The 72,089-nt window shown below is 36.8% G+C and overlaps 3 protein-coding genes across 3 annotated transcripts; 2 read left to right on the plus strand and 1 right to left on the minus strand.

The window, feature by feature from the left end:
- Positions 1–1,827: 1,827 nt before the first annotated feature.
- Positions 1,828–27,613, plus strand: LOC131428361 (ATP-binding cassette sub-family C member 4-like). The gene is made up of 10 exons (XM_058592264.1): positions 1,828–2,422; positions 11,317–11,499; positions 11,559–11,941; positions 12,006–12,454; positions 12,507–12,964; positions 13,601–13,805; positions 13,858–14,369; positions 25,805–26,145; positions 26,199–27,144; positions 27,207–27,613. Exons 1-10 carry the CDS (start codon positions 2,238–2,240, stop codon positions 27,448–27,450), a joined length of 3,906 nt encoding a protein of 1,301 aa, XP_058448247.1. The 5' UTR covers positions 1,828–2,237; the 3' UTR covers positions 27,451–27,613.
- A 14,451-nt stretch (positions 27,614–42,064) lies between these two features.
- On the plus strand, positions 42,065–43,764 carry LOC131430099 (putative cyclin-dependent serine/threonine-protein kinase DDB_G0272797/DDB_G0274007). Its single transcript, XM_058594782.1, has 3 exons — positions 42,065–42,290; positions 42,349–42,645; positions 42,703–43,764. The coding sequence occupies exons 2-3, from the start codon at positions 42,640–42,642 to the stop codon at positions 43,663–43,665; spliced, it is 969 nt and encodes a 322-aa protein (XP_058450765.1). The 5' UTR covers positions 42,065–42,290; positions 42,349–42,639; the 3' UTR covers positions 43,666–43,764.
- A 24,275-nt stretch (positions 43,765–68,039) lies between these two features.
- LOC131432207 (protein Mpv17) lies at positions 68,040–69,186 on the minus strand. The gene is made up of 3 exons (XM_058598341.1): positions 68,913–69,186; positions 68,635–68,848; positions 68,040–68,573 (listed from the first exon to the last, which is right to left on the minus strand). The coding sequence occupies exons 2-3, from the start codon at positions 68,818–68,820 to the stop codon at positions 68,157–68,159; spliced, it is 603 nt and encodes a 200-aa protein (XP_058454324.1). The 5' UTR covers positions 68,821–68,848; positions 68,913–69,186; the 3' UTR covers positions 68,040–68,156.
- Between the last annotated feature and the right edge of the window lie 2,903 nt (positions 69,187–72,089).

Raw genomic sequence — 72,089 nt, forward strand, 5'->3', positions numbered from 1 at the left:
TCTATATCTGCTCTATCTGTTTTCACTAATAAAATGATGTTAAAAGATAATTCTTCATATCTGCGAGGATTTCTATTTTAACGTGCGATTTGTCCGTTGATTAATGAACTTCCAAAGAATTATTGCAATCAAATAGATATAGGTACTCACAGAGAAAAGTCTATTCTTTTACTTCTCACTTTTTATGAACCTGTACAAATCTGTATTACAGTTAGGAAATCTGTATAAAATCTGTACTCTGATTTAAATCAACGTAAAAATCTATACAATACAGATAAATCTGTATAAATGGCATCTCTGGCTTTGCATTTTGTTTTTTGAAGGACTAATGCCTAAATAAAAACAATTTCTGTTTTGTTTTGTTGTTAAGTTTACCAAATTAACTGTAGAGTAAAATTTAAAATTTAAAACGAAAGGTAACGAAAACTGGTTCTAAAAATATCGTGTGTGTCTTATAGTTGGCAGCAGGCCATTTTTAAGAAAAATTCGGGCATTTTGAGCCTGAGATTGTAATAGTGCAATGTTTTGTTTTGATTGCTGTCGCCATTACTAATTAATAGGATGAATAAAGGACCAACGATAGGATGAATAAAAATCCTTTGAGATGGAATTAGGAGCAGAGTAGTGAACATATCAGAAGTGTTTTTAACTGATTTTTCGAACATTATTCTAATTTCCAAGGAATGTGAATCAATTCTCCATGTGGAGCAAGGCGAAATAAGCAGAAATAGAAAAATCATAGTGATTTTAGTGGTTAAATCAGGTTTTTAAGGTAACGTTCTTACAAATGAGATGAAATAGGGAGCCCTTACCCTATAAACCTATGTAATATCCGCAACTCAATCGATTGAGCTTGCACAACTTCAATATGCTCTCAACCGCTAGTATTTGTTGTTGTTGTTGTCTTGATGAATTCGCCTATCTGCAACCTAATAACTTCCGTTATTGACTACAGAACTAATTACGGTTTGAAGGGGAACAATCGTTTGTGCCTTCTTCTCATGTACGGATTATGATTCTACACGGAAACCCCTGCGATATCTATATTGCTAAAATATTAACTATATTTCCAAAATTAAATTTCAACCAAATGAAACGAACAATTTTTTTTCTTAACATTCATGTCTAATTACAAAATATTAGAAACAACGTGATGTACTTAAAGTTTCCGCATGTCAGGAAGTATCTGGCAATATTCTTGGAACAATTCGTAACTTCGGAACCGTAACTCGTATTTAAATTTTAGTTGAACTCCATATGCAACTATAGCTAAATCGATTAGTAAATCTGAAAGATGTTTTCGAAATAATTTTCGGATCACTTTAATTACAAGAGTCACCCTGATGTCACCAACGATGGCTTATTTCATGCGGATTACTAGTACTGACGACATCACAACTGTCTGTTTGTACCATAAAATTGTGGATTCAAAACACTGTGCAATGCTATTAGCAGTGTGGAAAAATCTTACTCCAACTGATGATTGTAATTAAAGAGACGAATCGCTGATGAAATACAATATCAGAATGTCGAAATTCATCAATTCAACTGTCAATATTAATATGAAATAATTTGGATTGATATTTGAATGCTAATTGTAGAGTTATGATAGCAAACTTTTCCTGTTTGAGTGTAGGGTCATGTCTCTACAATCACACATATCATTATGAGGATGAGTAAATGTGTAAAGATTTATCACGAATACTCTCAACCAACTGTTGGAAGGAGTATTTGCGCAGAATCCATGCAACACATTTACACAAAATGAACCAAATAAACTCTGTTCTAAACGAAATCGTTTTTCCCACACTAGTTCTGTTATGTCATTTGTTTAATGCACATGTGCTTTTTCAACGATGATACTTGCTAGTTTGTAATTGTGTTGTTTTGTTTTTCTATGGCTGTGTCAGGACTCTAACAGCTGATTGTCGCATATTTATGTTGATTCGATTAAAATTATGAGTGGTCTAATTCATTGCATCAGTTGATGAATTACCCGGAACTGTTACGTTAACCGAGTTTGATTCGATAAGAAGATGAAATCATACCCGGTTCTGGAGATCGCAGCCGACTTGAATTACCTCTCCTGCAGCGCGCTTATCTACTTTGGTAGTACTGCACTGACAAACAAACTCAGATTGTCAGGTTAAATATCACTGACGGTAGTGGCACCGGCATCATTCACAGGAACACACTCGCAGCAGGCGTGCGATAGCAGCTAGTGTAGGGCAGTTGTAATGGAAGCTGCCAAGGTTAGGTTGTGCAACAATCCGCGCCAGGATGCCAGCCTATTTTCGGTACTGACGTTCTGGTGGACTGTCGACATGTTCCGACAGGGTTCGACCAGGACACTGGGGCTGTCAGATCTCTACCGACCGCTGGAGGACGATTTCGCCGACAAGCTGGGGGATCGACTGGAAGAGTAAGTTATTTATGTTTCTGTGTGTATTTTTTGTTTGTTGTTGTCTTTCACAATCAGTCCATCGTCAGCTTGGTACTTGAGGTGAATCCGTCATACGAACAGTCGTTATAACCATCGATTGCTGTGTTATGCTAGGATTAATATCTTGTCTTATTTCCATGCATTTTTTCTAATGCAATACTTTCAAAGCTACCTCAATAGACCAATTTGAATTATATGAGTCATGTTTTAAAGAGCTTTGGGTGATTGCAGTGTTCTGAATTTACGAAATACCCGTTGCGTTTATAACGCAAGCTAGTGATAACAATGTTTGTTATATGATTGCAGATTATATCGTGTGTATCTACGATAGTTTCAATTTATGATGACCCCAGATATGTTCGGTAGGAGCTTTTAAGAATGAAACATCATAAAAATGACACACTTAGAGAACAGATTGCAGGCTCAATTTTAATAAAGCCGTGTATCCGTGTGTGAATCAACATATCTGAAATTTCTCTGAACGTTTGATCTAAATTCCTGCAAAGATTCAGGTAAATTTGTAGCAAAATGATGTCTGACGGAGTGTGAAATAGTATCGCTCATTTAATTTGTTTGTTGATTATGGAAAAAAATATATTTCCAGCAACATTCTTCTGGTTGCTACAAACAAACCTCGTAAAGAAATCTCTGTGCAACACAAATTTTGCGAATGGCTCTTGATCGATCGAAATGGAAGTATTACGCCCAGCTCGGATTTCAATATTTTTCCCGGTACGGGTTATTCACGGCAAAATACGATTACTACCCGTACGACCTTAAGCTGATATACGCACCGGTCGCACAGTGGTTCAAAAGACCAATTTCGCGATCTTAATTGATAACTCATTAAAAACGTGGTTTTCGAGGTACAATATCTTCCGCAAAGTTACTCAGAGGGGCTAAGTAACTTCGACAAAGTTGTTTAGAAAGTTTAGAAAGTGGCCTTAACCTTTTTATATCGCGGACAACAGGACAAAATATATAAAACCGATGGTTTGCCGAAACGCAAACAGGCAGCGTACAATTTTCCATTTGAAAAGAACTCTAAATTCACGCTACAGGCTCATAACGATTATTGACGGTAGCAGAAATGTTAAACGGATGAGAAAATGACGGTTAAATTGAAATGGCATAGCAGTGGGCATCATTGGAATGCGTGGAATGAAAACTTTTTCTTCTTCTACTCTAAACTTTTATTTTCTGCACTTCATTTTCTGCTTTGTGTGCTTGTTTCTGTACTTTCTGTGCTTTTTTCAGAATTTGTTCCTGTACTTTCTGTAACTGCTCCAGTATTTTCTGTATTTAGTCCTATAACTTCTGTACTTATATCTGAACCATCTGCACATTCTGTACCTTCTTTATTTTTTCCTGAACATATCTTCTGTACTTGTTCCTCTTATTGCTGTATCTGTAGCTGTCCCGGTGAAATTCTCACAACTCAAAAATTATCTTTGGATGGAAATTATTTCGAATATTCTAAAGTCAGAATAATCGAACGACCCTCATAATTGCTTGCGATCAGTGAAGTAGAATGGTATTTTTCTCGCACAGTGATAAATATTATCCTTCATGTTCTGTAAAAATGAATCATCTCACAATTGTTTTTGATTCGATCTCAACATTTTCCCCCAAAACAGGTATACTTCACACTTTAAAGCAGTTTTTTTCTGCTCTTAAAGGTCCCAGATGATCTAAGCAAAATACAATCAAAATCAGTTTGACAGTTTATGAGCAAGAGCAATCGTTCGAATAGATAAAATATGTCGATGAGTTCCCAAATCTCGGTTTCGTCGATGAAATTTAATAACAGGAGGCAAACGGGATGGTTCGAGTACATTGAACGAAACTGTTCATAGCCACTCAAATCCTACTAATTTGAAGTTTCGAAATACTCTGGGTTGATATAATTCGAATCGCGTTTTGGCCAATTGAAGACGTTTCGACTTGCAATTTGAATCAATTGATGAGATTTGGAGTTTGTTTCGAGAAAAAGTTACACAAAATCCCGTCCAAAAAATCCTTGAATGGTATAGCATGGGAAATGCTTATGGAAAATTTAAGCCGAGAAAATGTCCTTCTAATTCGAATAGAATCGTTTCAAAAAGTAGATAGCCGAACAGTTTTGGTGTTTGTGTTAACGGTCTTAATTTGAAGTGGTAGCACACCTCAATCCTGTTGTCTCAGTGCATTGTGAAAGCAATAATTATATCTATCAAGAAGATACAATTCACATTTCTGGAATTTTAGGAAAATAACGAATCGTAAAAAAACGTTTATCATTTTCTTTTCTTATAGTCGTTTTATAATTTGGCGCCATGTGTAAACATGTGATTCGAAATAAAGAAACACGTGAATCAAGTAGGCTCAGTGAAATTTGTTGCACAAATCAGCTCGTTTTACGCCAAATGGTTTTATTAATAATAATCTAGTATTCATATGTTGCTCTCCAGTGGGCAGCAGCATTGCATAACTCGATACGTGTCAAACAATCATCGCACGGAACGACCGAAATTAGCTCTGCGCCTAATTCGTATTACTGTTTTTGAATTAGTTGATTTTAACAAAAAAAAATTCCAAAATAACTATAAAATTAGTTAAAATTTAGAATTTACTGTGCTGAAAAAAACTCTTATTTTTAGAGAAAGTTGGTGAATATTTTGGACACAAACCAGCAATATTTCAATCCAACACGAAATTCTCATTGACAACTAATTTCGTTATTAAAATCAGAAACTTTGATTCTATTTATCTATCACCGTCATTACTGAAGGACAGCAGTGTCAAAGCAAAACAATCCATTAAAAAGCTAAAAGGGACAGTCTTGTTGAAACTGCTCGCAAATTGTTTAGATGTTTTTCGCATGTGCTACGATATATCCCTATATAATTTTCTAAACCGATATGTAAAAATGACGTAAACTGTTAGTGGAAAGTGTATTTATTCAGAATTTGTGCGCAGTTAAAGCGATTGTGGGTAATAATGTTTTTACGCGAAACAGTGAAGTGAGTTTCGAATGTTGCACTCTAATTGTACACGTCAAATGATGTTTTTTTGTATCTTCTCATTCCGGGCTACGCCGTCCGGTGTACTACTTGTATTCGGTTTTTGTTTTCCGAGTGCTCAAAGTTTTCAATGAGAGAGTCGATTTCGCGAAGTCGAATGAAGAAAACAGCGATTTAGAAGTAAAATTTTCAAAAAGAAGTTTATGTTTCGCTTATGTCTTTTTCTCCAATACAACATCGTATTTATACCTGCAAATATAGAAAAGATAACCGCGACTGAAATTTTTTTCGGTAGTAGTGTGCCATCTAGTGGCTAGTAGTCATTAACGTGTTAACGAACGCCATATAGCTGCTAATTGCAGAAACCAATTCAACCATTTATGTTGGTTGAAAACAACGTTTTATTTCTCTAATTCAAATAAAAAATTAGTTGAATGGATATGAAGCGTGCCTTAGCTAAGAAATGACAGCACGTTTAATTGGTGAATTCAACTAAAAATATAGCCATTTCAACAAATATTTTATTATTACTAAGAAAATTAGAATTAAAAAATCTAAATTAGCAAAAGTAAGATTTTTTTAGTTGTCTCAAAAAATAACTAACTAAAATCAGAAAATCAACTAATTTTTTCGCCAAAATGCTAATTTCGGTCTTTCCGTGCGGAGATCTAGCATGCATTGAGGGGATAATTTCCAATTTTAAACGAACCAATTTTCTAGTTTTTCTATAGTTTCCCGAAGGATTTTCCTTATGTACTATAACCTAAAACCTCCGCATAAACGTCACCTAAAAATCATTTGAAGATCGGCCCACGCATACCAGAGAACATTAGCTACACACACTTTTTTCGCTATTATATATATATATATATATATATATATATATATATATATATATATATATATATATATATATATATATATATATATATATATATATATATATATATATATATATATACATATATATATATATATATATATATATATATATATATATATATATATATATATATATATATATATATATATATATATATATATATATATATATATATATATATATATATATATATATATGTATATATTCAATTTGATATCTGATACACAGTGAACCAGAGGTGGTAACAAGCCTATTTTTGCACAGGAGAATGTGAATCAAGATTTCCGAATGTGAATCAGAAAACCGAACACGAATAAAAAAATTGGGTAACAAAACAAAAATGGCGATTAGTTTTTAAATGGTGGGAACTGTATATTACACGGAGTAGCAGCATACGCGCTCTTTTTATTGCGAGACAAATTTGTTCTCATTCTCAGAAGAAAACCATGCGCAGGCGAAGAGCATTAGCTGCTCTCAAAAACTCGTTCGCGCATTTAAGTACCGCGGCAGAAATGGATGTACAACGCTCCGTTCGGTCTCAGCGCATTTAGCCAAGAACGGAGTTCGAGTGCGCCATTCGCATGAGAACAGGTGTAGTGACTTGTGCTAATTAACTCTCCGACAAGTCCCCGACCACAATGTAATATTCGTACAATTTTGTAATAATATTAAACCCTACATTTTTTGGAAGTTGTGTTTTCCGAGACTTGTTAAATTACTTTCCTTGGCGTGCGGCACAATTGTTAATAATTAGGGTTTCAAAGGCGGGGGAAAATATCTGTAGCTTTCAATCATTCTAAAGTTTTTTTTATCTACTTCTTGAAAATCCTGATGCGATCTTTCTGGAAAAAAAACTTGGAACTTAAAAATCATTTAAATATGATCTAGAATTAAATATAGTAATCACGTAAGTAATTTTAATTATATTAAACTACTTTTCAAACCTGGAAATATTGATAATTGAAGTAATTTTTGACGCTTTTATGATTTTGATTCCGAAAAATGTTTTAATAGGCATATATTATCGAACCTAATTCGTCTAGATGAAAATATATCTGAATTCTATACAATTACATTAAAATGAAAGGTTCGTCTTCAACATCCAGTACGCAAAAAAATCTTTTAGATCTCAAACAACATGTAGGTTAAAAAGTGGACTGCAAGCGCAAACGTTTGAATAATACAGCAAACTGCTTTGAATCTGTTCGATAAAATACATAACATTCAATATGTGGAATGAATCCCGCAGCCGAGAGAAACACTTAGAAAGTTTCCATGCAAAAATCATCACATTTGTTCTGAAAGTATCGGCTAAGATTTTATCCGGTTATCCCATTCAAAGTGGAAAAATCAAGAACAAACCATCATTAAATCGTAATCTCTAGCAAAGACGATCGATTGAGATCATTCCCAATAAAGATTGATCTATTTTTTTAAAGATCAGTTGATCAGTGATCTTTGAATCACATCGATCAAAATCAATATAGTGATTTTGAGCTACTATTTTCACTGATTCCTGTAAGATCGAATTACTGGACGATTCGATCAGCTCTGAGCATTTTGGAAGAATATCACATATGAGCAAAATCAGACATGAGTGCCGATTGATTTACATCTAAAATCATTGATCCCAATGAGGGGCGTGAAAATTAGTGACATCAGTAATCCTACAGTAATTTTAAACTAAGGATAACGCGTGTCAATGAGACTTTTAAAATCGTGGAAAATTGCAAATTTTGCATCATTGGGAAGTTTAGTGATGGGTGACAAGGAATATTAAAGGAGTTTGTACATCAATGATTTTTGTCAATTTATATGCATGATGGTACTCAAATTGGGGAAAATCGTCAATATGTAACTTTCAGGAATGCTCGTTTAACAGTCTTTATCACCGAAGTTGGGAAAAATTCCGGTTTCGTTACGGCACGGTTTACGAAGTTTCAACACATGTTATCCTTTAATACAAACCGTATTCTATTTCGCAAACTGTTGTTTAATTGCAGTAAAATTAATACTAGATGAAAGGAAATGAATGCTAGATGAAGGTTTTATGAAAATAATCAGATTGGATCGTAATTCAATTCATAATGGTTATTTTACAGTTTTCGCTGCGCAATATCAACACGCAATGTAAAATTAGTAAAAAAAATATACCTCACCAAATAGTGACAAAAGACTTTGTTTACTTCCAGACTTCGTTTTACTTACAGCTGGTTGATGCTGATGATAGTGTTCATGCACTATCTATATTAAACCCAATGAAACGCTATTTGACATGAATTTGATTTAAAGAGGTAACTGGAGCGCAGCATTTGACGCAGCGTTTCAATGGTGCGTTTGAATTGGCGTAGTCAAATCCTGCACTCCTGTTACTTCTGTGTATGATGTTCAAGCTAAATAGGGTAATATTAATCAACTCCATAGCACGCTTTGTGACGCTTTGACATGTTTTTCTTATAGTTATAATTATTATTCATCGCAGCATGTATGTTAATATTTTTAGCTGTTTTGCCTTTCTCATATTGAAAGGCTATGCAATCACTGTGAAAACCGACTTTTTAACCGAGGCCTGGAGGGCCGAATGTCATATATCATTCGACTCAGCTCGACGAACTGAGCAAATGTCTGTGTGTCTCGGAGACGGCTGGTCCCATAACCTGCTATTCAATTTCATCCTGATCCGACTTCCGGTTCGAGAGATATAGGATGATATGTACAAAAAATAATGGAAAATGTATGCACTCACTTTTTCAGAGATGGCTTAACCGATTTTCACAAACATAGATTCAAATGAAAGGTCTTGTGGTCCCATACAAAATTCCTGAATATTATTTGAATATAATTTGAATTTGAATTCCTGAATATTATCGGAATTATGGCGTAAAATGTGCAAAAAATTGTGAAAATAAGTGCACTAACTTTTCTCAGAGATGGCTGAACCGATTTTCACAAATTCAAATGAAAGGTCTTTTGGCCCCATTAAAAATTCCTGAATATTATTTGGATCCGACTTCCGGTTCTGGAGTTATGGGGTAAAATGTGCAAAAAATGAAAATATGTGTTCTGACTTTGCTCATAGATGGCGCGACCGATTTTCACAAGCTTAGGTTCAAATGAAAGGTCCTGTGGTCCCACACGTAATTCCTGAATTTCATCCGGCTTCCGGATCCGGAAATATATGGTGAAGTGTGTTAAAAATTTTATAAAAACCGTAGAATGTTTTATAAATCGACCTCAAATCTTCTCCAATTGATAGTTTTTATCAGTAGACGGTCAAACAAACCGATTTTGGTTATTCTTTTAAGAATCGAAGAAAACTATTTTGAAGAATACCACAGTATTATATATGATAGTATGATTTATATGAGAAAGGCATTATTACACCACTAGGTGGATTAAAATAGGTTTTTTTTTATGCTGTTTCTGATGGAGCGGAGTTGCCATAACACTTTCGAAGCCATTGCTTCGCTTGAACGGTATTTTTCCCATCAAGAAGCTGTGTAAAATTAACACACGAAATTGTTTTTGATTCGTTGTTATGAAAATAACAAAAGTAGCGTCCTCTTAACACAATAACTCACAAACTAAATAATAAAATATCATCAAATTTTACCAGCTGTCTTTTAAAGATTAGTATTAACTGAAAAATTGTGACTGCAACAAAACTAGCACCATCTATGTGTTAGATTCCGGGACTCATCAGCTCATGTGTTATTGAAAATTTTACCATCAATTCCTAAAACATATTTCCGATGGTATGGAGAAGAAATTATGTTGCTGCGTTGAATCAAAGACATCATATTAACAAGATATCCAGCTCTAACATTTGCCGAACAAATCATTGGCATCCTCCTTTTTTGCGAGCATGGCGCCCTCAGGCGAGTCCGCATCGAATCTCGTACATAGAAATAGGGGAGAGAAATATCAAATTCATGCGCGCCAAAATAGCAACGATATCAGATATCAAAGATATCAGAAGGCAGTGTGTTTATAATTGTGCATGAACACTTGACCATGAAAAAGCTCTTTACAAAGCGGGTGCCGCGGTTACTCACAATCAATCCAAAACAACAACGTGTTGTTGATTCAGAGCAGTGCTTGGCCATGATTATAAGTAATAAATCAGATTTTTTCCCGTCAATATGTGACAATGGATGAAACAAGGATCCATCACTTCACTTCGGAATCAAAACGATAATCATCTGATTAGACTGCAGCCAGTGAACCACGCCCGAAGCGTCCAAAGACACAACAGTCAGCGGAGAAGGTTATGGCTTCGGTATTTTGGGATGCACATGATATAATCTTCATCAACTATCTTGAGAAAGTAAAAATAATAGCAAAAAAGCACTGTTTCACCAAGACAATACACAAATCGATGGCAACAATAGTAAAATTGAACAAATTACATTTCGAATTGCTTCCTCATCAACCATATATAGTCCAGATCTGACCCTCAGTGACTACTGGCTATTCGCTAGTCTAAAAAAAATGATCGCCGGTAATAAATTAAACTCAAATGAAAAAACAATTTCTGAATGAGAAGCCTATTTTGAGGCAAAAGATAAATCCTTCCCCGAGCATGGCATCGAGAAGCTAAAGAAAACAATCGATTTTTGGTAAAAAAAAGTTTTTTTCTTAGTTAGTCAAATTCATGTCAAAAGTTTTCCCGATTAAAAACAGTCTCACATTATGAAAAAATGATTTTCACTAACCACTCAAAAACGTAATTTTGAAACATAAAAATTTAAATGTGACTTTCTAAATGACAAGAGAAAGGTGTTAACACCCAACAAGATGGATTTTGGCACGTTTTCTGTACTACTAAAACAACTTATCAACAGAAATGAATTGGTTAGACCTTACTTCTACAAGTAACTGTTTTCGAGATATTTTGACATGACATTCAAAGAACTCATATATCTGTTAAATTTGACTAGAACGTTAGGAAAATTTTCCAAAGCACTTAATATTTTTTTCATTTACAGAAATTGGCAGAAACAGCTCCAGAAGTCACACAAAAACTCGAAACACAAACCATCTCTGGTGAAAGCAATATTCCGTACATTTCGGCGTGATTGGATTTTACTATCCACGATCACCGTCTTCGGAGAAATTATATTGAGAATAGCTCAGCCAATTTTATTAGGAAGACTTCTATTATATTTCAGGTAGTAAACCTTTCAGAATTTACAACAGCAATGTAAAATTATGATCTAACAATCCACAGGCGGCAGTCCGACATAACCTATGAGCAGGCACTATACTACGCAACGGGTATGGTCGCGACCAAGGCCGCCAGTATCATCCTGGACAATCAGTATTCGAGCATCACCTGTTTGACAGGAGTCCGCACAAGGACAGCCGTTTGCAGTGTTCTGTATCGGAAAGCTTTGAAACTTTCCCGGAATGCCCTGGGAGATACGTCTGCCGGAAAAGTCGTCAACCTGATGTCCAACGATGTGAACCGGTTCGACATTGTTGCATATCTGGTGTGCTACATGTGGTCCGGACCTCTGCTGACGATAATTGTAGTAGTTTTGCTGTGGTTTGAAGTGGGTTGGGCTGGTCCCTTGGGGATACTAGTCATCTTTTTGACGACGCTATTTCAATGTAACTATATTTCAACAGTGAAAAATTGAAAATATTCTATTGATTCTTCACGTTTTTCACGCAGCATTCTTCAGCAAACTGACATCGCGTTATCGCCTTAAAACGGCATTGAGAGCCGACGAACGTATTCGGCTTATGGACGAAATTCTATCCGGAATTCATGTGATCAAAATGTATGCTTGGGAAAAACCATTCTCCAAACTCATATCGCATGCTAGACGATCGGAACTGAAGATGGTACTTAGGAGCGGCCTAATTCGGGGTCTCTACATGACGTTTCAACTGTTCACTACCAGAGCGGCACTCTTCGCGACCATGATCGCATTACTACTGATGCAGGAAGATCTTACTGCCGCCAAAGTGTTCGTGGTTGCAAGTTATCTAAACATAGTTGCATATACCATGTCCGGAATGTTTGTCCGAGGCGTAGCGGAAATAGCCGAAGCACTAGTTGCCACCCGGAGATTACAACGATTTTTAGAGTACGGTGAAATACAACAGCAAATCGAAAAGGTATTGGCGAAGGAAGTTTTCTGAATAGCTTTTGACGATTGTTTGGTTTCAGAATGACAAACAAAGTCTTGAATTACCTCCAGAAATAGCCGTTTCTTTCCGGTCGGTGACCGCCCGATGGGATGCTGCTTGGGAAGACAATAAGAATCGACCACCGACGCTGGACAATTTGAGCATAGATTTCCCTAAAGGTAAATTAATTGGGATCGTTGGCAGTATTGGCTCGGGAAAATCCTCAATTCTGCAAGTAATTCTCAACGAACTGCCTGTCGAATCCGGCGAGATTATTTCGAATGAAACTTTTTCTTACGTCAGCCAGGAGCCTTGGCTGTTTTCTGGAAGTATTAAACAAAACGTTCTCTTCGGCATGCCGCTGGATCAGAAACGATACCGATCAGTTTTGCGTGTATGTGCGTTAGAGGACGACTTGAAACAATTTTCGAACGGTGATGAAACGTTGGTTGGCGAGCGAGGAATATCGCTCTCCGGTGGCCAGAAAGCTAGAGTATGGTAAGAAGATATTTGGACTCTTTACAGGGTCCGGCATTCGAAGTGTAACCAACTTCAGACCTTCGAGCCTGGCGTCAAGGTAAATGCGACATATTATCGGGAAAGTATTCTGGAGGGTGCTTTGAAGCCGTGGGCAGACAAACATTTCGGTGCCAGACCATGGACGTTTCAGCAGGACTCGGCACCGTCTCACAAAGCTCGAGTGAACCAAGAATGGCTGAAAAACAACGTTCCGAACTTCATCACGTCCACACAATGGCTCTCGAATTCACCAGATGCGAATCCAATGGATTATTCTCTTTGGGCCATTTTGGAGAGCAAAGTCCGAACTAAAAGACACACCAGTCTCGAGGCGAGTGGGCCAAAATACCTGCAAGTCACATTCGGGCAGCTTGCGATTCGTTTTTTGACCGTCTCAAGGCCATAGTCAAGGCAAAAGGTGGTCATATCGAGCAAAAGTGAATTAATTCTGAATTTTGTATTATTTTTACACATTTTGTACTTTGAATTAAGTAAAAGTAATTTTCCAAACTGAATTTATTGCCATTTTAATTGGTTACACTGCGAGTGCCGGACCCTGTAACTTTATCATATAAGAACTATTTAAATTTTAAATTATTTCGATTATTTGAACAGTTTAGCACGGGCGGTTTACAAATCATCCGGGGTCTACCTGTTGGATGACCCGCTGAGTGCCGTTGATGCTCACGTTGCACGGCACTTGTTCGATTTATGTATTGGAGCTAAAGGACTACTCGGTAGACAGAAAGCAACCCGAATTCTGGTTACCCATCAAGTTCACTTCCTAATAGAGTCCGACTGGATCATCGTTATGAATGAGGTGAGTGTGCCAAATCATTACGGTTATAAAATGATCATGTTGCAATTTTTAGGGCAAAGTGGAGGCTCAAGGCACTCCACATGATTTGATCACGAAAGGAATAGACTTGCTCAATTTCACAGAATCTGATGAGCATGAAATTCTGAATGAAGAATTCCATTTGAATCGACAAATATCCAAAACTTCGACCAATTCATCGCGGTCCGATTGCAACGATATTTCTGAAACGATTGACACTGACCGGGAGGTCCGAAATGTTGAACAGACTTTCGAAAAGTCTTCGGAAAATACTCATCCCAACTCTTTGTTTCTGAACTACGCGGCCGGAGCCGGAAATTGGCTGGTTCTTACCGGATTGGTAATTCTGTTTTTGGCTACACAACTCATTGTTAGCTTTACCGACTACTGGGCATCGTTTTGGGTCTCTCAAGAGGAGTTGAGAACGTATATTGGTGTCCTGAATGATACCATTATATCCGAATCAGAAGCTCCACTTAGCACAGAGATTTGTGTTTATGTACAGACTGCTGCGGTCACTGCTATATTTGTAATTGGGTTGACAAGGTAGGTTGAAGTCTTGTTTAACATTAAGTTGTTTTTTTTTAAATAACTATTTATTGTAATATGAGTTAAAATTAAATTATTAAGACTTAAATTGGGTGTTTAGCCACAAATGGTGACTTTTCAGCCCTATTATATACATGATTTGGTTATTACCATGAAGACATCATCTGCTTCCGCAATTCTGAGATTTTTGTGTAGGGAAAATTCTAAACCTACTTGTATTGTGTAATGGGGAAAATGAACTTATATACTAACTTACTAACCAATACAGAGAGCGAATCGATTCAATTGAAAATTGCAGCGATTTTTGTCAGAATTTACTTATAATATTATGTGACATTACATCTAATGGTTCTATATTTGTGAGTCTGTGTAGCTCATTTGTACTAAACCAGGGAGGACGCTTCAAAATCATTTTCAGAATTTTATTCTGAATCCTCTGAAGCGTTTTCTTCCCTCCCGTTGTTGATGGGCTTGACGGTATTGCAAACATCATCAGATACGATTAATTATTGTTACAATTTAATATAAATATGTGTTATAATTTTTAGTTTAATTATTGAGTTTATTGAGTGAGGCATGAAACGATTTGAAAAAGATGTTGATTACAATACGCTCCAACAGCCGGGGTTGGAGAGGCCGGTAGGGCTTAACTGAGCTCTTTTTTATGTTTCATTTTCATACTACCGGTCCCTATTACCAGTGTGAAGTGGAAGTTAAGTGGAGTGAACGTACCCCAGTCAGGTTTCACACGATAACGAAATAGTTGAATGGTGAATTAAGTTCATCTTTGACGTTTATTCTGTGAGGTTGTGTTGTGCTCGTGTGGGATCTGATGAATGAGGTGATATGTGAGTGAAGTGTAAGTGAAGTGGAATGCAAGAACGGTAATAAAGGCCACCGTTTCAGCTCAGGACCAACGATCGACCAATAGAAGAGATAGAAATTGGGTGACGGCACCTCCATTCATCTCAAATCCATTAGTCATTTCATATATGAAAACCATTAGTTAGAGCGAGATCTGTTGTGTTTATTCGATAGATTGACTTCGAGAGTAAGATGAAATTACGAGTATTTCGCGTCACTATAACAGCAATATCGTACATATTCTGAACTACTTTTATGCTGTATTGCTTATCAGAGTTGAAGCAAAGATTGTGTATTTGATTTCATCACAATTCATTTATTGAAAGTTGAGTAATCGGTAGAATAATATGGTGACTCTATTAATGAAATGACTATTGGCACAATGAATTTAGTTAAAATCTATTAGAATAGAAATAGTAAATCAATGTTACAATGTTTGCGTGTGAAATACATATTTGTATATATGTATATGTATGTACACATGTGTGTGTATGTATGTATGTATGTGTGTATGTCAGTATGCCTTGGTGCCTGTATATATTTATACATGTATGTATGTATGCGTTGTATCAAACCGTATATGGTGATACATTTCGATTGTGAGTGAATAAGATGTTGATTACATTACGCTCCAACATCCGGGGTTGGAGAGGCCGGTAGGGCTCAATTTAGCTCTTTTTATGTTTTATTTTCATACTACCGGTCCCTATTACCAGTGTGAAGTGGAAGTTAAGTGGAGTGAACGTATCCCAATTGGGTTTCACACGATGACAACAGGTGAACGGTGAATCAAGTCCATATTTGACGTTTATTGGTGGTTTGTGTACAATGGATTACTGTGGAATGAGATAGAATATTGTAGAATAGAACGAAATAATAATAACTTAACTAATGGACAAACCACTGATAGCTGTCAAACGATGTTCATCCAGTTTGTATTGTGAGGATGTATCGTTTGGGATCTGATGGATTCGATGATGTGTGAGTGAAGTGTAAGAGTAACTGCATGCAAGAATGTTAATAAAGGTCACCGTTTCAGCTCAGGATTAGCGATCGACCATTAGAAGAGATAGAAATTGGGTAACCATACCCCCATTCATCTCAAATCCATTAGTCATTTCATATACGAGAACCATTTGTTATAGTGACATCTGTTATCACTGTTTGATATATTAACTTCAGAAGTAACATGAAATTTGGAACATTTTGCTTTGCTAAAACAGCAGTATTGAACCATTTCCGAGCTACTACTATGCGTTATTGCTTCTTAGAGAAGAGGCAAAGACTTTGTATTCGGTTTTATCACAATTCATTTATTAAAAGTCGAGTGATCGCTAAAATAACATGATGACTCTACTAATAAGATAACTATTGGCACACTAGTTTTAGTTAGGATCTATTAGAGTAGAAATAGTAACTCAATGTTGTAATGCTTGCGTGTGGAATACATGTGGGTATGTATGCATGTGTGAATGTGTGTAACTGTGTGTGTATGGATGTGTTTTTGTGTGTATATACAATATACATTTTACCGTGCCTTTGAGTGCGTTGTACCAAATTGGTAGTGATGCATTTCGATTGTTGGTCAGTGTACACCAGATGCTCAAAAGTGCCTGAGCGGATGGTAACACTGTCAAGGATCAACCAAAGACAACTAAATATGAACATGCTGTAGCAATACTTATGGGACCCAAGTGTCTTACTCTTACTCTTTCAGTCGTAGACCACGCGGGTCTCTGCTGTATACAGGAGGCGTCTCCATTCAACTCGGTTCATTGCTGTTCGCCGCCAGCCTCGGTAGCTGCGAAGGGTCCGCAGGTCGTCCTCAATTTGATCGATCCATCTTGCCCGCTGTGCGCCTCTTCTTCTTATACCGGTCGGATCATTGTCGAGGATCATTTTAACCGGGTTGTTCTCCGACATTCTAACAACATGCCCGGCCCACCGTAACCGCCCGACCTTGGCCGTTTGGACGAGGGTTGGTCCTCCCAGCAACTGGTGCAGTTCATGGTTCATTCGCCTTCTCCACGTACCGTCTTCCATCCGCACTCCGCCGAAGATGGTTCGCAACACCTTCCGTTCAAAAACACCTAGTGCGCGTTGATCCTCCGCAAGCATTGTCCAGGACTCGTGCCCGTAGAGGATAACCGGTCTAATCAGCGTTTTGTAGATAGTTAACTTCGTACGACGGCGAATTTTGCTCGATCGAAGCGTCTCTGAATTTCTCTGCTGGTGTCATTATCGGCAGTCACCAGTGAGCCCAAGTACACGAACTCGTCGACCATTTCGATTTCATCACCACCAATCAGAACTCGTAATGGATGGCTGACGTTATCTTCTCTCGAGCCCCTGCCTTTCATGTACTTTGTCTTTGACACATTGATGTCTAATCCGATCCGCTTGGCCTCAGCTTTTAGTCCGATGTACGTATCTTCCATCTTCTCAAAGTTGCGTGCTATAATATACCCAAGTGTCAATATAATTTAAATAAAAATGCATGTTCTCAGTTTTTTCCGTCAAACCATCATGACCGGCCGTACAAAGATGTCATTAAAAAACACTAATCCTTTTTTGTCTCTCTTTTTTTTCGGAAATGGATGACTGAGCATGAACAAGAAATCCGGAATAAAGAATAAGATACTCAAGAAAAGCAGGAACAAATGTGATAGATGTGGAGCTTAAAATTGGAAAATAATTTAATTAACATTCTTAGGAAATCTTAGATACAAAATGGAACATCGGTAAGAATAAAATCACCACTGCATACAACTAACTTTTACATTTCAGGGAATAAAATAACATCAGCAAAAGTGCGGAATGGAAATAAAATAGAAGGACAACAAAAGACACTTACGAAACACAATTGAATAGAACACTGGAATTAAGGTAAAACAGAATATAAACTATGACCAAAGGTAAGAAAACCAACATGAATAAATAATAGAAACTGGTGGGTAATAATATAATTTTCTCATATTGAAAGAGGCGTTTATATGGCGCGCATGCGCTAATTCGGCCTGATACAAATTAACGGGGAGGGCAATACGTTTTGGACAGGGCTGCAAAAAGCTGATTGAAACCCTTTCCCCACCAAAATGTAATATAAGGAAACTATAAGGAATCCTTTGAAGCGTTTTCTTCCTGGTTCAACAACAACATGACCAAATTGGTACTGCATAAGGCATGGCTGGTCTGAAAATTTGTTTATAAATTAACAATTTGTTTTTTAGACAGAACTTAGAATTTCTGTTTATAAGAGGATATAAACATTGAATATATTTATTACACTTTGCCTGGATTCCTTCAATGTGATCCTTGAAAGTGAGTTTTTTGTCATACGTTAAACCAAAGTATTTAGCTTGATCAGACCATGTCAATTCCAAGCCATTCAATTTGAGAATGTGATTATTGTTTGGTTTAAAAAAAGAAGCTCTTGGCTTATAAGGAAAGATAATTAATTGCGTTTTGCTGCATTTGGTTTAATTTTCCATTTAGACAGATAATCACTGAAAATATTTAAACTTCTTCGTTGGCGACTGCATATCACTCTTAGATTTCTACCTGTGGCTAACAGACTTGTGTCGTCACAGAATAGCGATTTCTGACAACCAACGGGTAGATTTGGAAGATCAGAAGTGAAAATATTATACAAGATTGGAGCTACGCTCGAACCCTGCGGAACACCGGCTCGCACGGGTAGCAATTCTGATAGCTAACCTGAAGAGTACGATCAATTAAAGAGTTTTGAATCATTTTGATCAAATAAATAGGAAACTGGAAATCAGACATTTTTTGTTATTAATCTTTTGTGCCAAACACTGTCGAATGCTTTTTCTATGTCTAGAAGAGCAACTCCAGTGGATAACCAAGAAGATTTATTTGCTTTTATCATGCTCGTTACTCTGACAAGTTGATGAGGAGTTGAACGTTCATGACGAAATACAAACTGCTCTGGTAAAAAAATTGAATTCTCATTTATATGAGACATCATTCTCAACAAGATAATTTTTTCAAAAAGTTTACTGATAGAAGAAAGTAAGCTAATTGGTCGAAAACTTGATGTTTCTGTTGGGTTTTTATCAGGTTTGAGGATAGGAATTACTTTAGCGTTTATCCATCTTTTTGGGAAGCAAGCTAATGAAAAACACTTGTTAAAAATTTTAACCAAGAGTCTCAAGGCAACATCGGAAAGATTTTTAATAAGAGTATTAAAGACACCATCATTACCAGGAGCCTTCATGTTTTTAAGTTTCCTAATAATTGACTTAATTTCATCAAAATTCGTCTCAATAATGTTATCTTGTGATAACACTTACGTTGAAATATGATCATATTTCAGTGAGACTTCATTTTCAATAGGACTCGCAACTTTCAAATTAAAATTTTGGACACTCTCGAACTACTGAGCAAGTTTTTGAGCTTTTTCGCAATTTGTAAGAAGTAATTGATTTCCTACCTTGATAGCAGGAATTGGTTTCTGAGGTTTCTTAAGAACCTTAGAAAGTTTCCAGAAAGGTTAAGAATAAGGTTTAATTTCGCAAATGAGTAAATCTATGTTTAATTTCTTTTTGTAAATCCTCAACTATGAAAAACAGCAAGTTCACGAGAACGTTGATATTGTCGTCGACGACGATTTCTAGCTTCGATAATGTAATGATTCAAATTATCAATTCCTGTGTCGATGTCCGCAGAATTTTCTAAAATAGTTTCATGATCCACATGGTTTTCAATGTGAGATCTGTAATCCAACCAATTAGCTTTATGATAGTTGAATATAGATCTAATTGGATTAATTATAGCTTCGTTGGAAAGTCTGAATGTTACAGGAAGATGATCTGAGTCAAAGTCAGCATGTTTAATCGGTTCACTACAAATGTGACTTTGATCTGTTAGAACCATATCAATTGTAGATGGGGTTTTCACGGAAGAGAAACGAGTCGGATTACTGGAATGAAGAACTGTGAAGTAACCAGCTGAGAGTTGATTATGTAGTATTTTACCATTACGGTTATTTTGTCTACAATTCCACTGAACATGCTTAGCATTTAAGTCCCCTATTACGAAAAATTTCGGTCGATATCTTGTGAGTTTTTGCAAATCGCCTTAAAAGAAATTTAATTGTTCGCCGGTGCATTGGAATGGCAAATATGCTCCAGCGATGAAATAAATTCCATAAATGGTTTCAACTTCGATTCCCAAGCTTTCAATAACTTTAGTATTGAAAGAAGGTAAAATTCGATGTTTAATTTGCCGTTGGACAAAAATGGCAACTCCACCACCCATTCCAGTAAACCTGTCAAATCGATGAACCACATAATGTGGATTACTTTTCAATTTGACATTTGGTTTAAGAAAAGTTTCTGTCATGATGGTAATATGAATTTTGTGAACTTTGAGAAAATTATAAAATTCATCTTCACTCGATTTCAAAGATCGAGCATTCCAATTTAAAATATTCAAATAATTATTTAACATCACTGTTAAATTTTAAATTCATTATAATATTATTTGCAAATTGCCATCCGATTTGAAATGCTTCAAAAAGTGATGAAGTCGAATTCATTCGGATGATCATTTGAAAAAGTTGATCTAGTAGGTAGATCATTTTATTTTCAGTTATATCGCCTAAATCGACTTCATTTAAAGAAGCGAATGGCATTGAAGGAATATTTGTAGGTAGACTGCCATTAGAAGAAGATGATTTGGCCGATCTACCTATTAATAAATTGTTTTCGTTAGAAAATGAACTGCAAGGCGTTCCTGTGTTTTGATTATTTACACAAGAAGAATTGAGTGGTAGATTTCTACCTGTTACACTAGCGTAACTGACATTAGAAGAAGATGATGACGAGGTCGATCTACCTGTCAATAAATTGTTTTCGTTAGAAGACGAATTGGAAGGCGTACCTCTTTCTTGTTTCAAATTCGAAGAAATAAGTGCCTTAGAAGAATTAGGCGTGGCATTTGTAACGGTTTTTTGATTTTCAGGTATGTTCTGTAAGTTTAAGGTCGTTGATTTGACTTGTTGTCTAAGCGAACGAGCGTTTAAATTTTTTTCCTTGACGTTTCAAATAATTGGATTTATGATTTCCATCGCAATTTGAACATGAAAATTTATCAGTGGTTTCATTCATTGGACGTCTTTCGAATGCGATTTACCACAATTCAAGCACCGTATATCCATATGACAATTTTTGGTTCCATGACCGAAGCCTTGGCAACGACGACATTGCGTTAAGTTTGCAATACGATTATGCCGTTTATAATGTTTCTAATGAATTTTAATGTGGGAAATGAAACGTACTTTTTCTAAAGTTTTCAAATTGTTTACATCACTTCGATTGAAGTGTATTAGGTAAAGTTCATGGGAAATTCCAGAGCGTGGTTTAGAAGTACCATCCGCTCTTTTTTTCATAAGTATTACTTGGGAAGGGGCAAAACCAAGCAGTTCATTATTAATTTCATCAATACTTTGATAATTTGATAAGCCTTTCAATAGAGCCTTGAAGGGTCTGTCTGATTTTATATTTATGATTTATATATTTATTATATGAATGAAATTTATGAAGTTTCTCGAACAAATATCGGATAAGACGTTCATAATCTTCCAATCCATCAACCACGACTCGACATTCTCTTCTTCGTCCGATTTGAAATGAGACTTTTACTTCCGGGAGAAAAGTAGAAAACTCAGTACGGAATGTTTTGAAGTCGGAAATCATCACCGTCACTGGTGGCATAGATTGATGTTTCTTCCCTGAACGACAAGCGTCCATTTTGGGAATTTTTGAAGAATTTTCTTCTATGTCGCTACAATCGAATTCAGGAAGAATCTCGAAAACATTGTTAGACGGCATAGGATCAACGGAAGGGAAATCCGTCCGTTGTCTTTTATTTTTACATTCAGATTCTATAAGATCGTGAATGTTATTAGAAAAATGTTGAATAACGGATTGTGATTTATTCCGTATTGGTTTATTTTTAGCCTTAGGCTTGTTGCCTTTCCGGTTGGACGCAGGCATTTTTGAAATGAATGAAATTTGAAATTAAATTAATTAGTCTTCGATTAGACTCCTAGTTCGGAAAAGTCTCAATAAAGACTGATTAGTTCGAAGAATAGTTCTTTGAATAGCTAGCTTTAAAAAAGGCTGATTAATTTCTTAGTCTTGAAAAAGACTGATTATATTAGAATATCACTCATTGTATAGCCTTGAGAAAGGCTGACTAATTGATAGTCTTTGAAAAGACTGTTAGTGATTCAGGTAGCCTTGAAAAAGACTGAAGCCTTGAATAAATGAAACTCTAGATATCCAGAAAAAATTTCCAGGAGTCAAGAGCCATACGCGTGCGGTGCGAACGACTGTTCAACACCGACTGAACATTAAGTAGTTCGTGAGTAAATGTATATTACATATCGTTGCAGTAATCCCTTCAATTCAAACACCATTGCCTGAAATCCATTCATCGTTATCCTGCCCTTCCTTAATCCCTTTAAGGAAAGTTTCACGTCTGGTAAACTTCATATCTTCGAGTCTGTTCCCAGTAAATTCGAACATCGGACGGATCGCGCACGGATGCTTACGATTGCGTTTCGAACAAGATTGACGTTTACATTATGTATCGCTAGTGCAAAAGAACCAAAACAATGAACACGAATATCTTGGAACGGGTATGACATCAAGGGTTAGTCGTTGTCTTTCATGCCGCCCATCCGGATTCGAGTCCCAAACCCGATCATATAGGGTCAGAGTTTTTCTGACACAATAAGGCGAATGACCTCAAGGTTAAAACCTGTTTAATAAAAAAAAATAAATGTTCGATACTCTTTATCACACTCTCTTTTGAGCTAGTAATACATAATGTAAACTGATATAAAGCTTTTAGGTTGCCGCGGATAATGCAAATGGTGCAGAATTCGATGTCAATATTTCATAAAGTCTAATTCAATGAGAGTTTCTCTTTGTTTACTTTCACATCTGTTTACAAATTCTTAATATTCACGTTTACTTACAAAATATTCATGTAGAATGAAAGCCAATATTTTCATCTTTCTAACAGTATCAGGTATCCAACGAATATTTATATGATAACGCGAAATAATCGAAAGTGAAACTAAACAAAGATGACGGCCTCATCACAGCCCTACGATCGGGCCCATATCGTACTCAATCGGGACGATGATCGTACCGATACGGCTTGACAGAATTTACTGGGAATGCTTGCGTTTAAAACAAGATTGACGTTTACATTGTGCATCATTGTGATACCAAAGCAAGAGGCGAGCGTTTTGATGCAAATGGGTTGCCAATTATTTATTTGTTACGATGATACAGGGTCATCCATCTTTTACGGCGGTATGTAAACGCTGAATAACTTTCACATTTATCAACCGAACAATTGCATCAGATATGTTTTGGAAACGTCATTTCAGTACAATTTTTGCCATGTATCGCTTCACACCGAAACAACGCGCTGAGATAGTTTGGGCCGGGATTTGCGTGAGAAAGATCTAGATGGTTACTGGTTGCCACACTGCAAATGCAAATTCCCAGGACGTCTGGTGCCAAAAAGACATTGGCTGGCCACCTCATTTAAAAGATGGAGCACTCTGTTTCAAATTTAGTACAAACAAAAGTAATGTTATGCTGTGTTTCGACATTAAACTGAGTTAGGCTGTGCGCATACCTAAAAAACAGTTTTTCTTGAAAACACGGACGATGCACTCCGCTTACGTTTCAGCGGTAGATTCAAAATGGAAGGAGGTGGAATCCAAGGATTCGTAATTTTGATTATTTTTTCTATGTCAGATCAATGTTTTTCATTATATATCTTCACCCTTCATAATTTTAGAAAGAAAATATTCAGTGAATTAACTCAACTATATTCTAAGGCGGAACATGAATATTAAAGACTGTCCCAGATAGTATGGACGCACTTTGATTTCGCTGTAAATAATTCACAAGTGTTAGATATTCACATTTTATTCGATATACTGATAATATTAGACTACAACAACAGAATATTATTCTCAACATTTGCTACTTAGCCATTGTAGACTAGCTAGCGCATCTTCTTGCGAAAGTTCCTCAATAAATTCCGTACAGACTTCTTGGTGACAAGTTTTGACACTTTTTTCCAACTGTTGAATGGTCTCGGCTGCCGAGACATGTTTCCTAAGATGTGCCTTGGGTCACCCAAAATTCCTCAATTGGTCGAAGTTGTGGGCAATGTGGTGGATTCATGTCTTTTGGGACGAAAGTGACATTTTTGGTAGTATACCATTCTACCGTTGATTTCGAGTAGTGGCAAGAAGCAAGATCTAGCCAGAAGACAACAGGACCTTGTGGCTTCGAATCATGGGTAGAAATCGTTTTTGTAAACATTCCTTGATGTATATTTCGCTGTTCATTCAAGAAATGGTGATGAAGGGTTTCGAAATCTTACCGCAGCTACAAATTGCTTTCCAGACCACAGCTTTCTTACCAAACCTTTCGACTTCAATCGATGTCTCAGACTAGTTCAACACTTGCCCTTCTCGCACCGTATAATATTGTGGTCCCGGCAAGGATTTGTAATCGAGTTTCACGTAGGTTTCGTCGTCGATGATCATGCAGTTCAAATTTCCAGCAAGAATCGTATTGTACAGCTTTCGAACCCTCGGCCTGATCGATGCTTCTTGTTTCGGACTACGTTTTGGTTGTTTCTGCTTCTTATAGGTTCGAAGATTCAAACGTTCTTTAGCACGAAGAACATTTGACTTCGAAGTGCCCACTTATTTGGCCACATCCCGAACTGAAACCTCCTTCTTTTGCTCGAACGCCTTCAGTATACGTTTATCCAACTGAAGGTTAGCAGGACCTTCTTTTCGACCCGTTTTCGGTTTACCCTCAAAGTTGTTATTCTCACCGAACTTCCTTATTGCATTTCGCACGGCTTTTTCACTTACTCCTTCCATTTTTGCTATCTTTATCAGTGACAGTCCGCGTTCTGTGTACCATTTGTACACCATTTTTCGACGTTGTTCTGCTGAAAGTTCATGCATTTCGGAACAAACTAATGAAAACGAATAAACAACTGCACAAGTGGTTAGAGAAGAGTGTAAACAACAGGACGCAACCATAAAAATTGACAGATTCTGAACCATTGCGAAATGGCAGCGGTTTTTGGTTGCGTCCATACTTTCTAGGATAGTCTTTACATTCAAAATGTCAACTTGTGGATAGCTATCTTTTGATATAGGGACACAAGAGTCCCTAACTGTTAAATTGAAATATTCTGCCACGGCCTAAAATATTCACATCTAAAAAGCAAACAGCTTTATACTCGTTTGATTCCTAAATAATCTCATCTAATCTCGCACAATCACTGACAAAATTTGACTGTGTGGTTATGGATGATGAAATAATTGTAAAAGTAGACTTCAGGTAGTCGGTCGCTTTTATTTTGATTTTTATACCGTATTAGGATCGCCGATCATTTCGAGGCTAAAAATTCGTCGAAGTTTTCTAAAAAAGGGCATGGTAGCATGAGGATCTTTTAATAATCTAAGCAAACCTTTTTTATTCCAGAGCTATTGGCTTTTATCGCTCCTGTGCCCACGCGTCACAAGCCATCCACGATTGGTCTTTCCAGGGTTTCATCTCCACTACCAAGCAGTTCTACGATACCAACCCCGCCGGACGTATTCTGAATCGATTTTCAAAGGATCTCGGTTCCATGGATGAGATGCTTCCGAAGGCAATCCTCGATGCTGCACAAGCCATTCTGGCCATCATCGGTGCCATGTTGGTGATTCTGGTGGTGCAGCCGTTTTTCATAATTCCGATACTGGTGTTACTGATGATTCTTCTGTACGCCCGGAAGATCTATTTGAGAACTTCCCAGAACACCAGACGGCTAGAGGGAATTAGTAAGTATAATCACTTTCAATGTTCAATAGCACATTTCAAAGATTCTTTTCAGCTCGATCACCAGTCTTCTCACATATCTCTACCACGCTGAACGGATTACCAACGATCCGTTCCTTCGGCGTACAGAAACTGCTGATCACAGAATTTGACCAACACCAGAACGTAAACACCGGTGCGTACTTCATGTTCCACTGCGGCCGTTTCGCGTTCGGAATGGTACTGGATCTGATATTTTTCACATTTTTGATCATTGTTACGTTCAGCTTTCTACTGCTAGATACGAGTGCTCTGGGCGATAAGGTCGGTCTAGTGGTGACTCAGATCACTGCCCTCGCCGGAACGTTACAGTTCGGGGTGCGACAATCCGCACAAATGTTCAACCATCTAATAGCAGTTGAACGTCTGTTGGAATATAAAAACTTACCCGCAGAACCGCAACCAATAGAGAACGCAAAACAAGTACAAAATACAAAGTGGCCTTCGAATGGGCGGATACAGTTTTGCAATGTGAGCTTCAGGTATTTCGAGGGAGCGCCCCTCGTGCTTCGAGATTTGAATTTTGAAATAAAGCCAAAGGAAAAGATAGGAATTGTCGGTCGCACAGGTGCCGGAAAATCTTCGATCGTTGGTGCTCTGTTCAGAACGGCGATCGTCGATGGTCACATCAAGATTGATGATGTTGATACCGATCAAATAACACTAGAAACTCTTCGGTCCAACATATCCATCATTCCACAGGATCCAGTACTGTTTAGTGGAACTCTGCGCAAAAACTTGGACCCGTTCGAAAAATATTCCGACACTGAACTGTGGAGAGCTTTAGAGCTGGTAGAACTGAAAGATATTGCCAGCGGGCCCTCGGGTCTCCAGATGTTCGTTGCGTGTGCAGGGTCTAATTTCAGCGTTGGCCAACGCCAGCTTCTATGCTTAGCCAGAGCGATTCTACGGAACAATAAGGTTTTGGTTTTGGATGAAGCGACTGCCAACGTTGATCCGGAGTAAGTTCAGAGGCGTTCCGGCTATCGAAAAAAATTTAAATTCATTTTCATCCCATTTTCAGAACTGACCGCCTAATACAGCTCACAATCAGAGAACGTTTCGTTGATTGCACCGTAATTACGATTGCTCACCGTCTCAATACGATCATGGATTACGATAGAGTTTTGGTGATGAGCGACGGAAAAGCGGTGGAAATGGGTACTCCATATGAACTGTTACAGTTGTCCGAGGGAGTATTTCGAGATATTGTTCTCGCGACGGGAGCCGTGGAAGCGGAAAATCTTATCAATATGGCTAGGAGATAATGAATATGTTATTGCAACCTATTTCTAGAATGCCAATTAGAACAACTCGTTGTACAGAAGTAGTACTTACTTTTAAAGTTACAGTGTATACAACCTGTTTAGTTGTTATCTATGAGATGTAAAAACCAGAAATGATTATTTAATAGAACGAATTTTCAATAAATCATATGTCAAATCTCTTACAATTCGGACTTTGACCATGGTGGTTTTGACTTCGAAATTATTGAGATAGATTATCCCGATATTTCTTTCCGGTTTGTTCGATTGTTCAGAGATTCCGGACCAGGGCGAGGAACTACGGTCTTTATCATTAGCATCGACTGCCGTTTGCGATGGCGCGTACCATCGAGCGTTTGGAACCAGATTTTCAACTTCTCCACAACTTCTTTAGAAGTAAGAGGATGTTGTAAATGCCAAATACGGATTTTTTTTCGAGAGATGTCTCTGCAGTCGCAGTAGAAACTATTTTTTTGCTGTAACATCACGTTCCGAAAAACCATTGCTACAAGTTACTGTCATATAATTTTAGTTAAGTGGTCGTCATGGGCTGAATGATAGCCGGAAAAATGTAAAAAAGGTTAGCGAAATTTTGCTTTCTTGAACAGAAACAAAGGGTTTTTTGCATATGATCGTGAGGGAAGACGAGAAATGAATTTATTTTAAGAATCCCAAACATAAGTCGTTCGGGACCTCACTGAATAAAGTACCTATTACTTACAACGTGCAAAAAAAAAAATTATTATTAACCGGTACAACTGTTTCGACATGATTGTTGCAAGCAACTAATAACGCTTCAATTTATTTATGCACGAACAGTAAACAGTATTAAACATATCCGTAGATATATTTGACGGTCATTAAAAAACCTGTTTTAATCCACCTAGTGGTGTAATGATGCCTTTCTCATGTACATATAATATTATGGTATTCTATTCAAAATTTTTCTCTTCGATTTTCAAAAGAAACCAAGAGATTGTTTATGCATAACGAACCCGAGAACCGGTCTAACCAAAGTCGGTTCGTATGGCCACCAACTAACATTACACACAAACTCTACTAGTACGCACTCTAAATCACGATATAAATGTTTGTTGCACCCGAAAATATTTTAAGTTACGATGTACAATATTGAACACACTTTACCCTAAAACTCCGGAACCGAAAGTCGGATCCGGATGAAATTCAGGAATTCCGTATGGGACCACGAGACCTTTCATTTGAATCTAAGTTTGTCAAAATCGGTTCAGCCATCTCCGAGAAAACCTAGCGAGATTATGTGACACATACACACTCTCACACATACATACACATACATACACACGGCGCCGATGTCAGCGTGGAGAACATCGTTCAAAGGATGTGCAGTGAGGAAGGAAAATGGAACGCGGTGAACCGGACAGTTGTTCAGATTATGTCCACACTGCAGAGGAGTTGGCGAGAAGAGCAGCGTCAAATGATCTAGGTCCAAAGACGAAGAATGCCGGACTGTTTTCGGCACCCTAAGAAGACGGACGAAGCGTGTGAAATGCTGCTCGGCTTTGGGATAGGTTTCTTCGCCGGGAAACTCTCCGTCGGGTAGGCTAGACCCACCACCGGGGGCTAGTTCAGTAGGCGCGTCGAAAAACCGGTTTCGGAACGTCGGTTTCGAGGGAACTTCCAGCGTCGGGGAACTCTCTGTCGCGTTAAGCTAGATCCTTCGGCGGGGATTAGTCGAGTAGCCACCACAACACCGACTTGTGTCGTCGGGGCACCAGCGAACCAGAAGCTAAGCTCCAACTGGAATCGCCGGACCGACCTCGGCACTCTCTCGTGTGTCCCGTGTGGTGCAACAGGGGACTCGGTGTCGGGAGAGCCTCTTTCGCCGGGGAACTCTCCGTCGGTGTAGTCTTGGTCTTTCATCGGGGATTAGACGAGTAGGTCGTGGTGTAGCACCGTTAAGATAGTCGGGGCACCAGTGAACCGGAAGCCATCCTCCAACCGGCATCATTGGATCGACCCAGGCATCCTTACGGTCGGGCCGTGGACGGGTATCGAAAACGTCGGTTTCGGGAGAACTTCCATCGTCGGGGAACTCTCTGTCGGTGTAGGCTAGATCCATCACCGGGGACTAGTCGAGTAGACGCCACAACACCGATTCGAGTCGTCGGGGCATCAGCAAACCGGAAGCCATGCTCCAACCGGAATCGCAGAGCAGACCTCGGCACTCCTTCGGGTGTCCCGCGTGGCGTAACAGGGGAAACTCTCAGTCGGTGTAGGCTAGATCCATCGTCGAGGATCAGTCGAGTAGTGTGGCGCGACGTAGCGGCATTGGGTCGTCGAGGCGCCAAAGGTGGATCGAGATATATAAAGAGAGAAACTCAGGAGCTCATTTTCTCAAAAACGAAGAAGTGCATGAGCACAGCCGAGATGGATAAAGAGAGAAGGAGCTCATTTTCTCCCAATCGAAGAAGTGCATGAGCACAGCCTCCACCGAAGTATTGAGCTTAGCTTAGTTCTGGGGGGTTCGAGGCAAGATGTCCAAGGTATTTTAGTGGGTAAGGTTCAACCAGTCCCACTCGCTGGTAGTCCCACAATAGCGGTAGCTTGACAACTACCGAGCGCGTGAGCTCGGGAAAGTACATAAGGTATTCAACTTTGTAAAAAAACACACACACACACACACACAGACATTGCTCAGCTCGATGAACTGAGTCGAATGGTTTATTGTTCACTAGTCGGTTTTTCAAGTGATTGCATAACCTTTCTATATGAGAAAGGCAAAACCTGTTTTAATCCACCTAGTGATTTCATTTTTCTATATTTCCATAAATATCACTAGAGGATTCTTCCCAAAAAAATTATTTCAAACTTGAATAAAAATTAGACTTTTTTCTTTTATTTTATAAATATAAAAAATAGGTATAGAATTCGCTTGTCTGAAAATGAACAAAGAAAGGAAATTGAATTTAGACATTCACCATCCAGCATTTAGTAAGCAGTGTCCTGTATATCTGAGGTTGCTTGAAACGAAAAAGAACAACATTATGTCAATGGAATAGCAACTAATCGATGGGAGGCATTCAGATATTTTGTATTTGAACATAGCCGGTTTGTCTTCTAATTATGTCGCAATGCGTCATCTTATAGAGGATAGACATCCTTCATTAGTTTTGCTCTCAGAGACACATATTGTTGATTCTGACGCTTTCGATCAGTTCAGTGTTCCGGGTTACACTGTTGCTTTTTGTTTGTCCCATTCCAGGCACACGGGTGGAGTTGCAATTTACGCCAGAGAATCAATTAAATTCAGCATTCAATCAAACGAAGCAGTTGGAAATAATTGGTTCTTGGGTATATCAGTTGAAAGAGGCATGCAGATGGGAAATTATGGAGTCGTTTACCACTCTCCAAGTTCAAGCGACCGCCAGTTTCTGGAAATTCTAGAAAACTGGTGGGAGAATTTCGTCGATTTTGGTAAACTAAATATTATTACTGGAGATTTTAATATTGATTGGCTCAGTGATCAAGGTTCGAATCAATTGAAACAGTTAGCAGAATTCTTCAATTTGAGGCAAACTGTGAATGAATTTACAAGAATTTCGAGATACAGTAAAACATTGATAGATCACGTGTATTCCAATTTCGACGGTGTTTATTCAAATGCGGAATCCGATTGCAAGATTTTAGATCATGAAACAATTGCAATTTCCGTAACGAGTAGCTCTAGAAATGAGGAAGATACGGTGAAAATCAAGAGTTGGAAAAACTATTCAAAGCAAACCATATCTCGACTTGTATCAAGAAGCTTGGGTTGTACACAGTTGACTGGAAATTTGGATCACAGGGCATCTATTCTTACTGACATACTGAAAAAGTGTACTAATGAATTAGTAATTGAAAAGTATGTTAGTTTGAACAGCTCGAGTAGTTGGTACTCAATAGACCTCTTACGGTTAAAACGGGAGAGGGATAAACAGTACAAGAGATTCTGTAGAACTAACAATGATAGTCACTGGAGTAGATATACACAAGCACGAAATATTTATTCACGGGCACTGAAGAAGACTAGATATGAATACATACAGAGGAGAATCGATCAAAATCAACAAAACAGTAGAGAGTTATGGAAAATTCTCAAACAGCTTATCAAGCCTACACATAGTGCATCGAAAAGTATAACTTTTGACGGTATAGAAGAACACACAGAACAAATTATATCTGAAAAGTTCAACAGTTATTTCATAAATAGTGTTCAGCAGATCAATCAAAGTATTGAATTGGTAGGTGAACCTGTTGAAATAACACAGCCGATGAATAACTATTGTAGACTTGATGAATTTCAACCAATCGCTTTTGAACAACTGAAAAATATTTGTTTTAATTTGGGAAAATCGACGGGTATTGACAATGTAAACTCAAAAGTGATACAGGATTGCTTTCATGTTATCGGACACGATCTACTGGATCTGGTAAATGAATCGTTGTACACGGGGCACGTGCCAAAAGTGTGGAAAGAATCTCTGGTTGTTCCTATCCCCAAGGTTACTGGAACGGATAAAGCCGAGGAGTACCGTCCCATTAACATGCTGCACACGCTGGAAAAAATTTTGGAACTTGTTGTTAAAGATCAGCTGATTAACTATTTGAACTCTAACAGTTTGCTAATACCGGAACAATCGGGATATCGTAAGGGTCACTCTTGTGAAACCGCTTTGAACCTAGTATTGGCAAAATGGAAGGAGAAAATCGAAGCCAAAGAGAGTATTTTTGCTGTGTTCTTGGATCTGAAGAGAGCCTTTGAAACAATTTCAAGACCTTTATTGTTGCAGACATTGCGGCGTTTTGGCATCGGGGGAATGGCACATGAATGGTTTGAAAACTATTTATGTGGTAGATCTCAAAAGACTGTTTTTAACGATGTAATGTCTAGTTCCCTCGGCAATTCACTTGGTGTGCCTCAGGGAAGTGTGTTAGGTCCTATTCTATTTATCATGTATATTAATGATATGAAGCGAGTCTTACGTTTCTGTGATATAAATTTGTTTGCTGATGATACTGTTCTGTTCATTACGGCTAGAGATTTCAATGAAGCTGTTGCACATTTAAACGAGGATCTAAGTTCGCTGGTTCGATGGTTAAAATTTAAGCAACTGAAACTAAACGTCGCGAAAACTAAATATATGGTTATTTCTTCTGTCAGCACCGGTCATGACGCCAATGTGGAAATTGATGGTGAAATTATTGATCGCGTTAGAGAAATGAAGTATCTTGGAGTCATAATTGATGAAAAGTTAACATTCAAATCTCATATCAATAACGTCATCAAGAAGATTGCCAAAAAATATGGTGTATTATGTCGTTTGAAAAATGACTTAACGACCCATAGTAAGATTCTTTTGTATAAAACAGTCATTTCACCACACATTGACTTTTGCCCATCCATTCTGTTTCTTGCTAATAACACACAAATCTTGAGATTACAGCGACTGCAAAATAAGATCATGCGATTAATTCTAAAATGTAGTAGATATACCTCCTCAGATTTTCTACTGAACGCATTACAATGGCTTTCAGTGAAACAGAGAATTTACTACTTAACCATGGTATTTATTTTCAAGATATTAAATGGCATGCTGCCTCGATATTTGTGTGATCGAGTTGAAAGAGGAACTGATTTGCATAGGTACAATACTAGAAACGCGTCTGATGCTAGAACACCAAGCTTTTTGTTAGCCAGATCGCAAAACTCATTGTTGTACAAGGGAATAAGTTTTTTCAATTCGATGCCAAGAGAGATCAAACGCGCGGCCTCATTGGTGGAGTTCAAAAAGTTATGTATTTCACACATAAAGTCCGCTTTGTAAGCAAATATTTAGTTAGTTAGTTCAATTTTTTTAGATTTTTTATTTTTTTACGTATTACGAAGATTGTATTTTTTTTTTGTTTATATATATTATTGTGAGACGTATTAAGTTACTATGTTCGGTATGATGATGATGGATTTTTAGTTTGTTTGAGAGTTAAAAATAATGAGCAGTCTACAAACGTTTGAGCCTCGCGCGCGAAGCAGGTAGTGACTATTTGGAAAGCGAACAGGACTGGCCGAAGAGCCTTAGCATTCAGTGTGTTAAGTTTGCTCTTGACCTTGATCGCAAGGTTGGATAATTATTTAAGGAATAGATTCGGGAAACTAATTGGGATCGACAGTTGTTGATGGAATTGGGCTTGGCTCTGCTCATCCGCAGTCTCGTTACTCCATCGTAGGTGATGTGTGTAGCGATGAACTGGTCCGGCGGGAAGGGCCAGGTGAATTACTGTCTGATACTGGTAAAGATATCGGGTTCGATTCCTGATGTGATCAAGGATCTTCCCGGGTTGGAAATTTTCTTGATTAACCCTGGATAGTAAATCCGAGATATTTGAATGTTATTTTGTGGTCAGTCGTTCTTTTGAAGAAGAATCTATACCTGCTAGATTAATCAGATCGTTTTCTTTTGTTTACTGGTTAAGATATGTGCAAAAATATTAATTATCATTTAGATAACTCGTTCTGCTCACACCTTTGTAGGGGTATGAGGTGGGACCATCATCATCATCATCAAACATTAGAAAAATATTCCGAATGTCATATACCAATCGATTCAGCTCGACGAACTGAGCAAATGTCCGTGTGTGTGGCTGTATGTGTGTTGTCAACTAAGAGGTCAAGATCTCAGAGATGGCTGGACCGATTTTGATCAAACTAGTCGCAAGTGAAAGGTCTCCCCGTCACCCATAGTGCTATTGAATGGTTTTGAGATTGGATGTTTACTTTTTGAGTTATACGAAGTTTTATATCAATATTGTCAGTTTTTTGACAGTATCTGTCACAATTGACCTTGAAAACAGAATATATTTTCAGACTTAGATTCCGCATGGTAATACCTATCCAACAAGCCATAGATTGTTAAAATCCGTCCATTTTTAACGGAGATATCGAAATTTTTGTGTAACCGACTTTTTCTCCTATTCCTGCAGTAAAAGTTTTGAGCGCTGTCTGGCAAAGAAATGCTTTGGAGCAACAGAAAACAAGATTTTTTGTGCTGTTACATACATTCGTTTCTAAGTACCCAAAAGACTGTGTACAGCATGATATTTTGCCTCGGGCCGATTTTAGCACGGTTCGTTTTTGGCAACATAATAGTTCGAATATGCCATATGTAAACCAGATGATGACAGAATTTTCGAGTTCAAAGCAATTCCATAATTTTATTGATTTAAACTACTTACAGTAATAAATGCTAGAATACAGGATGATATGTGAAACGAAATTAAAATTGTGTAACTCAGTTTTCTCGTAGATGGCTGAACCATTCTAAGATTCAAATGAAAAGTTTTAAGATTCTATGAAACATCTTGTTTTTCAGTCAGATCCAACTTCCGGTTTCGGAGATACAGGGTGATTAAAAATGTCTATCTCACATAAATTAATCAAGTTTATCGGGTTAGCCGATTTGGATAGTCGATAACCAAATAAACTTATTTCATTTTTGGTTGTATTCAGTTTTCGTTTCAGAAGGCAGACAAAAATTTTATTCGCACTACGATTTATCAAAGTTGTCTACATTGATTTTCAAACATTTTGAAACAAATGTAAACTATACAGCTACTCAGGCGAATTTGTCTGACTTCGACTACACCGAATTTCGAATTCCGGTTTCAGTATCGTTTCTGAAAGCTCAATTGTTTTCTCAAAGAAGCCTAATCGAATTTCAGAAACAAAAGTTCAATTTTAAATAAATCCAATTTTATTCAATTCCGACTTCCGATTCTGGAATTGTAGGATGATGAATTTTTAAAATTCAAAGCGATATAGAAGATGACAATCCCGAAAAGCTTTAAAGTTGGACTCAAAAATATTGCAATTCATTCGTCGTATAGCCATACGAATTGGTTTGGGTTATGCTGGTTCCTGAATACCGGCTCTGGAAGTACCTTAAATTACCCTAAACTCTAAAGTGGAAATTACTTCGATATATCATGGAATGTTTAATCGATTGTCACACTTTTAGATTCAAATTCGATCCGATTTGCAGTTTCGACGTTACAGAGTAATGAGTGATTAAAATCTCAAATTGCCACTTAAAACGACGGACATTAGAATAATGTCATAAAACTGAAACACCGAAAAATATTCATGCAAAAAGCACATGCGGATTGTAAAAGTAAAGTCATCATCATTAAAAGTCTTTATATATTTTAAAACTTAGACAAAATTACACATTATCCATGATCTTCAGAGTCGAGATCTTCGTGAAGCAATTGCGTTGATTGATACTCATACACCAAATAATATTCTCAAACAATAAAAAAAAGTTAAATATTCAAAATTTGGGTATCCGCAGTTGACAGTTACTGTTATGGTGATTTCGACAACCTGTTGAAACAGAATGGTAAAGTTTCACTGAAGAAATGTAATACAGTTCAGTTTTGTACAGTTGTAAATATTGATTCGAGAACTACTCTATTCTAAATTGGTTGCCTGTGGTCCTCATGTTTGCAGGGAAGTTTTTTGGCCGGTTCCTTTTTTTTCAATTTTGAAAGCCGAACAAATAAATTGACGACTCAGTATGGTAATGCAACGAGACTATCATTAGTAGTCCGCGAAAGTAAAGCATTTATTACTTCAAAAAGTAGAAAAAACTAACTAAGGTCTTTAAATCTGAAGAGCAGTGTTGTTTTTGTTTATTGGACCGTACAGAATCCCTGAGGTCAGTATCAGTGGCATCAGTAGATTGGAAGCGCCATGCGGTACCTTCCTTCATATAACATAGAAATAACGAATGACTTCGCGAAACGTCTCCTAGCAACGACTGATTACGATTGCCACACCTAAGTTACATCGAAATCATTTGATGTTGGCTTGGAAAACAACTGAACTGCAACAACGTGAAAATGCTTGCAAAGACCGGAGTGAGAGGAGTTTTAACGATGTTGTGATTCAACCATTGGACAGTGTGAAAAATAACAGAAAAAACCGCCACTTTTTTGAATAAGCAGGAATCTTAGCGGACACGATTTAAGTCGCAAGGCATACAGTCTTTTTAATTTTGATTTTATAATTATTTATAATTTGTTTTATTAAAATACACTCTCACTCACTTTACTCCTTCAATCGTATGGCTCACGCGGGCTCTCTGCTGTTTAGAGCATTCAACTTGGTTTTGAATGAACATGCTATAACTTTTCAAAATCAGTTGTCAAATGTTTATTCCAATTTAAATGGTTGTAATTAAAAATAAATACCAATCAATGATATCCGTCAAACATGAACATTAATCTTCGCGAGTTCATTCGTGTCTTGTACGACCTAACTCGACATATAGCTGTTCACCGCCCGTCTAGGTAGCAGTTAAGGGTTCACAGGGCATCTTCAACTAGATCGATCCATTTTACCAACTGTGCGTTCCTTTTTCTATTTTATTCCTAGGACTAAACCTAAACATAAAATACTAAAATACGATCCAAACTTGCGCACTGCAGTTTCACGGACAACAGTGTCGATGATTCGGAAACAGTGGTTTTGGGACGAAAGTTTGAACTCTTATAAATATTTTCTGATTACACAAACACAGCTGTGTACTAAAAACCTTTCACCCGAAGTAGGGTAAGGGCTCCCTATTTCATCTCATTTGTAAGGACGTCGCCTTCAAACCCCGATTTAGCCACTAAAATCACTATAACTATTTCATATTACTGCTTCAATCGCCTTGCTCCACGTTGAGAATTGATGGTAGTGTAATTGCGCGAAAAAGTGATCATGTTTTGAGACGAATCGATTAGTAGGTAATCAGAAACATGTCGAAATCTTGAGACGAAAATGTGTCCAAAATTGAAAAGTGAGTTTATTTTAAATGAAAAAAACGATAAACGAAAAACTTAAAATCATTTCTTTCAATAGGAAAGAGTGACAATAGCTTTTATAATCATTTTAAAACATTTCACAGTTTGGTTCAGGTAGGTTGTAAAATATTATTCATGTTCAAAGTAATGAGGTGAAGGGATGAGATGGAAATAGGAGCTCAGATGAAATAGGGAGCCGTTACCCTAGTTACAATAGTTAGTATATAAAAGAATATATTGAAAAGGCAGTTCATATGATTTAATCGAAATTCACGGTCATTGTCAAAAAGTTAGTCTGATACGAAATGATACAAAAATTCATAATAAAGTCTAAATCAATAATGTTCATATAAACCACAAGTGAATAGTATACTACTGTGTGCAAAAAATAGTAAGACTTTGTTAATAATATAATTTTTTTCATCCCCCCGGCCCCAATACACTTGTGCCAACGTTTTTCCAATTCTCGAAACAGTTGTTAAAGTCAATTTCCGGAATAGTCTCAAATGCGCGTAGCGATTTACGTTTGATATTACCCCCGGTGAATGACCGATAGGTTAAAACCGGGCTAAAATAAACAACTAACTAACTAACTACATTTGATATCTTCAATTAATTAAAATCGGGTTTTTCAGAGCGGTCGTTTGAATTTGCTGAGTAGCCAGAAGTCACACGGAGCTAAAACAGGCGCATACGGTGGTTCCGGAACGATATTGCCTGAATTTTAGGCGAAAAAATCACGAAGAATCTATGAAAACATTGAGTGAAAGTATCGTTTATTTGTATTCCAACGATCCCAGTAAGGTCTCTGATTATTAATCGTCGATTCTCGAGCACCAATTCCTTGATTTTATTGACGTGTTCATCAATTCTGAACGTTCCGGCACCAGAAATTTGATTCCACACACAAAATTTAATGAATCATCTTTGTTGAATAATTTCACTCATTATAAAAATCACCGATTGCATTTTTAATACAGACTTACTGACAGGACGCTCAAATTGGATTCTTTAATTAACGGTCATTTTTTAATATCCCTTCAGTTGGGACAGTACTCGCATATGTCATGATGGCGCCACGTTACCCTATCAAAAACAATCAGTCTGATCTAGACTATGTTTATTTTTCTCATCAGATATGCCAAGTAAAAGCTTCAAATATCTTCAGACAGGGTTGCAAAGGTCTGCATATACAAAAAAAAATCTGCAATTAGCAAGTATGTCTTGCTGGCAACAATTTCTCTATAAAGTATGATACGCTAAACTGACTTGACGAGCAAAAAAAAAACGATAGCGACAATGTCAAAAGTCTGTAAATTGTTACCGAAAATCTGCTAAAAACTCGATTTTCAAAAGTCTGCATAACAAAATATGTCTGCAGCACTCTGTCCGAAATCTGCAGATTTACAGACAAATCTGCAGATCTGGCATCTCTGTTTCTCATTTACAAACAGAGTTGCCATTGATACAGAATTATCTGTAATGTACTGATTTGTATACGTCCGTGCGGATTTCATGCAGGATACAGATTTAATACTTATTGCCAAAACTAAACACAGAATTGTGCCTACTTCTCATCCTCCAACGCAATACAAAATCGAACCCATATTCTGTTACGATATTTACTTGCTTCTGGCCTGCCGCCCCTTAATTTCGGATGAAAATTACCAACCCAATAAAAAATAACCTTAATGACTACAAATTCATTTTATTTCGTACCCGATAAAGAACTTTTTAATCATTCCATGCAAAAATCTAACTAAAAAGTATTAATATTACAGCTATGTATGTATATACCACAAACCAATAATCCACGTACATAAGAAGTCATTTTTTGAACAACGTTTAGAAAAAATAATTGTTGCAATCAAACATTGCTAAAAACGTTAAATATATTATTAGCGTAATCTCATAATTCATTGCGACGATTCATTTTCAAATATTCTACAAAGCCTGATGAAATGCAGCTGATATGTGTTGACAAACGGGGGGGGACCAACTAATAAAAAACCTTTACATACCACAAGGGGAGACCGATAGTAAATAGTTCGCGCAGTTCAATATAGGTGGAACTAGTGCCACACGAAAATATATATTTAGAAGAACTTAATCATGGTGTCATGTCTGTTAGTCTGTGTTTTTGATACTTTAGAAAGACAGACGTATATTAAACACTAATGAATATTTTGATGTGTAATGTAATGTAATCTTCTTCAATGTAATCTTCTTCAATACAATCATTCCAATGCTTCTCTAACTTCTCAAGGCTGTGCTTTACATTTGCCTTTTACCTCAAAATAGCATTCACATTAGGTAATGGCTTCTTCATTTCAGTTGAAATTCTTGTCGGAGAGCTTTCCTGAGCTTGTACAGCACTTTTTTCATCAAGAAGCAATGATAAATTGCTACAGGAAATTGTTTTGAATCCATTGTTTTGAAAGTGACAAAATTAGGTCCACTGAATTGGCTATCACTTTTCTCTGACTAATCGAAATGCTTTGAACTTTCACACACAGTCTTTCGAAAATGGGTACATCATAAAAATGTGGATTTGACAATAATAACCCCATCTATGTGTCAGTCACACGACTTATTGAGTGATATGTTAAATATATCACACTCGCTACGCACACCCTGATCCACTCGGCTAAGTAAAGAGTGTATCGAAAATAAGCTATCCACATACATTTGTGTTGTGCACATGTATTTGTGATGGTTTGTTGTGCTTGATCACAGCATGCTGTGCGTTTGGCTGTCAGCTTTCGTTTGTTTACTTGTTTGTGCGGTTGAAATTCTGCGTTTTTAAAATGTCGCGTATTGAAAAGGAAAAGAAAATTAAGGTTCTGGATACATGGCTATGTGAGAAGGGTTGCTATGCGAAAATAGGCGAAGCTGTTTGGAATTCATCATGCCAGTGTTAAAACCATCATTAATAAGTTTGGGGAACACTTTGGATGAGCTACCAGGAAAAGGCAGAAAACCCGGTTCTTCCAACCCGAAACTGGACCAGAAATTGGTATCTCTAATCATGATCAACAAATCAATGTCAATACGTGATTTGGCCAAAAAAGCAGGAACGGGTATCGGAATGATCCAGCGTATGAAGAGGCGAAATCACCTGAAGACCTACAAGAAGCAGAAAATCTCGAAACAAAGTGTAGAACAGGAGAAGCGAGCAGCAACAAGGGCCCGGAAATTGTATTCGCGTCTTTTGCAGTGTCCGGATGCATGCGTTTTGATGGACGATAAGACTTATGTAAAGGAGGACTCAAAAACCCTTCCAGTTCCACAATACTTAACTGTCGACGTTGGGGAGGATGTGAGCGATGTGGACAGGTCGATTCGAGTAGAGAAATTCGGTCGAAAGGAACTGGTATGGCAAGCAATGTGTTCCTGTGGTTTGAAGTAAACCATTTTTTACACTACCGGAACTATAAATGCAGAAACCTATCGATCTGAGTGTCTCCAGAGGAGATTGCTGCCTTCAAATAAGAAGCATAGTACACCTCCACTGTTTTGGCCGGATTTAGTGTCGGCTCACTATGCCAAAACCACTCTCAATTGGCTTGCGGAAAAGGGTATAAATCTCGTTGCGAAAAATATCAATCCACCAAATTGCCCTCAGTTTCGACCCATCGAACGTTACTGGGCAATCGTGAAGAGGGTCTTCAAGAAGACTGGTAAGGGAGCTGGGAACATGGAAGAGTTGAAAAAAAATGTCCGGAACTTGATGAAGAGCGTTCGATCAAAAGTTCACAATTTCGTGAAGGAATAACTTAAATTTCATCCGGTTTTCATTATGCTCAAGTTTAACCTCGTACAATAAAGGATCAATTTTTAGTTTGAATAAAATGTCGTTTTTTATCATGATTTAAAAGAAAAAAAATGTGGATAGCTTATTTTCGATACACTCCTTAACGTTCATTTATAGGAGTTTAAACTCAAATGAATTAATTGCTGATTGTTAGAATGACCACAGAAAACTAATCCTGCATCACCGCAAATCTTTCTCTAATCCGATTCTTCAATGAAATTGTACTTTTCGGGAGGAGTTTGGTGGAATCTTGTAATTGTTGAGTGAAATTTTAAAAGAAAACTATGAAAAATCTGTTCTGCTTCATTAAAGTAACTCTCGACTGTAGCGGCAGCTAGTCAAATTTGGACAGTAATTTTCGAGGGCTCTTCTGGGATTTGATGATTGGTAGAATGCGTTTTAGACACTCTCCTTGAGAGCATTTCGAATGCACAGGTATATATGTTACAAATCGCTTGCCAAGTCAGAATTTTCTTAACGAGTAAATCAACAAAACCGGATATTTGTCTTCTGGTGCTATCTTCTAGTGCCCAGTAAATGACTAGAGCTTAGTAAAAAATTAATAGCTCATATAGATATCAATTAACTCTAGCTTTAAAGAGAATGCTTACCAAAGTACATAAAATTCAACTCTAAAAATTAAACTATGCTGTGTAGAACATAACTGACAATCGAGTTGTAGACAGCAAGAATAAATATTTGTTTATGTTAACTAAGTTCTAATTCGTATGGTTCTGTCAATACTTTTATTTTAAAAAAAGGTATATTTTTTATACTTTTTCGCCCATTGTGCATTGTCAGTAGGACGAAAATATAATCATCTTAGATATAGATATACGACCAATCAAATATGTAATTGTTTTGCGACGTGAAGCGCTGTGGCTCTGCTGATATTATTGGTTCACTGTCAACGCACCGTTTCCGTGTTACATAGGGTGATGTACCTGTTTCAGTCGGAGGTTTAGGTGTAGAAGCTACGCTATTTTCGTAACTCATATTTCATTCGATAAATTACCATGAACAATAACAGAAAATGTGACGAACTTATATATGAATTACTAAAAAGATTTGTTAATACTATCATATTATTTTGGCAATTAATCGATCTACACTTATCGAATCGGGATGTGACCAGTAACCATTTAGTTGAGTGACTACTTATTAGGTAACACCAATTACATCTAGACTTAGTACCCTAATGTTTTTCTGTTTTATGGAAAAAGTTTGGCAGCAATGCGTTTTGTTTTGAAGCTGTGGACACATAACCCATAGGCAAGCGGTCAAATGATACGCATCGCGGATTTTCCCCCGAAAGTTAAAAAATGCAACCGAAGTTTGATTGGGCAGCAGAGCAGAAGAGAGGCAGCTTAGCTAGCTTAATACTGCTGGTTGAGATGATGTTCGTATTGCCGAAAAAGTGGCGAAAACTGATGATATAAAACCATCTAGTGTGATAGAGGAAAGTATCATTCGTTCGTGATCACTTGCTCAAATCACACATTGGAAAGGCAACCATGAAGGTAAGTTGATGAAATTCATTCATAAATCATATCTAAGCATTAAAACTGAATCGACAGGCGTCAAAAATAATCGTCGTTACACTAGTGATAGTGTCATGGGTTTCGGCCGAGAAACAGTCAGCAAAAGACAAGCGTAGCATTGCCGAACATGGGTCGCAGCTTGCGTCTTATCACAACCATGTCGCCCGTCAGCAACAGCAACAGCGTGTTCGTTATAATGCACCCGTTGTGCAGGACCACTACAACCAACATCACACGGAGACCCAGTGGTCTCAGCCAGATGAACTGCTAAACAACGCGGAACATCAGCACGAGCAACAGAACCAGCTAGAATGGGAACACCATAAGTTGCACACATCGGTCCAAAACGGACAAGGAGAGGGTCAACACTATCCTCAATATAACCATCAGCAGTATCAGCAAGGACAGGACGAGCAAGTGCAACAGAACCACATCGACTATCATTATAGTCAAAACCACAATCAGCCTCAATTAATCAACCACCACGCCCAGATTATGAATACTCACATTGACTATCAACCTCTTCAACAACAGAACCATGGTTACGAACATCAACATAACCATGGCTACGAACAACAACAACAGAGCCATGGTTACGAACATCAACAGACGCATGGTTACGAGCATCATCAGAACCAGAATCAGGTTCAGTACCAACCGGAAGTTCAAAAACACGTACCAGTAGCGATAAGTGTGCCATATCAAATGCACTATAAGAAGCAAGTTCCGGTTGTGGTGGAGAAAAAAGTTCCTATTTATGTGGAGAAGCAGGTTCCCTACAATTTTGAGCGACCGGTTCCCTATCCGGTCCAGGTGCACGTTGATCAACCAGTACACAAGGATGTCAACATCGGTTACGTTCCGAAACCAGTCGCAGTTCATGTCGAGAAGCCTTATCCGGTGTACGTTCCGCGCCCGGTTTACGTTGAGAAACCAGTGCCGCTGCAAGTGGTCATTGTCCGCGAGAAGAAGAAGCCCTGGTGGTCGAAATTTATGTAATTTGACATCTGTGGTTTGCTCTTCTGTAGTGTAGATATAGCTATAGCTTGTAAATGATGTAAACTTATAACAAATTATTTATTGTAAGGTTGTACTTACTGAGCAGAAAAATAATGAATTATACACTTATATCGATAATGATGTCTTTAATTTTTCAATTGATCTTGTGTCTGAAATAGACAATTCAGACTCTAGAAAAAAGTTCAACGAAAAAACTTTATTCTGCAGGAGTTAAAGTTCATGCTACAACTCCCAGAAGTTTGTCCAGGAAAACATGGCCTTGGCATCCATCAGCTGGAGTAATTTAACACATGGGCTGAAGAGTCCCGGGCCCAACAAAATTAACTTCATTCATCAACGTACGTAACGTAACTCCATCAAGAGCAACGTAATCATTCCAGCGCCGGTCTAACATTTCAATACCACTTTTGTAGAACGATTCATCTTCTGCCTCAAATTAGGCCTCAGTTTCTGCGATAACATCTTCATTTGTGCGAAATTTCTTACCGGCGCGAATTTTTTTCAGATCTGCGAACATCCAGTAGTCGCTGGGCGCCAAATCTGGTTAATACGGTGGATGTGGAAGCAATTCGAAGTTGCTTTTGATCCATTATCCTGAAAATAACAAAAGTAGCGTCACTCTTAGCACATTAACTTACAAACTAATGAATAGAATATAGTGAAATTTTGACAGCTGTCTTTTAAAGGTTAGTATTAATTGGAAAAGATGACTGCAATAAAACTAGCGCCATCTATGTGTTAGGGCTGGGATTTTTCAGTCCATGTGTTATAGCGAGGTAAATGTAGCAGGTGAGATAATTAAACTGTTGGCAGTTCTCAATATGTACGCTCATTTTACAAAATTGTATGCTTTCGAATGCGCTTTATGAATCTACCGACTTAATCTCATTGCAACTGCAAATTATTTAATATTTCACCAACCTATTTAATCGGTTGTCTCGTCGGAAGTTGTCTGTGTTAAATTCACGTAAGAGTAACTACAACATTATGAACATTCGTAGCTTTAAAATTATTTGATTTATTCGAACAAAACCGATTGATGAAGAAAGACAACCAGGATTTTATGGGGTATTTACAGGAAAGACAGGTAACTTTACCTCTTATACATTTATCTTTTTGTTTCATATTTTATCAGTATCTAACGAGGAAAACAGATTAGAAAAATGTCATGCGAATACAACTATGAAATGAAAATCGCGTAAAAACTACCACAGAGGCGGGACTCAAAGCAACCGTTTAGCCAATTAAACTACCGCAGAAACAGACTAATTGAACAGAAGAACCGAGCATATTCAGCTGTGTTCGGGCGCCACACCGTTCAAGTATAGTCATATCTCTATGGCAACCTCTCCGTCAGCAATCACTACACGTCGCATCGCAAGTTTATTTTCACGCTGATTTCAGATTTTGTATTTGTCCCTTTTGCTACCTATGAGGTACATCAATGTCATCATCTATGTAATGATCTCAGCTGATGTATGGTCACAACAGTGACGAATATGGTCTCGAACACAATATATCAAGTTGTACTCGCATGTCATTTTTCCAATCTGTTTTCCTCGTTAGTTACTGATCAAATTTAAAAACTTAGCACAACGCGGCACTACGTCTTGACAAAGCAAAGTCATGGCATTACATTCCTGTAGTGGAATTTGACCATCTGTTTCAACAGACTTCGCAGCCGATTCAGAGTGTACAGAACCATTGCATGGCTAGTGCAACGATTCTACTGACACTACGAATCCTTCGGGGCTCGAACATACGACTACTGGATTGTAAGACCCCTAAGTGCCCTATGCTTTGAACCGCCAATCCGGGACGTCTTGATAAAACTAAAACAAATTGTAGCCGTTTGTTGTTTCTTGATATTTTCTATGCTATGCCAAGCTTAACTTCGAAGAACAAAATGCACGAGTTACGTGAGCATTAGGTGTTAAGATACTTCAAGTCTATGGAGTTTGAATCAAAACATGCAGTTTGAATCTAAAAGAAGGTTGACTTCGCCTAATAGAAAAACGAGTTTTGCAGTTCAAACTACTACTATGCAGTTCCCGAGAGGTTAATAAGTCACAGATTTCACGTAACCCGATTTGAATGAAACGTTGCACACGTCTCCAGTATAGCAAAACATTTCTTTTTAGTAAATGGAAAGACCAATTTTCATCAAGACTGATTTACAAAATGGAAGTATGTATTTTGGCATGCACTTTCTTCGAATGGAAATAAATATGTGCTTTTTACTTTTTTATTTATGACTTCTGGTCAGTCAGTAATTTTTACTTTTTTCGGTATTTTAACGATATCAAACTAACTAGAGATTATAAGAGGAGAAAGAATATGAAATCAAAGAGCCATAGTACTCAAGGAAGAGCAAGGATGTGAAGAATAAAATGCGGAAAAGTGAGACGTGACAAGGGTCATTTAAGTAAGCAGAAGGCTTCTCGTATCTAAACTTTTACCTTCTACCAGAGGAGTCGAACTTAGGCATCTTAAAGATACGAGTCATCCGAGTCTCTGATATGTCAGAAAGTAAAGGCAAAGGTCGTTTGCCATTTACTATCCGAACCGGTTCACATATCAGAGACTCGGATGACTCGTATCTTTAAGATGCCTAAGTTCGACTCCTCTGGTAGAAGGTAAAAGTTTAGATTCGAGAAGCCTTCTGCTTACTTAAATGACCCTTGTCACGTCTCACTTTTCCGCACTTTATTCTTCACATCCTTGCTCTTCCTTGAGTACTATGGCTCTTTGATTTCATATTCTTTCTCCTCTTATAATCTCTAGTTAGTTTGATATCGTTAAAATACCGAAAAAAATAAATATGTGCTTTTTGCACAAACTAGTTGCTTTGTAAACTCCTCAATGTTAACTATCTGCCAGTCAGTTGTTACTCGTTTACGTCCGAGATTTAAGAAAGTTGCCATATCCATCGACGTGTACATTATCGAAATTTGAATGTCAGAACTGTTCCATCGTGCTTTGAGGTAAATTGAAGTTGGTCTCAGATGCAAACGATTGCTATGCAAAAATTGGTTGTGGAATTAGCTTCGCTTGCGAAATTCCGAGTATTTCTAATATTATAAAATTTCGGAGTAATATTTAAAAAAAAACTGTTAAAATATCTAGTTTGGTGATTTTTTCAGTGAATTTACTGATATCAAATTCAATCGATTGATGTACATAAATGCTCTACCTTTGGCTTAGCATTCCTCGCGAATTGTCGACTACATCAATATTAAAAAAATTTCTGCAACAAAAACAATTTTGGTGAGATTATTCAGTAAATTTGCTGCCGGATTAACCAGATCTTTTTTACCTTTTTTTATAAATATAAAAAATAGGTATAGAATTCGCTCAAACTTTAGAAAAATTTTCCGAGGCCCGGAGGGCCGAGTGTTATTAACCATTCGATTCATCTCGACGAACTGAGCAAATGTCCGTGTGTGTATGTGTGTGTGTGTGTTGTCAATTAAGAGGTCGAGATTTCAGAGATGGCTGGACCGATTTTGATCAAACTAGTCGCAAATGGAAGGTCTCCCCGTCAACCTGAACGCTATTGAATGGTTTTGAGATCGGATGTTTACTTTTTGAGTTATACGAAGTTTTATGTTAAAATTTTCAGTTTTTTGCCAATATCTGTCACAATTGACCTTGAAAACAGAATATGTTTTTATACTTAAATTCCGCACGGTAATAGTTATCCAGCAAGCCATAGATTGTTAAAATCCGTCCATTTTTAACGGAGATATCAATATTTTTATGTAAGCGACTTTTCCCCTTATTCCAGTAGTAGGAATTTTGAGCGCTGTGTGTCAAAGCAATGCTTGGGAGCAACGTGAAACACGATTTTTTATACTGTTACATAAAATTGTTTCTAAGTACCAAAAAGACTGTGTACAACATCCTTTTTCATTTTGCCCTGGGACCGATTTTAGCACGGTTCGTTTTTGGCAACATAATCGCTCGAATATGACATGTAAATCAGATGATGGCCAAGATGGCAGCATTTTCGATTTAAAAACGATTGCATATTGATTTAAACTACTGACAGAAATGAATGCTGAAAAAACATAACACCCATATACCAATCGAATCAGTTCGTCGAGATCAGAAAATGCGTGTGTGGGACATGATTTCACTCAGATTCATACCAGAAGTGCTTCCAAACAAAGTTCCTGAATTACGTCTGGATCTGACTTCTGGTTCCTGAGCTACAGGATGATATGTCAAACGAAATTAGAATAGTGTAACTCATTTTTCTCATATATGGCTGAACCGACCTAAGGTTCAAATGAAATCTAAGAACCATCTAAGATTCAAATGAAAGGTCTTAAGATCCTATAATACATCTTCCTTTTTAGTCAGTCTGCACTGATTTTCGAACATTTGGAAGCAAATGTAAACTTCGGCTATACCGATTTTCGGACTCCGGTTCCAGTATCGATTCGTTTCTTAAAAAAATCGAACTTCAAAAACAAAAATTCAAATTAAAGGATTAATGGTCCCATGCAAAATTAATGAATTTTATCCAATTCTGATTTCCGATTCTGGAATAACAGCGTGATAAGTTTTTAAAATTCAAGCCGATATAGAAGATCACAATTCTAAAAGGCTGAACTGGACTGAAAACTATTGCAATTTCGTCATATTTATTTTTTTGACCGTAAACTATAAACTGAAACTTTCTTCGACATCTCATGGAATGTTCAACCGATTGTCACACGTTTAGATTCAAATTCGATACGATTTGCAGATTCGACATTACAGGGTATTGAGTGATTAAAATCACAAATAGCCGCTTAAAACGACGGTCAATAAAATAATGTCATGAGAACTAAAACACCGAAGAATATTCATGCAAAAGAACTCATGCGGATTGATAAAAAAAAAGGTATCATCTCACTGCTATGTGGATTAAGCACGTTTTTTATATTTAATTAACTGGTTGCAATATGCGATGCAATATTTATTATCAGTCAGATAAAATCGTCCAGCTCACATCTTTGTAAGGGTATGAGGCGGGACCATCATAATCATAAAATATGTGGCTGAAATGATTGCATCTATTGGTGTATAAAAACAAAAGGTTTTCCATTATTTGAATTTTAGCTTATATTTTTATCGGGACTTCCATTTGCTATGCGTAATTTAATAACACTTTACTTTATGTATTTTGTGACAGATTAATATTTCTAATGATTGTATTTTTTTCGAAATCGAGCCGTTAAGGTGAAATGTAGTCTCAAAAATGGCGCGCAAAATATCAATCGCTTGAGTTGACCGAATCAAAGCATAACAGGAAAAACCGACACATAGAAACCAGGAATACTCTCAGGGATTAGGCGCAGTGGACTTACCACTCGTTTTGTTGATTTGTAAAAAAGACTCATTGATTCGTAATGGATTTTTGAATCCTTCACACAATATATTCCAATTGAATCGTTATTGTTATTAATAACTATTAAACGAGAACTATGAATCAGAAGTAATTATGATTGACTAACATGAGGTTATATGTATAACATAGGTATTGACTAACTTGCTTACTATGTATATGCCTGAGTTTAGTAGCAAACATAGATTATCCTACAAAAGAACGATCCAAGACAAGAAAAGATTCAAGTATTTTCGGTATCTTCGACAGTAGTTCACTAGATCCTTCACGCCGATAAGATGAAATTTGTGTAAAAGTATTCACTTGACACACATGATAGAGTGCGGTCGAGTTTTCTTATCGAATAAAACCCTGTTAAAATAAATTACTGGACTGACATTACTGCCAATATATTTTATTCTAATTGACTTTCATTGTCATCTTCGAATAAATAGAAAGTGGCTATATTATTAATTATCTTTGTGTCAATAGGATCGTAGCACTAGCTGTGTAATAGAAGCTATGCTATGAATCGGTTGCGAAGTCTGTTGAAACAGACTCCACAATAAACGTAATACCAAGACATATGAAAATTGTTCCAAATACATTATATTCTGATGCTCTATTCAGTATAATGATAAATTTTCCATGAACGTATATATTTTCGAATTCTGGTTCTGGCACCAAGTTATATAAATGTTATATTTTTAAATGTTCTACATGAACGATAACATTTGGCTAGTATTCATTTCATCCAGTAGCCTGTCAAGGTTGAATTTTTAGTTTTGCTAGATAGAATTGCAAAATTCTGAAGTAATACCTATTATATGATATTACACAGCCATGCATTATTGCTTCAGCAACATCAATGAATTGAACTCAACAGACTTGGACATTACTAGTATTATAAACGACATTTACTTATAAAATAAACGATTTCTTACAATACCCATTTTATTGTATTTAACTCGTGTTATTATTTGATATGTAACGATATAATGCCACCGTGCATTTCTCACACCATCACAATACGAAACAGCAGTGCGCAAGCAAAAATAATCTCAGAAAAGCAAAATTTCAAAATTCTAAGAATACTTAGTTGTGATAAATTTAATTGCAAAAACTAGTTTTTAGTTTTTCGAAAATCGGTCTAGTTATTGAATTATGACCAAAAACACGACGCGCGCATTCCGCGCACCTTAAGGGCTGAGGACAGTACCGTGAAGTGGTAGGTTTTTTGCTATTTTCCCGTTTCAAATTATATTTTCTTGGAAACGGTGCAGAATATAGAAAAAACTACCAGACAATCTCTTCGAAATTTAGTTTAAAATATTCTGTGAAATTTTCAGAATGATTCATTGAGTTTAGCGGTCGTGTTGTATTTTTTTCTGACTGAGGAACTGTTGAAAATTGGAACGCTCGGAAATGCATACCTCTACTTGTTCATCGAATATCTCGGCTTTGAAGGCTTGTATCATAAATCTACCATGACAAAGTCTAGATAATTTAGTTTAGATGCGATTCGTACATAAAACATATATGTTATCGCGATAAAAATAAAGTCTTGTATTTTCCTGTGAAACAAAGTCAGTTTCAATGCATCCGCCATTTTTTTTCGCTTTGGTTTCCTGATAGCATTCGGAAAAAGGAGAGAGAGATAAAATTTGTTGATTTCGTCAAGCAAATGTAGACTACATATAAATGTTTTACAATGTTTACTTAGATACTACGCATTATTTCTACGACTAAGCTGTAATTTCATTTCATTTTTGGACATATAAAGGTCAAGATGTTCGCAATATTGATTGTAGTGGCGCATTATACGATTGATTGGGCTATATTTTGCATAATTTGTTCTAGTGTTTCTTTCTACAAATAATTTCCTGGTTCGTAATTGACGGCTAGGTGTATAAAAATTTATTTGCGATAATAAAGAAGGTGATTGAATGCGTTGAGAAATAATGTCGCTGATAAAATACAGCATTGCAAGGTCGCGGCGTTCTTTAAGTGTTTGAATATTGATGAGCACGCAGCGTGCTTCATATGATGGTAGAGGAAATGCTGTTCAGTTAAATTTACGAAGTGCATATAAAAGAAACTGTTTTTGAATAGATTCGATGCGTTCTTCGTGAATAATATTATATGGATTCCATACTAGGCTGCAATATTCCATAATAGGTCTGACATATGTACTGTATAATATTTTAATTGTGTATGGGTCCTGAAAGTTATGGCTGAAGCGTTTAATAAAGCCCAGCATGCTATTTGCTTTATTGATTATGGTATTGTAGTGTTCCACAAAAGTGAGCTTGGAGTCTAAGATTACGCCTAAATCTACATAATTTTCTACAAGTTGATTTCATATATGTATGTTTGTGGATATAGTTTCATTTTTCCTACTGAAAGTTATTGAGTTACATTTTTTTACATTGAGTTGGAGTAGACTTTTGCAGCACCAAATGTGGAATAGATTGGTTTCGTTCTGGAATATTACAGCGTCGTTGATATTTTTTATTTCCATGAAGAGTTTCATGTCGTCTGCATATATAAGCACTTTCAGATTTTTAGTATGAAGGAAATGTCGTTTATATGTAAAATGAAAAGGAGAGGCCCTAAGTGAGAACCCTGAGGTACGCCAGAAGTTACATTAATTGGTTCAGACAGAATATTTTGGAAGCGGACTACCTGTACACGATTCGTTAAGTATGATTTGAGCCATTCCAGAAGAGTATGTTTTATGCCATATTTTTGTACTTTGTGTAGAAGTAATGGTATGTCAATACGGTCGAAGGCTTTGCTAAAGTCAGTGTAAAGAGTTTCTACGTAGTTTCCGGCGTCCATTGCATTCAGGGTGAATGTCATAAATTCTAAGAGATTTGTTGTAGTTGAGCGGCCTTTAAAAAAGCCATGTTGTTTGTTTGTTATTACATTTTTAAGTTGATGAAAAAGTTTTTCGTTTACAATTTTTTCAAATAATTTTGGAATGCATGAGATAATGGCTATTCCACGGTAGTTCCGAATGTTAGATTTTGCACCAGATTTAAATATTGGTACAAGAAAGGAAGATTTCCATGCTTTAGGAAAAGTACATTTATTAAGTGATAAGTTAAAAAGTAGTTGTAGTGGTAGTGTAAGTTCTTCAGAAAGATTTTTTAAGAATATTGGTGGTATACTGTCAGGTCTGGGCCCTTTTGAGGCGTCTAAGTTTTTCAGTGCTGCCGAAATGTCATGTTCTGATAGATAGTTTACAGAGATGGAGTTGGAAAATGCAGGTATGAAAGAGAAGTATTCACGATCACGGTCAGTTTCTGAATAAGATGTATATACTTCTTGAAAAAAATTTTCAAATTGATTGCAGATTTCTGTACTATTTTTCCCTACATGTTCGTCGAGGTGCATTTGAGATGGAAAGTTTAGTTTTTGTGTAGTTAAAAAAGTTCTTAGGACAAGTCTTTATTTCGTTTTCAATTTTGCGGTTATATTCTTCACGTGCTGTGTTAATGGCTATTCTGAGTTGATTGCATTGGTTCAAGTAATTTTGAAGATGAGCATAACTTTTTTCTTGTTTGTAAGTTTTGTGTGCTTTTTGTTTCCTATTTTTCAAATGTTTTAGTTGTGAATTGAACCATACAGGTAATTTGCAGTTATGATTTTTTCTTCTTCTTTTCATAGGCAAAGTTTCGGCTAATATTTTGTTTATAATGTCATAGAATTTGTTTACTTCGACGTCGACATTTCCTTCTGTACTTAGTATGTTCCGCCAATTTATTATACTTAGTCTACACTTGACTTCTTCAAAGTCAATTTTATTGTATTCCGGCATTTCTTCATATTCCAAGTCGTAGGGAAGGGATGCATTGTGTGTAAACAATGAATATTCAATTGCGGTGTGAAATGCTTCATTTTTCCATAATGGCAGGTTTGATGCATTCACACAAAAGTCTTCTGTGCAATTTGTGAAAAGAAGGTCTAAATATGCGTTTTGTTGATTTTTTACGGAGTTTACTTGATGTAGGCCAAAATTAGAAATTTTGTCGAAAAAGTAGTGCAATGTTTTCTCCTACGACTGGAAATAAGATTGATTCATTTTCAATGTCAGAAATGAAGTCCGCATTACGTTGATTGAAGTCGCCAAAAATATGAAGCTTTACTTCAGGTTCCATATTCGAAATGATTGTGTCTAAAGATTGAAAGAATAATTCAAAAGAGAATTTGTTCGCATTTTCGGGTGGGAAGTAGACAGAGCAGTAAATATGTTCTTCTCCCAATATTGAGACTTTGGCCCATACATGCTCAAATTCTTTATATTTAGGAGTAATAATTTCTTCAGAAGTAAAGCAAGAGTTAATGGCTATGAGGACTCCACCTCCAGATTTTTTCTGACAGAGATAAATATTGGTCGTGCCGAAATACGTTAAAATTATTTCCAAATACTTCTTCGCTTCTTACACTTTCATCCCAGCTGCTTTCAGTTCCAAGGATTACGTCGAAAGAGGAGGTTATTAAATTTTGATGAATTTCTTTCATTTTGGCCGGGCTTTTCATGCGGTTGAAATTTTGGCAATAGACCAAAATTTCAGTCACATTTTGTCTGTGAAGCGAAGAAGTTTTTGAGAATTCTGGAATACTTACATTACTAATTTCTGTGTCTATTCCTTCGTCAAAGGGCGTCGTTGTTTCCGAAAATTCGACCTTGTAAAATTGTGTTCGGCTTCCCGGATTAGTTGGAGTCGGCGGATATGTTCACTTGTCAAAAATTTCCCATAAGAGTCCAGGTCGGCCAGCGCTTCCTTAGGTTTCATTCTATATTCCTGATGCACTTCGATGAAGATTCGTAGGAGGTGGTCAGGTGTTGTTGGAAGGCCTTCTGATACTAATAGCATTTTTATACTAATTGGTGTCATACCCTCAATGCATACTGTAGGTTGTTGATTTTTCATGTATGACAAATACAGACGGGTGACGTGAATTATTTTCGGGTCACGAAGCCTTGCTTTTAAGAAGCGTTCGTCGCCATTTGCAGATTGTGAAGTAAGACGTACAATTGGAGGACGCATTGGATCAATTTCGAATTGGCTGTCTGTATTCATGTCCTGTGATATTGCAGATGTATTTATGTTCTGTGATATTGAAGATGTGTTCACATAGTTAGTGGATGGTGCAGCTTTGATGTCATTACTTCCTAAGACCGGAGTAGTGTTGTTATGAATACTTCTTGTTCCTTTGTAAGGGTTGATTGTTTCACCTTTTTGAAAATTTATGAATTTTGAGGCAATATCTGCACCTGGATTTCCAGAGAATTGAACCCGTGCAGCTGCTAGTAGGTCTTTGTTGTGACAGGTATTGTTACTATTTGTGTTGAAATTGCTGTTGGAGTGCCCGTTGTTGTTGTTGTCGTTGTTGTTGTTGTTGTTGCTGCTGCTGTTGTTGTTGCTGTTGTTGTTGCTGTTGTTGTCGTGTTTGCTGTTGTAGTAGTTGGCTCGACAAGGCTGCCAAAAACACAGACATTCAATCTTTGTGAAAGTTGAATATTTTCTCATTGTTCATTGGAATCCATGTAATGTTTAACCCATACGATAGATTCATGTCATAAAACTTCTCATCAAAATAATAAAATGTATACTGGCAACCCGGTACAGTTTACTCATATACGAGAGAGTAGAAAAGAAATACGATGCTCAAAGGGAATTGAGCGAGCCACGTGGTCGATTTGAAACTCAACACGTGGCCCTCTGTCCTAAGACCTTAAGGTGAAATGTAGCGTAATAAAATGCGCGCAAAATTTTATCCACTTCAGTTGAACGAACCGTCGCACAAAGCATACCAAGAAAAACGGACACATAGAAACAAGAACTTTTTTCAATGATTGAGCGCAGTGGGTTTACCTCTCGTTATATTGGCTTGTAAAAAAGACTGGACGTAATGGATTTTTGAATGCTTCACACTTTGAATATATGCTAATTCAATCGTTATTGTTAGTGATTACTCTTACACTAGAGCTATAAATCATGAGTAATTATGAATGATTAACATGAGGTTATATGTATGTGTAATGAATAACTTGATAACCATGTATATGCCTGAGCTTAGTAGCAAGCATGGATTATTCTTCAAAAGAACGATTGAAGACAAGAGAACATTCAAGTATTTTCGATATCTTTGCCAGTAGTTCACCAGGCCCTTCCCGCCGATGAGATAGAATATACGTAAAAGTATTTACTTGACTCGCATGAGTTTATCTTACCATGCAGTTAAAATTATTTAGTGAATCTTTTCTCAAGCACATATTTGAGACACGAAATTGAATATAAAGTTTTTTTGTAGTTCATTATTATTCAATCGATTTTGAAAGGAAAATCAAGCGTTGATTCATTGTATTCATAATAATTGAAAATCAATTAATTCCAATAAGTTTTCCATGCTGACTGGCTCGAAGCTGACTCTCAATTTTTATCACATTGTTTGTATCACAGGTTAATGAACGATAATACTTGGCTTGTATTCATTTCATTCAGTAGCTTGTCAATGATGAATTTATAGTTTTGCTATAAAAATTGCTATAATCTAAAATAATTTCGTTATACGATATTACACAGCCAAGCTTTATTGCTTCAGCAACATCAATGCATTGAACTGAACAGAATTGGACATTATTAGCATTATAAATGACAGTTACTTAGAAAATAAACGATTTCTTACTATACCCATTTTATTGTATTCAACTCGTATTTATTTCAACACAAAACCCAATGCTGCACAAATTCGTGTCATTATTTGATATGTAATTTTTGCTCACGATATAATGCCACCGAATCCACCGTGCATTTCTCACACCACCTCAATACGAAACAGTAGCGCGTAAGCAATAAAAAAATGCGGAAAAGTTTATGTAAACTTTTTCAAATTTCGGTTGTTTTAGCTAATGTTTTATAATTTTGAGTTGCATTTTCAGATTCTTTGTGAAATTTTGCTACAAACACTACTTTTCAGTTCTAAAATCATCCCCGTGGAACGGAACAGTAACCGTTTATACATTTCAAAAACCAATTACGGCTCGGCAAAGCAAAATTTCAAAATTCTAAGAATACTTAATTATGATAAATTTGATTTCTAAAACTTAAGTGTTTTTGGTTTTTCAAATCTAGTTTTTGAATAATTGATCAAAAACGTGATTTTCGCATTCCGCTACATTTCACCTTAAGGAATTGACTCACACGTCTGAGCAGAATTTGTTTCGCGTTCCGGGTTGGGTGTACGCCAAAATTTGGCCAGGCCCCCGGCTAAACAATTAAACGATAAAAAGAAAATAATTAACAAAACAATAGACTAACAATCAATCTATTCAACCATATTATAACAATATTTACATACAAATATAAAACAATGCTGAAACTCTTGCAGCCTTTGTACTCACCTATTAAACTATTGTACAGAATATAAAAAAAACTCGCGCTTCCAAAAATTTTGGACGTCTCAGTGGATCGCTAGAACAATGCCCTTAAATTGAGCCCTTCCTATCGGAGTTTTCGCCGGTACCCTCCAAGGCAGCGAAGAACCAAGAACCACTCGTGGAACAATACCACACGCGAAAACCAAAGGAAGCCGACTTTCACTCGTCGCCACTTTAAGATGTATACTCACTTTTAAATAGGAAACTTTATTTTAGTTCAATTTACTTAAAATACGTCCACTAGGATAGCTAGTCAGGATCGAAGTGCCTGATCAAATATATTTCCGAATTCAGCCTAACTCATATCTATTATGTACACAACTGACATATTTACATAGAGGGGGAATAGGGTTCGAGCTTTCACGCCGATATAACATCGATTCCGCCAATTACACACAAATTTCATTCAATTCATAAATTTAGTTCATTACAAAAAGAATGGCATATCCCGAGTAAATTCAAACTTAAACCAGAAAAGTGTCTATGAAAAAGTTTTAGAAAATCAACTGGGTACTCCAAAGCAACATTCACTCAACAAGTTCAAAACTTTTCCAAGAATTAGAAAATTTACCGAAAAGATGAACTAATAGAAATACCTCCTAGTTGTAAAAAACGTGTTTTCTTAAGCTGTGAGGAAGTTCACGCGGAACTTGTTTTGTACTTTCCATTTGTCAAAATCATCGTATTTTCTTAGGGTTTTTACATTTGTCAAAAACATCGTGTTTTCTTACAGTACTTGAAAGTTGCGGTACGTATCCCCCACGACCTCAGTGTAGTGTTTTTGTAAACAACTAGAAAGTTGATGCGAAACTTATTTTGTATTTTGCAGTTCTCAAGAAAACCACGTGTTTTCTTATGCTGCGCGGAAGTTTACACTGTTCTGTACTTTCAATTTATCAAAAAATCGTGTTTTCTTAGGCAGCTAGAAAATTCACGCGGAACTTATTTTGTACTTTAAAGTTGAATACACGTGTTTCCTTAGCAGCGAGAGGGTACACTCTAAGCTGTTAAGTTGTTAAAAAACCACTTGTTTTCAGTGATGCGAACGGTACCGGTAAAATACATTTCTTTCCCTACATTCTACACACTCTGAGTGCTACCGCCTGCTACAACTGCTGGTAGATACATTTACTCTAGAGAGTGTACCAGCGACGATGAGAACGGTGAAGGTAAAAATATATTTTGTTCTGCTTCATTCTACTCTTTCTTAGGTTTACAGCACTCTACAGTAGGCTGGGCGATACATTTGCTCAAAGCTACCGCCGCTTTTAAAAATGTAATATAGCTTTCTACCGCCGACGAAAAAAAAGTATTCTACCGCTGTACTTTACATTGTTCGCTCAGAATGGTAGCGCACGTGTTTACATTGAACGTTAACAAATGATTACTAGTTATTTAATATATAAACATTATGTGTTGACGATTTTTTTGTATTTTTCAAGACCAGATTATATTTTATTTAAATAGTAGATCGTTTGATATTCTTGATGATCTTCCCGAATGGTGTAATGAATTATTTGTTTTCAAGGCCCTTTTTAAATGAAGTATTCAATGCTTTGCTGCATTGAAACGTACTGATTAGATTTTAGCAGATGAAAAAGTAAACAAAGAGAAACAATTTACTTTTGTGACCTTATGAAATGGTTACGTCGACTTGTCAATTTTTTTCCCTTCATTAGCAGTGAACGTTGTTGTTCCTAAAATCGTTTTTTTTCCAAAGCAATTCATGATCGTGAAAAATGACTGATTCATCGAAAATAAAGCGTTTTTATCGGGACATAGCCAATGATTGTTATAAGTGTGAAGATGATTATATAATTTGTAACATTGATTCTACTCGAATCTGCACGTACAAAAAATTAAGAAGTAGTTATGATCCCGGAAATTTTGTTAAGCATTTACGAAATGTGCATCCGGAAAAGGCTCTGAAATACGGACTACTGAAGCAAGGATATGCACCAGAAAAGAAAAGGAAAATTCTTAAAACATCAATAGCACTCGACAGACAAGCTGTGATTGAATCTTTGGTAAAAATGGTATCACTTCATCACTTGCCCCTATGCGCCGTTGAATGGGAAGGTTTTCGAGAACTGCTAGATCCAATTTGCGAAGCACTTAAATTTAAAATCAATCGAGACAATATCTCTCGTCATATTGAATAATGCGCAACAAATATTAGGGAAAAAATTGCAGCTGAAATGCAAGGTCGATTAATATGCATCAAAGTCGACTCTGCGACCCGATATGGCCGTCATGTAGTGGGCATAAATGCGCAATTTAATAAAGATGATACTGTGATTATTAGAACCCTAGGTAAGGCTATTTTGATTTGGCCAAAGTAGTATAAGCATATAAATGATTTGTTTTGTAGCAATGATGGAAGTTAAATGTCGCCAGACTGGTAAAATCCTAAAGTCAAAAATCGATGATGTACTGATAACGTGCGGAGTCGCACAAGTCATTCCTATTGTGTATTTCGATGAAGTTTGAGCTTTCCATACAAAAAAACATCACTTGTTCGAAATGCAGAATCACATTTTTTACATTCAATCAAAACATTTCGAAATGCGGAAAATGGAAATTTTTCACTCAATCTAAAAACTTTAATTCGATCTAAATACCAAAAAAAAAATTTTTTTATCTTCATTTATATAACGGTTAAAATTATTTCACACCGGAGAACGATTAAATTATTATTTTCGAACGAAGGGCCCTTCTATTTGATTCGAAGACTGCGAGAAGCGATCTAACCACCTCAAAGATATCGATGTTAGTTTCATTCGAAATCTTTTGTGACCATTACTTTTTGGGCTTCCCGAATAGGAAAACGGTAACCAGTATAGCCAAGTTCAGTTTACTTGTCCAACCAACAAGCCCTTAAAACATTCATTGACTAGTCACACGTGCGAATACGTGAAAGTCATCTTCAAAATAATGAACGAAATAGGCAATGTGCAGCGCCTACCGTAAAGTACATTTTCTATCACACTCATGTACACTTTTCTACAACGGCAAAGTACTTTTTTCTACCGCCACGAGCTACTTTTTTTGTGGTACAGTAGCGCGAACAAGGAGGCAGTAAAATGTGGAAAAATATAATTTCTACCTACTTCGAACGGCTATGATTCCAGCCGTAGTTTTTTACGCGATACTGCTTCGCACGCGTACTGTAATAGAATTTTAGTTTGGATGCATCAACGCGGTACAGTAAGAAAAATTAAAAAAGGTAGATGTGGGTAAGCAGACTACAGTAATAAAAATGGGAGGCAGTTTGCATCCTTGCTTGTTTTCTTAAACAGCTAGCAATTTCACGCTGAACTTGTTTTGTACTTTCAGACTGCAAAAAGCTCCGGGTGCAGCAAAAAAGTAGAGAGAGTAATTGTGGAACCGACGACACGACCAGGCACTTCGAAGAAAAATCAGCATTAAAACTGTTCGCTAACGATTCACCGCCAGTTACCACAAATCTAGCGACCCCTTGTAAATGAAAAAAAATAATCTTCTCGAGCAACACTGTTTAAGTTGCTATGGACTAGTTACCAAGAAACCCCAAAACAAATAAACATGTTTTGAAAGCGGTGGAATTTTTCTATTAGTGTTAAACTTTGTTCAAATTTAGCAGAAATGCATTTAAATGAACTCGATTTTCGGAATTTAATCGAAACTAAGGATGAAACCAACGAACGAGGACAATGATCTGCTTCCAGCGATTCATCCGTACACTTCAACTGCTAGCTTTTCTGGGCAGTAGGATTCGGTGTAATATACCGGTGTCAAAATTGTTTTGTGTCGGTTGATTGCGCAGAAGTGGAAACAGTATTTCACCTTGTTGGCCACTATTCGAGGATTACTAGTGGAATTCCACAAAGAAGTCATTTTACCGTACGTTATACAGGTACCGCAGAGCACTAGCCTCGCTCAGCTCGTTGTCGGTCATTTCCATGTCTTCCTTCTCACACAACGGTTTCAAGTCAAGACCTGAATTTTGAACTTGGCTTTATAAAAGACATAACTCATGCTCCTCATTTTTTACATTACGCTCGAGTCAGGTAAATCCATTAAAATGTTCCGTAATATAATAACCGATCTGAAATTTATTTTGTTTACATTCATCTTGCCTTCGATATGCAGTAACCAAGGTTATGGTGACTGTTATTCAAAATCAATAAATATATCAACTTGTGCTGCCAGTTTAAAAAAATTCACTAGCGTTTTCGATTTGACATTTCCAGTTACTGAGGGGTAGTTAAATTTACGATACAGTTTTGATAGACGAGTGGCAGGTCGTGTCGTCGGTGGAACTTTTGATTAATTGGGGAACTTTTGATTTCTTACGTCAATAGTACGAATATTATCATGATCTGACTTCCAGTTATGGAATTAGACAGCGTTTTAGTCTGACAATGTTCCATTTTAAAAATTTGGAATTTCTTATTACCTCTTGTCGTGCTTCCGGTAATGGTGACCAGTATAACCGAAGTGAGGTTTTTAAAAAAAACCGTCGCAAAATCTGCACACTAGTATGATTTAATAGCAAGTTTTGAAGAATTCGCTTCAATTTACATAATCACTTATGAATGAAGTTTGACAAATAACGATGTAAAATAAAGCGAATTCTTCAGAACTAGTTACTAAATCATTCTAGCTTGCAGATCTTGTGAATGTTTTTCCAAACTAACTCATTTCGGTTAAACTGGTTCCTAGCTTTTGTATCCGGAAGCACGAGAAATGATAATCGAAAACTCTGAATTTTGCCTGGTGTGTGAAATGGTATCCGAACACTCCGTATACGTTTGGAGATACCTGTTTCTTTGAACTTGGATTTTGGAGATGGTAAAAAGCAATTCAATTCGCTGGACACATGCGTTATTCAACGGGTCACATGCCAATACTTTCAACAAACTACCCACTTCGGTACGGCTTGCGAGAAGTCGGACAAAGGATCACCTACATGCAAGGACATTGAAAAAAAAATCAATATCAACTCCATGAAATCCCAGTACTTTTGAGACTACGAAAATGGCAATAAAGTGCTAAAATTAGATACGTCTAATACGGCTAGAAAGTGCACTAGCAATAAAAAAATTAGTTGAATATAATATTGAAAAAAATCTTATAAAAATCAGTGACGAACCTGTAGTAAAATAAACTAATTTATAACAAAATTTTAAAAACTAACAAAAACTAAATCACAACGAAGAATTAATAAACGAAGGCGCGATTAGTGAACCAATGGCAAAGAGATTGCCAAGCAAATATTGCAGTGATTTAATTTATACATCGTCATCAAATCACAGTCGACCCGAGGTAGACCGCCTGAGGTGCCGGTTCGGGATGTGTTGGCGAGTCGGGATAGTTCATATATGCTTCTCATATACCAGTACCTCAAACACATTGATATACAAGTGTAATGTGTTATTCCTCGCTCAGAAAATATAATCTCCACCTACAGGTTCGACACTAACATCCGCCCGATTCTCTCGATCCCCGTCCCTGTTCACCATCTTCATTGGAATTAACAAGATCTTTTTTTTTGTCACTAACTTTTTCGTTCCCCTTTCCCTGTTTTTTCACCATCTCGATGGCAACTAATTAGATCTCTGTCGTTTTCAAACATTTTGTTCCCACACCCCTTTTTTACCCCGTTTCCCACAATATTTACTTCTTTTTTTCATTCTCTTCCGTAACATCACCATCACCGGAAGACCGCTCCAGTCAATGACCAGCATGCGGGCCACCCGCCGGGCCTTCGTAGCCTGGGGGTGTTTCCCGCGGACCCTCACGGACCGAAGAATGCGGCCAACATAGAAAATTACCATCGCCATCTGGAATCATCTCATCCTAAATTCAATTCACCGGCCACTACCGATCGCCAGATACTATATTACATAATGATACTACTCTAGTTTTAAGTTAGACGATAATTAAGATTAGTAAATACCCTTGGCATCTTAGAGCTTAAGCAGTGTGCCTTAATATTATATTATATTATTGAATAAAAAAAAAAAAATCACAGTCGAGGCATAATTCTTTAAGCGATTGCTCTTTCGATAGAATTTTTCGATTTTGTTAACAGAAGTACATTTGCCACGAACCAATATTGTTTCTGTATCGTAGATTGAATGGCAACGGTAGTAGTCTAGTCGTTATTAGATAACAGCTAAACTTAGCATCGTACTATTTATAACGTACGAATAAATTCAGCGCAATCAAAGCATCTTTTGAGTGTAATTAGAATGATCACAATTTGGATTTGCAAAATCATTTGAAATGATGTGAATATAATAATTTAAATACATTGAAAAAACAGAAGCATGATACTACATTGCGGAGCTGATCTTTTGTGTATTTCATTATGATTTTATTGGAGATTTGTGCCATATCAGTTACTCATACTCTGTAGAAACACACATCATCCAACACTGTTTTGAATCAACATCCTCAAAAGTAAATGAACTTATTCCGATGTCAAATTACTAAAATTCATAAATCGAAACCATGTAACGAGTATAGCTGCACCTTTCCAATATTGGCTATCGATTCCTATTGTACAACATGGCGAACAAAGTACCATTTAAGTTTATTTTATTTTATTTCGTCAAGCAAATGTAGACTACATATAAATTGTTTACAATGTTCACTTACATACTACACATTATTTCTACGACAAAGCTTAGATTTGATTTGATTTTTTGACATAGTAAGGTCAAGATGTTCGCAGTATTGATTGTAATGGCGCATTATTCGATTGACTGGACTGTATTTTGCATAATTTGTTCTAGCTTGTTTTTCTAAAAATAATTTCCTGGAACGTAGTTGGCGGCTAGGTATATAAAAATTTAATTGCGATAATAATGGAGCTGATTGAATGCGTTGAGAAATAATGTCGCTGATAAAATAAAGTATTGCAAAGTCGCGGCGTTCTTTAAGTGTTTGTATATTGATAAGCATGCAGCGTGCTTCATATGATGGTAGAGGAAATGCTGTCCAGTTTAATTTACGAAGTGCATATAAAAGAAATTGTTTTTGAATAGATTCGATGCGTTCTTCGTGAATAATATTGTATGGATTCCATACTAGGCTGCAATATTCCAAAATAGGTCTGACATATGTAGTGTATAATAATTTAATTGTATATGGATCCTGAAAGTTATGACTGAAGCGTTTAATAAAGCCCAGCATGCTATTAGCTTTATTGATTATGGTATTGTAGTGTTCCACAAAAGTGAGCTTGGAGTCTAAGATTACGCCTAAATCTCTTACAATTTTACATTTTTCTACAAGTTGATTTCCTAGATGTATGTTTATAGGTATAGTTTCATTTTTCCTACTGAAAGTTATTGAGTTACATTTTTTTACATTGAGTTGGAGTAGACTTTTGCAGCACCAAATGTGGAATAGATTGATTTCGTTCTGGAATATTACAGCGTCGTTGATATTTTTAATTTCCATGAAGAGTTTCATGTCGTCTGCATATATAAGCACTTTCAGATTTTTTAGTATGAAGGAAATGTCGTTTATATGTAAAATGAAAAGGAGAGGCCCTAAGTGAGAACCCTGAGGTACGCCAGAAGTTACATTAATTGGTTCAGACAGTATGTTTTGGAAGCGGACTACCTGTACACGATTCGTTAAGTATGATTTGAGCCATTCAAGAAGAGTATGTTTTATGCCATATTTTTGTAGTTTGTGTAGAAGTAAAGGTATGTCAATACGGTCGAAGGCTTTGCTAAAGTCAGTGTAAAGAGTTTCTACGTAGTTGCCAGCGTCCATTGCATTCAGTGTGAATGTCATAAATTCTAAGAGATTTGTTGTAGTTGAGCGGCCTTTAAAAAAGCCATGTTGTTTGTTTGTTATTACATTTTTAAGTTGATGAAAAAGTTTTTCGTTTACAATTTTTTCAAATAATTTTGGAATGCATGAGATAATTGCTATTCCACGGTAGTTCCGAATGTTAGATTTTGCACCAGATTTAAATATTGGTACAAGAAAGGAAGATTTCCATGCTTTAGGGAAAGTACATTTATTAAGTGATAAGTTAAAAAGTAGTTGTAGTGGTAGTGTAAGTTCTTCAGCAAGATTTTTTAAAAATATTGGTGGTATGCTGTCAGGTCCAGGCCCTTTTGAGGCGTCTAAGTTTTTCAGTGCTGTCGAAATATCATGTTCTGATAGATAGTTTACAGAGATAGAGTTGGAAAATGCAGGTATGAAAGAGAAGTATTCACGGTCACGGTCAGTTTCTGAATAAGATGTATATACTTCTTGGAAAAAATTTGCAAAGTGATTGCAGATTTCTGTACTATTTTTCCCTACATGTTCGTCGAGGTGCATTTGAGATGAAAAATTGTTGCTTTTTAGTTTAGTTTTCGTGTAGTTAAAAAAGTTCTAAGGGCAAGTCTTTATTTCGTTTTCAATTTTGCGGTTGTATTCTTCGTGTGCTGTGTTAATGGCTATTTTGAGTTGATTGCATAGATTTAAGTAATTTTGAAGATGGGCGTCACTTTTTTCTTGTTTGTAAGTTTTGTGCGCTTTTTGTTTCCTATTTTTCAAATGTTTTAGTTGTGAATTGAACCATACAGGTAATTTGCTGTTATGATTTTTTCTTCTTCTTTTCATGGGCAAAGTTTCGGATAATATTTTGTTTATAATGTGATAGAATTTGTTTATTTCGACGTCGACATTTCCTTCTGTACTCAGTATGTTCCGCCAATTTATTATACTTAGTCTACACTTGACTTCTTCAAAGTCAATTTTATTGTATTCCGGCACTTCCTCATATTCCAAGTCGTAGGGAAGGGATGCATTGTGTGTAAATAATGAATATTCAATTGCGGTGTGAAATGCTTCATTTTTCCATAATGGCAGGTTTGATGCATTCACACAAAAGTCTTCTGTGCAATTTGTGAAAAGAAGGTCTAAATATGCGTTTTGTTGATTTTTTACGGAGTTTACTTGATGTAGGCCAAAATTAGAAATTTTGTCGAAAAAGTAATGCAATGTTGGGTTTTCTCCTACGACTGGAAGTAAGATTGATTCATTTTCAATGTCAGAAATGAAGTCCGCATTACGTTGATTGAAGTCGCCAAAAATATGAAGCTTTACTTCAGGTTCCATATTCGAAATAATTGTGTCTAAAGATTGAAAGAATAATTCAAAAGAGAATTTGTTCGCATTTTCGGGTGGGAAGTAGACAGAGCAGTAAATATGTTCTTCTCCCAATATTGAGACTTTGGCCCATACATGCTCAAATTCTTTATATTTAGGAGTAATAATTTCTTCAGAAGTAAAGCAAGAGTTTATGGCTATGAGGACTCCACCTCCAGATTTTTTCTGACAGAGAGATAAATTTCGGTCGTGCCGGAATACGTTAAAATTATTTCCAAATACTTCTTCGCTTCTAACACTTTCATCCCAGCTGCTTTCAGTTCCAAGGATTACGTCGAAAGAGGAGGTTATTAAATTTTGATGAATTTCTTTCATTTTGGCCGAGCTTTTCATGCGGTTGAAATTTTGGCAATAGACCAAAATTTCAGTCACATTTTGTCTGTGAAGCGAAGAAGTTTTTGAGAATTCTGGAATACTTACATTACTAATTTCTGTGTCTATTCCTTCGTCAAAGGGCGTCGTTGTTTCCGAAAATTCGACCTTGTAAAATTGTGTTCGGCTTCCCGGATTAGTTGGAGTCGGCGGATATGTTCACTTGTCAAAAATTTCCCATAAGAGTCCAGGTCGGCCAGCGCTTCCTTAGGTTTCATTCTATATTCCTGATGCACTTCGATGAAGATTCGTAGGAGGTGGTCAGGTGTTGTTGGAAGGCCTTCTGATGCTAATAGCATTTTTATACTAGTTGGTGTCATACCCTCGATGCATACTGTAGGTTGTTGATTTTTCATGTATGACAAATACAGACGGACGACGTGCATTATTTTCGGGTCACGAAGTCTTGCTTTCAAGAAGAGCGTTCGTCGCCATTTGCAGATTGTGAAGTAAGACGTACAATGGGAGGACGCATTGGATCAATTTCGAATTGGCTGTCTGTATTTATGTCCTGTGATATTGCAGACGTATTTATGTTCTGTGATATTGCAGATGTGGGTGGGGCAGCTTTGATGTCATTACTTCCTAAGACCGGAGTAGTGTTGTTTTGAATACTTCTTGTTCCTTTGTAAGGGTTGATTGTTTCACCTTTTTGAAAATTTATGAATTTTGAGGCAATATCTGCACCTGGATTCCCGGAGAATTGAACCCGTGCAGCTGCTAGTAAGTCTTTGTCCAAGGGTAAGGTATATTGTAATGACACATTATTGTTATTGTTGTGGCAGGTATTGTTACTGTTAGTGTTCAAGTTGCTGTTGTAGTGCACATTATTGTCGTTGTTGTTGTTGTTGCTGCTGTTGTTGTTGTTGTTGTTGCTGCTGCTGCTGTTGTTGTTGCTGTTGTTGTTGTTGTTGTCGTGTTTGCTGTTGTTGGTGTAGTTGTTGTTTTTACTGCGTATACTGTAATTTGTATTATTTTGTTGTTTCCGCTTCCGTTGTTTTCGTCTGAGGTTTGCTTTTTCTGCTTGTTTTTCTTGCAGCCGTCGAGTGCGCTGTTTTTTATCATACACACTCCAGTCTCGTTTCCAGATTTTTTTACTTCCAATGAAGCGCCAGCCACTGTCGCATGTTTGATTTTCCTTCTCTTTGAGTTCTTCAGCTAGAGACTTAGGTTTGGTATTTTGGTCTTTGGTTCCGATACTGGAGATTGAAGTCGATATTGCTTTGACTTCATCTCTCAATTCTTCCAGAATAGTGTTAGGTATTATTGCAGGGACTTCAGATTTGGTAGGTCGTAAGAATTTTTCTTCGAGGCGAAGAAGCCGTTCGCTCATTTCCTGGATGTGCTGGTCATTTACTTTACTAAAATCGCTAACGTTTTTTATGGCACTGTGTAACGAGGCCTCGAATGACTGCATGCGCTGACCTACTTTACCGCAAATGTTGTGGTCGTTTCTGCTGATACTGGACAATGACTGCTTCACGTCGATGAGCAAGCGCTCGACACTGTCGAATATTTCCAGGTAATGGGTTTTCATGTCTGCAGTGGTCCGGTGATACGTTTCCGTTTGATTTTTTGTGTACTTAAGAAGTTGCTCCTGTTGATGAAGTAGCTTTAGAGTTTCAGCTCCTGTCCTTATTAAATGTTGACAGTCGGCACACACTGGTACCATAAATGCCAGAATAAAATTTTCTTGATGCCGCTGCACGCCGATGCAGGCTGAATGGTACGATTTTTCACAGAATTCGCATTTCCAAAGGAAGCGATCGTCAATATTAACACACGATTTTACACCGCACTTCATTATTCTAGATAGAATTTGTCCGAAAGGCTATAAAAAAAAGCCCGCGCGCGACGTAGACTACGCGTCAAAAAATAAATAAATATAAATTACTTGCGGAGCGCTCGAAAAAGCGAACCGCGCCCGATGACTGTTCGAGGCGAAAAAAAAAGTTGTAGGGTCTTCGGCAGTAAACAAAAACCAAATAGATATTTAAACTTCTAACAATTAAGGTTGTATTTGCACAAATACATGGCTTAGATTTCTACATTAAAAACAAAATCAATTTGTATCACATTCGTACAGATTTTTTTTTGTTACTGTACTGTTCAGTAGGCACTCCCATTCGATTCATCCGATCCAACCGTGTCCGATTTTACAGCTATTACTTTTGCAGTATCATTGCAGTTCGTTTTCCACGAGAGATATGTGTTCCAGAAGACCGCCACAAACTGTACCAGAAGGACTTGATAGTTCAGTGGCACAAGATAAAAATTGGTCAGTTGAACCCATGGCCAAATGTAATAGTTTGTCCGTAGAATGTCAGTGTATTCATTTTTAAGTTTAGCCTCGATTTCATCTTTGTTATGACCTTGCAAAAGTCCGATTGTTCCAATCAGCAATCCGAGAAACACCGGAGCGAATACTAGTTGATCGAGCGCTACTTTCTTGAAGGTGACAACTGCCCTGCTGCTGCCGGTAATGCGTTTGTCTAGAAAACCGTACCACTTTCTTAAACCTGGGCCCTGCAGAATGAGAACATTTTAGTCTAAGCTAAAACGTACGTTCCAGAATAAAGATACTCACGCCAATACAAAATCCAATCCCTAGAAATCGGAATGCTCGCATGCCGTCAATGTTGCTGAATTTACGCTTCTCAACAAGAGTTTGCGCAATGATATCGCCTGATCCCATTAGGATTCCTGACTGCACGGACTGCATCAAAATTGGATACCTGACAAGGGCACGCTTATATAAAGTGGATAGTGACATGGTGCCGGCCCAAGCAAGGGCTACAAATCTGGATTAAATCAGGATTTGAGATTGGGTTACAAATGAAGTAAATATAATAAGAATATTCTTACCAAAAACAATCCGTGATTTGCTTTATCACTGCTTACAATCTAAACCGTAAATCGCTCGTCACTTTCAATACAAAACACACCCCACTCCTCACTGACTTGAGATCAATAGAACAGAAATAGTTTATCAACCGAACAAATCAACGCAGACTACTGCTCCATACCGATCGATATGTTCTTTACACAAGGCTCATGTTTCATCGGACGATGTTGATGCACGAGGTATACTGCGTGGTGTTTCGGGGATACTAAACAAATAAAAACAAATGCACACTGCAACGGTGCAGTAGGAATAACTAGGTTGACACTTCAGTGCAAATAACATCAAATAGGGTTACCTCAAACATATTTTGCGCTTGTGTATGTGACGACGAAAGTGACGTCACAGTATAAGATTCAATGGGCCGTATGAATAAAACGTAGCAAGCTTGAATTCCTGTTCTAACTTTCGAACATGCTACAAAAAAGCAAAGTCTTGGCATTACATTCCTTTTGTGGAATTTGGCCTCCTGTAAATAGTGGGAATTTTGTAAATTTGAGTAATTGGAATTGCTCAAAGGTATATGAATCGAAGAAAATCCGAATCAATAAAAACCCGCGAAATTCTAAGGCAGTGTGTTTTATTAAATATATTGTTAAATAGAAAAAAATGTTTTGAAAAAATCATTTTAAACTTAATAACAAAACAAGATGTATGATTTTAACAACCAAAAGCGTAAGTTGAAATACTAATCATTTTTAGTTAATATTTTATCATTTATTTCAAAGTCGTCGTTTCAACTGTCAAGCTTATAAATTCAAAGCACCAGAATTATAAACTTTATCTAAAGTTTATTTATTTCAAAGTGATTTTGCAAGTTAAATTTACCATGAAATTGTTGCTCAAAAAATTGCCAGGAAAGCACTAGTAAACTATTCATTTTACCAATATATTTACTTAAACAAATTAATCCACGTAGAAAAATCAAATATCAAGGTTGTTAGCTTCAAGCAACAATGTTTGCTATATTAAACCAAATTTACTTTTGTTACTATTTCAATAACATAAATCGTTTCGTGAAACCCAAACTTTACTATATTTTGAGGCATGTACAAAATTTCATAACAATCTGGTTTTCGAGAATTTTATTGAATACATACACTCTATAAGTCAATTGAGCTTACATAAATAAATTAGGCATTCATTTTCTGCCTATAGAAAGGTATTAGAATTGCTGGAAAAACCGACATTCGAACGGACTTTCGACGGTTTTTAAGTAGTCAGACATATGTAATACTGGATCTGGATTCGTAAACTGAATTCTAGATTGGATTCTGGAAAAAAATTCTAGAACGGAATTCAGAACCTGTCCTGAACTTAATTTCAGGTATAGGACTTTGATTTAGAATTCAGTTCCAGGATTTAGTTTCAGAGTACAGGTTCAGAAATTAAAACTATGACTGTGGAACTGGTTTCTTAACTCCATTTTGAAACTGAATTTGAACCTAATCTATATTCAGAATTTGAATGCAGAATTCTGATGTAGGATTTCAGGGCTTCAAAGTTCTGGAACCAAATTCAGGATATGAATTTTAGATCAGGAATCTGGAACTAAGTGTTAGATCTGAATTTTGGAACTGACTTTTGAACCAGAATTTAATTCCTGAGTTCAGTTTCATAATTTAACTCCTAAATTCAGTTTTAGAATACATTTCCGAAATTCAGAACCTGCGTGCTGGAACTGGAATAAATTTTGGGATTACGTTCATAATATATTCAACATTTTTAGCGATGTTTGGAGGTAACAATTTATTTTGCTCAACGTTTATAAAAAAAAATGGCTTGTATGAATTGCAACTCTGTTGGTAAATGAAAAAAATACACTGAGGTCTCTTTTTACGCGGGGGATACGTATCGCATGAAAATCGACTTTGGGACATAGAAAAATTTTGAGACTTCCAAAATCGTAAAAAAAATTTTTAATGCCGAAAAAACGCATAACTTCCGCGTAAAAAAAACCGCGTAACTTCGGAAATCCGCATGAAATAATACCACAGACTAACAGACAGGACACTCAAATTAGATTCTTCAATCATTTTAACGGTCATTTCGAATATTCCTTTATTCGGGACAGTACTCACATGTGTCATGATGGCGCCACGTTACCTTATCAAAAACATCCTGTCTGTCATCTAGACTGTGTTTATTTTTTTCATTTACCAACAGAGTTGCCATTCATACAGAATTACCTGTAATGTATTGATTTGTATACTTCCATGCGAATTTCATGCAGGATACATATTGCCAAAACTAAATACATAATTGTGCCTACTTCTCATCCTCTTACGCAATACAAAATCGAACCCGTTTTGTTACAATATTTACTTGCTTCTGGTCTGCCGTCACTTAATTTCGGGTGAAAACTACCAACACAATAAATAATAGTCTAGATGAACAACGTTGAGTCAAATAAATGGTTACCTTAAAACATCGCGAAAAAGTTAAATATATTATCAACGTATTCCAATAATTTATAGTGACGATTCATTTTCCAATATTTTGATGAAATCAGGCATCCCTGCAAGCAGCTGATCGGTGTTGACAAACGAGGGGAAACCAACTAGTAAAAAAAACTTTTACATAACACAAGGGGTGTACAGATAGTAAATAGTTCGCGCAGTACAATATAGATGGAACTAGTGCATCACGAAAAATTATTTTCATAAGAATTTACTCATACTGTCATGTCTGTTAGTCTGTGATAATACGGCATAACTTCGGAAATCCGCGTAAAAAGAAACCGCATTAAAAAAACCGCGTTAAAAAAGACCCCAGTGTAAACACAATTTAGATGACAGACTGGATGTTTTTGATAAGGTAACATGACATATGCGAGTACTATCCCAACTAAAGGAATATTCGAAATGACCGTTAAAATGATTAAAGAATCCAATCTGAGTGTCCTGTCTTTTAGTCTGTACTATCACGCTATACCCGGCTCCCATGCTCATTGTTTATTTGTTTATTATTGTAAAATCAACAGACACATTGTAGTCCTAATGATAGTTTCTAATACTAAGTAAAAAATTTGCTTGAATTGTTTTCCGTGAAAGGTTGAAGTCAAATCCAGATGATACACGATTGAACGATCTTTGCAAGCCTATAACGGCACCGTTTGTTCCATAGTTGGTGCGACGTAG

Source organism: Malaya genurostris, chromosome 2 (genome assembly GCF_030247185.1).
Source record: "Malaya genurostris strain Urasoe2022 chromosome 2, Malgen_1.1, whole genome shotgun sequence".
Classification (NCBI taxonomy): Eukaryota; Metazoa; Arthropoda; class Insecta; order Diptera; family Culicidae; genus Malaya; species Malaya genurostris.

Excerpts from the sequence above, each read along its gene's own strand:
- LOC131428361 (XM_058592264.1), top strand. The coding sequence starts at position 2,238 with ATGGAAGCTGCCAAGGTTAGGTTGTGCAACAATCCGCGCCAGGATGCC. Across the intron at positions 11,942-12,005 it reads TTTGACGACGCTATTTCAAT|CATTCTTCAGCAAACTGACA; the intron begins GTAACTATATTT and ends TTTTTCACGCAG. Across the intron at positions 12,455-12,506 it reads TACAACAGCAAATCGAAAAG|AATGACAAACAAAGTCTTGA; the intron begins GTATTGGCGAAG and ends GTTTGGTTTCAG.
- LOC131432207 (XM_058598341.1), bottom strand. The coding sequence starts at position 68,820 with ATGTCACTATCCACTTTATATAAGCGTGCCCTTGTCAGGTATCCAATT. Across the intron at positions 68,574-68,634 it reads GGATTGGATTTTGTATTGGC|GGCCCAGGTTTAAGAAAGTG; the intron begins GTGAGTATCTTT and ends CTCATTCTGCAG.